General features: G+C 38.9%; 5 protein-coding genes and 1 long non-coding RNA gene across 8 annotated transcripts; 5 read left to right on the top strand and 1 right to left on the bottom strand.

Annotated features, from left to right (window-relative positions):
* Positions 1 to 14055: 14055 nt before the first annotated feature.
* Positions 14056 to 24080, top strand: LOC110795175 (uncharacterized). Of its 2 annotated transcripts, XR_002535209.2 has the most exons (6): positions 14056 to 14901; positions 20150 to 20241; positions 20995 to 21352; positions 21474 to 21606; positions 22485 to 22555; positions 23477 to 24080. It is a non-coding gene; the product is annotated as an uncharacterized lncRNA (long non-coding RNA). The 2 variants fall into 2 exon arrangements; XR_008930891.1 differs by lacking the exon at positions 22485 to 22555 and having other exon boundaries at positions 14073 to 14901; positions 21477 to 21606.
* A 4620-nt stretch (positions 24081 to 28700) lies between these two features.
* LOC130469285 (uncharacterized) lies at positions 28701 to 30112 on the bottom strand. The gene is made up of 2 exons (XM_056838364.1): positions 29640 to 30112; positions 28701 to 29456 (listed from the first exon to the last, which is right to left on the bottom strand). Exons 1-2 carry the CDS (start codon positions 29983 to 29985, stop codon positions 29413 to 29415), a joined length of 390 nt encoding a protein of 129 aa, XP_056694342.1. The 5' UTR covers positions 29986 to 30112; the 3' UTR covers positions 28701 to 29412.
* A 2652-nt stretch (positions 30113 to 32764) lies between these two features.
* LOC130469968 (uncharacterized) lies at positions 32765 to 36579 on the top strand. The gene is made up of 6 exons (XM_056839519.1): positions 32765 to 32983; positions 33985 to 34158; positions 34251 to 34334; positions 34410 to 34493; positions 34572 to 35270; positions 35351 to 36579. The coding sequence occupies exons 1-6, from the start codon at positions 32765 to 32767 to the stop codon at positions 36149 to 36151; spliced, it is 2061 nt and encodes a 686-aa protein (XP_056695497.1). The 3' UTR covers positions 36152 to 36579.
* A 7106-nt stretch (positions 36580 to 43685) lies between these two features.
* Positions 43686 to 45852, top strand: LOC130470475 (uncharacterized). 2 transcript variants are annotated; one of them, XM_056840675.1, is made up of 5 exons: positions 43686 to 43942; positions 44138 to 44308; positions 45069 to 45194; positions 45277 to 45465; positions 45558 to 45852. In XM_056840675.1, the coding sequence occupies exons 1-5, from the start codon at positions 43865 to 43867 to the stop codon at positions 45666 to 45668; spliced, it is 675 nt and encodes a 224-aa protein (XP_056696653.1). In that variant the 5' UTR covers positions 43686 to 43864; the 3' UTR covers positions 45669 to 45852. The 2 variants fall into 2 exon arrangements, with proteins under 2 accessions (XP_056696653.1, XP_056696654.1); XM_056840676.1 differs by lacking the exons at positions 43686 to 43942; positions 44138 to 44308 and adding an exon at positions 44731 to 44932.
* Positions 45853 to 49792: 3940 nt separating this feature from the next.
* LOC130469284 (uncharacterized) lies at positions 49793 to 55429 on the top strand. Its single transcript, XM_056838363.1, has 10 exons — positions 49793 to 49862; positions 49984 to 50580; positions 50657 to 51463; positions 51688 to 51765; positions 51867 to 51917; positions 52048 to 52125; positions 52198 to 52245; positions 54886 to 54963; positions 55065 to 55115; positions 55247 to 55429. The coding sequence occupies exons 3-10, from the start codon at positions 50882 to 50884 to the stop codon at positions 55370 to 55372; spliced, it is 1092 nt and encodes a 363-aa protein (XP_056694341.1). The 5' UTR covers positions 49793 to 49862; positions 49984 to 50580; positions 50657 to 50881; the 3' UTR covers positions 55373 to 55429.
* Positions 55292 to 58014, top strand: LOC130469967 (uncharacterized). The gene is made up of 10 exons (XM_056839518.1): positions 55292 to 55444; positions 55573 to 55659; positions 55769 to 55819; positions 56071 to 56148; positions 56247 to 56300; positions 56910 to 57065; positions 57142 to 57270; positions 57355 to 57419; positions 57540 to 57639; positions 57898 to 58014. The coding sequence occupies exons 1-10, from the start codon at positions 55379 to 55381 to the stop codon at positions 58012 to 58014; spliced, it is 903 nt and encodes a 300-aa protein (XP_056695496.1). The 5' UTR covers positions 55292 to 55378.
* The last annotated feature ends 12948 nt before the right edge of the window (positions 58015 to 70962 follow it).

Genomic DNA, 70962 nt, shown 5'->3' with positions numbered 1-70962 from the left:
TGCGCGCGAGGCTGCGCGCTCTTGTGCGAGGCAGCGCGCGTTGTGGCGCAGCTCGCTTGCTGCCCACACGCGACTGCCTTGGCTCGCCCTACGCCCATGCCCATTCGTCCATTGGTCGTGGCACACGACACAAGGCAGGGCTGCTGCCTTGTGCTCGTGCACTACGCCCTTGCTCATTGCATTCGTGCCGCATGGGCGACGAGCTCCCTTGCTCGTCGTCGCATGCCCGCATTATGCAACACCTCTTTAGGGTAACACGAAGCGTCCATTGCTTTGTGCGTGCAAGTTATATGAACGAATCGCATAAAAATTTAAAATTTATATTTAAAATTAATGACAAATTAATAAATAATATTAATTTCATAATTTTAGGGCGAAAAAATCGAAAATTTATTATCCAATTGATTTCCGATTGTTATGGATTCAAGTCTAGGTCATAAAAATTTAAAATTTATCGTAAATTTACAATTTTTATGGTGGTTTTTAATCATAGGTTTCTAATTAAATTACAATTAATTATGAAAATCAAATTAATTCTAAATTATTCTAATTTTCAACAAATTAATCATAATTACAAATTAGATTGCATAATTAACAAGACTAGGCATTCAAACTTGTTAAACATATGCAGTAGGTCAATCAAAAATTCAAGATTTATCAACAAGAATCGCAAATATTTAATTTAACATCTTAAATTTACGAAATTTTGCATTCGAAAAACTAAAACCTTCGAAAAGTCATAGTTAGGCTTCGAATTTGAGAATTCTGGGTTCGGCATGAGAATTTGAGAATTTTACATGCGCAATTTGCAATTAATTAACAATTACGAAAATTAATCACCCCTTTTAATTCTTGCAAATTTTTAATATTTAACCATGTTCATGCAATTTAGATTATGAAAATAATAAGGGGCTCGTGATACCACTGTTAGGTTATGATACATATGACAATTCATAAATCATGTGGAAAAACCATAAACCCAGGAAAACATATTATTTACACATAATCATTTAGCATAGATTAGATGCATACTCTTTGTTGCGTGCCTTCCCTAGCTGCGCCCGAACCGAACAAGAACAAGTCTTTAGGACTCCAAGTGTCGTCCCTCCGTAGATAGTCCACAGCACGTCCGGATCCGCCTTAAGATTGACCAACTAGAATCGCCCTTAAGGTACTATTATTTTCGGCACTTTATAGGCAAATGTGTGACTGAATTTTTCTCTCAAAAACTCACTTTGAATACTTCGAAACTTGTTATAAATTGTGAACCCAGGCCACATATTTATAGGGTTATGGAAAGGGAATTGGAATCCTATTCAGATACAAATTAATTAAACCTAGAATCCTACAAGAACTCTAATTTAATTAATTTATCAAATAGAATTAGGAATTTAATCATTAACCGAACTCTGCACGTTTTAGGAAACGTGCACGAACACAAACACTTACGCACACACACACGGCAGCCACGATGGGCCGCCCATGCGTGCGCGCGAGCAGCAGCCCACTCAGCGCCCGCGCGCGCTGCGCGCTGCGCGTGCTGTGCGCGCTGTGCGCGCTGCGCGCTGCGCGCAGCCTGCTGGGCCTGGCCTTGCGCTGGGCCTGGCGTGGCTGTTTGTGCGGCGCGCTTGGCTTGCTGGGCGATGGCCTGGCTTCGTGCTGGGCCTCGTCCGGCAGGCCTCGTCCGATGCTTATTCGTACGATGCGCTTCCGATTAAATTTTCCGATTCCGGAATTTATTTCCGATACGAACAATATTTAATATTTCCGATTCCGGAATTAATTTCCGTTTCGAACAAATATTTAATATTTCCGTTTCCGGAATTATTTTCCGATTCCGGTAATATTTCCGATTCTGACAATATTTCCGTTTCCGGCAATATTTCCGATTCTGGTAATATTTCCATTTCCGATAATATTTCCCGATACGTACCATGTTTCCGTTTCCGGCAACATCTACGACTTGGATAATATTTATATTTCCGATACGATCCATATTTCCGTTTCCGGTAATATCATCGTTTCCGGAGTATTCATTTCTTGCCTGTGACGATCTCAGCTCCCACTGAAACCAAGATCCGTCGATTCCGAATATCCATAGATAGAGTATTTAATGCCATTAAATACTTGATCCGTTTACGTACTATTTGTGTGACCCTACGGGTTCAGTCAAGAGTAAGCTGTGGATTAATATCATTAATTCCACTTGAACTGAAGCGGCCTCTAGCTAGGCATTCAGCTCACTTGATCTCACTGAATTATTAACTTGTTAATTAATACTGAACCGCATTTATTAGACTTAACATAGAATGCATACTTGGACCAAGGGCATTATTTCCTTCATTATGTGCCAATGTCCTGCCTCCGATGTGGTTTCCGCATATCCCGAGGTGGATTTCTCTTAGGATGTAGTCAGCGTCTGTTGGACCCACACATTTTAGCAGCGGAGCAGAGAATGATTTCCTCATGAGCTCTCCTTCGGCGCTGATGATGAACCACTTGTTGAATCTTTTCAGTTTTCTCGCCTGCAGCTTATCTTCGGGAAGTTCTCCCCTTTCTTTGTATGCAACTATTGCGTCCATCCAGCTGGGTTCGGTACGTAAACTGCATACTGTGGTGGGTAGCAAGTCAATGCTTCTCTCTTGGTGAACTTCCACGTGGACCGACCTGTTTAGGTCGATGAGTGTTGAGCTTGCGAGTTTTGACAGTGCGTCTGCTTGCGTGTTTTGTCCTCGGGGGATGAGAATGACTTCAAAGGATCTTAACTTTGACGTTAAGGATTTAATTTTTGCTAAGTAAGCCGTCATGCTGGGCCATTTGGCCTCATACTCCCCTCGGATCTGGTTGGCTACAAGCTGGGAATCAGTTTTGAGGCAAACATGCTCGGCCTCCAGGGATAAGCAAAGCTCTATCCCTGCGATTGCGGCCTCATATTCGGCCTCGTTGTTAGTTGCTTTGAAGCCGAACTTCAATGCATACTCTATGCTTTTCCCCGTCGGGGGGATTAGTACAACTCCTGCTCCTGAGCCGTTTATTGTGGAAGATCCGTCAGTGAAGACCTCCCAAGTGCTTTTCGTATCATCCAGCATTTCCTGGTATGAGCACTCGGCCAAGAAGTCTGCCAACGCTTGTGCTTTGATTGCTGTCCTCGGCTGATATTTGATGTCGAACTCTGATAGTTCGAAGGCCCAGGCAGCCAATCTTCCTGACCTCTCTATTTTGTCGAGTACTTTCTCGAGCGGTTGGTCAGTTAGTACTGTGATCTGGTGGGAGTCGAAGTATGGCCTCAGTTTTCGTGCAGCTACCACTACTGCATATGCGACTTTCTCGATGAGCGGGTACCGAGTTTCGGCCCCTGTGAGTGTTCGGCTGGTGAAGTAGATTGGCTGTTGCTTCTTCTCTTCTTCCCGAAGAAGCACTGCGCTGACGGTTCCAGGGCTGACTGCGACATATAGGTACAGGGTTTCCCCCTCCTTTGGTCTGGCCAGTGTCGGCAGTTGAGCTAGGTGGGCTCTGAGTTGCTGAAAAGCTTCTTTTTGCTCCTGTTCCCATATCAGTTCGGGATCCACCTTCCTCGGGACCCCCTTTTTCTTGACTGGTTCTGCTTCTCCCCCGGGGAGGTTCTTTGGTTTCAATGCTTTGAAGAAGGGGGCTCCCTTGTCCGAGGCTTTTGATATGAACCTTGTTAGTGCGGCTAACCTGCCGGTTAGCCTCTGCACATCTCTTTTGGTCTTCGGCTCGGGTAAATTCAATGCCGCTTGGACTTTTTCTGGGTTCGCGTCAATTCCTCTTTCGCTCACCATGAATCCAAGGAACTTCCCTGACTTCACCCCGAAGACGCATTTTTTTGGGTTCAGCTTCATGCTGTATTTCCTCAGATTTCCGAAGGTCTCTGCCAAGTCTTTGACATGGTCTTCCTCCTTGATGCTTTTTACGATGGAGTCATCCACATAGACCTCCACATTCCTCCCTTTCTGGTCGGCGAAGACGTGATCAACTAGCCTCTGGTAGGTGGCTCCGGCATTTTTCAAGCCGAAAGGCATCATTTTGTAGTTGAACACTCCTGCGCTTGTGATGAATGCTGTCTTTGCCCTGTCGTCGGGTGCATGAACACTTGGTGGTAGCCTGAAAAGGCATCCATGAAGCTGAGCAATGCATGGCCGCTGGTGGAGTCAACCAATTGATCTATCCTTGGCAGGGGATAGAAGTCTTTGGGGCAGGCTCGGTTCAGATCTGTGAAATCCACGCACATTCGCCAGGAGCCGTTCGCTTTTTTGACCATCACCACGTTGGCCAGCCATTTCGGATACATGCATGGTTTGATGAATCCGGCCTCTTGCAACTTTTTCACCTCCTCGGCGATGGCTTTGTTTTTCTCCGAGGAGTAGTTCCTCTTTTTTTGCTTGACTGGCCGAGCTTCAGCGTTGACGTCCAGCTTGTGACAAATCAGCTTCGGATTTATCCCTGGCATATCTGCTGCTGACCATGCAAAGATGTCTTTGTGATCCCCGAGTAGTCGGATCAAATCGATTCGGAGCCCCGAGCTTAGGCCCTTGCCTATTCGGACGCTCCTGTCTGAATTATCTTCGAGGAAGATATCCTCCATTTCTTGATCTGGTTCAGGAGATAGGGTTTCGGGGCGGGCATCAACTTCTGCGGGAGATAGGCTGCTCGTGCTTGCTCTTCTCCTTTTTGCCTCGCTTTCCTCTCCTGTAGCTCCTTTTTCTTCCTCGGGGTCGTCCCCTAGTTTGGTCTTTCGGACAGCAGTGTGGCAGGTTCTTCTTGCGACCTCTTGATCGCCTCTAATTCGCTCGGCGAACCCTGCGCCCGAGACGTATATCATCAGCTGATGGTGTGTGGAGGGGACTGCTTGCATCTTGTGGATCATGGTTCTTCCCATGATTACGTTGTATACGGAATCGCAATCCATCACCAAAAATTCGTCCCGAAGGGTTTTTGCTGCTTGGCCTTCTCCCACCGTGACTGGCAGGGTGATCTTTCCTCGAGGGATAGCTGCGGATCCGTTGAATCCGATCAGAGGATAACTGACTTTCGTCAGTGCTTCCTCTGATTCTTCGAGGATCAGCTGCTCGAAGCAGTTTCTGAAGATGATATTGACGGCACTTCCTTGAGTTTGGGAGGGCATTGTTCACTCATATGTTGGGAGGAGAGCGAACGGGTACATCTTTTATCCGCCACATAAATGAGTGACGAGTATGTGAGCACTAGTCTTGAATTCCAATGTGCATTTTTGGTTCGCTTTGCGTGACGATTGTTAAGGCGGATTAGCGGTTGGATGGATTTGATTGGTTGACATTGATGCATGCTTGTTGGATTTTGCCTTGAATCGTATCCATTGTTTTAAGATGTGTTTGGGGTGAAGTTGATTTATGTATTCATCGATGATTTCTTTGCTTAGGGGCAAGCAAAGATCTAGCTTGGGGGAGTTTGATATATGCGTTTTATATAGAATTTTTACCCCCGTCCCTTAGTACTTTTATGTATCAAACGTGCTCTTAGGAGCCGTTTCTAGTACTAATGTGTGTTATTGAGTGTGCCTTGAGTTTCAGGTTTGATTATGAGAAATTGGTCGTTTTAGACCCGTTTCATTTTGATCAAGGCCACTATATGAGTCCGAGAAGTTCGGGACCTCCATCGTCGACTTTCGGGAGCCTGAGATGCTTATGGTTGAGCCCCGGGAGTTAGACTTGGTGATACGGGCGAGATACATTGAAGATTGCAAATCGCCCTGGAAGCTGAGGGCGAAATGCAACCATCGGGCGGAAGTATAAGCAAGCCAAGTTCATCAACGCGCGCCCGATCGGGCGCAGCTCGCCCGATCCGGATCGGGCGGTCAATCTGGAGGCTTTGTGGAGATTTCGCAACCCGCCCGATCGGGCGGATTTTGGCCCGATCGGGCCGACTATCGAGTGATTCGCCCGATCGGGCGAAGCGTCGCCCGATCGGGCGACGCCAACCTCCAGCAGTTTTTCGCGTTTTTAATTCCGTTTTTAGGCCTTATTTTGGCAAAACTATATAAGCAAACTTGTTTTATTTTTTAGGGACATGTTATTTTCCAGCACAAAACCCTTAGTTTATTTCTTTAAGTTTTATTTTCTCTCTACATCAATTCAAACACTTAGTTCGATTTATATAAAAACGCAAGCTTTCAATTTCCATTGTTCTTCAAGTCGGTATTGTTTCTTACTTTAATTTATTCTATTGCTTTGATCATGTTTTCCATTATGTTAATCGCTTTGTTATTAGTTATCATGAGTGAGTAGTTTAATTTCTAGGGTTTAGGGGATCCATGAATGCATGATTGGGATTATATATGGACTTGATTATTTGATTGATTAATTATAATTTCTATAGCTTATTATTATTGCTCGTCAATTCTGTTCGGCCGGACTATTTTGATTTGAGTTTGATTAACCTTAGATTATGCGCCGAGAGGTATAAATCTGATGTTTTTGGTCTGTGGCTATTGGATAGGAATTATTTCTAGTACGTAGCGAGAGCCCGCTAGTTGTTCTATCCTAAGGAATTCATAAGATTCGAGAGATGCATGTTTTCCTAGTTATGATTGTTAATTGATTGTTATTGTCCGTTGTCCAATCCCGGTCTGCATTTATGGTGAACCGCTGCCCTAGATTCCCTTAATATTGTTATATTCCAGTTTGATTATTTGCCTTAGCTTAATATACAAACCATTCCAATTCTTTGTTACCAGTAGTCTAGATTAGTTAATTAATAGTGGAAAGAACATTGTTTCCCTGTGGATACGATCCCTGCTTCCCTTGCTATATTTTTAGTTGGTGAACGTTAGGTTTATCTTTGATAGGAGTGCGATTTAGCCTGTCAAATTTCCCCGGCAACGGCGCCAAAATTTGACAGGCTAAATCGCACTCCTATCAAAGATAAACCTAACGTTCACCAACTAAAAATATAGCAAGGGAAGCAGGGATCGTATCCACAGGGAAACAATGTTCTTTCCACTATTAATTAACTAATCTAGACTACTGGTAACAAAGAATTGGAATGGTTTGTATATTAAGCTAAGGCAAATAATCAAACTGGAATATAACAATATTAAGGGAATCTAGGACAGCGGTTCACCATAAATGCAGACCGGGATTGGACAACGGACAATAACAATCAATTAACAATCATAACTAGGAAAACATGCATCTCTCGAATCTTATGAATTCCTTAGGATAGAACAACTAGCGGGCTCTCGCTACGTACTAGAAATAATTCCTATCTAATAGCCACAGACCAAAAACATCAGATTTATACCTCTCGGCACATAATCTAAGGTTAATCAAACTCAAATCAAAATAGTCCGGCCGAACAGAATTGACGAGCAATAATAATAAGCTATAGAAATTATAATTAATCAATCAAATAATCAAGTCCATATATAATCCCAATCATGCATTCATGGATCCCCTAAACCCTAGAAATTAAACTACTCACTCATGATAACTAATAACAAAGCGATTAACATAATGGAAAACATGATCAAAGCAATAGAATAAATTAAAGTAAGAAACAATACCGACTTGAAGAACAATGGAAATTGAAAGCTTGCGTTTTTATATAAATCGAACTAAGTGTTTGAATTGATGTAGAGAGAAAATAAAACTTAAAGAAATAAACTAAGGGTTTTGTGCTGGAAAATAACATGTCCCTAAAAAATAAAACAAGTTTGCTTATATAGTTTTGCCAAAATAAGGCCTAAAAATGGAATTAAAAACGCGAAAAACTGCTGGAGGTTGGCGTCGCCCGATCGGGCGACGCTTCGCCCGATCGGGCGAATCACTCGATAGTCGGCCCGATCGGGCCAAAATCCGCCCGATCGGGCGGGTTGCGAAATCTCCACAAAGCCTCCAGATTGACCGCCCGATCCGGATCGGGCGAGCTGCGCCCGATCGGGCGCGCGTTGATGAACTTGGCTTGCTTATACTTCCGCCCGATGGTTGCATTTCGCCCTCAGCTTCCAGGGCGATTTGCAATCTTCAATGTATCTCGCCCGTATCACCAAGTCTAACTCCCGGGGCTCAACCATAAGCATCTCAGGCTCCCGAAAGTCGACGATGGAGGTCCCGAACTTCTCAGACTCATATAGTGGCCTTGATCAACAATGAAACGGGTCTAAAACGACCAATTTCTTATAATCAAACCTGAAACTCAAGGCACACTCAATAACACACATTAGTACTAGAAACGGCTCCTAAGAGCACGTTTGATACATAAAAGTACTAAGGGACGGGGGTAAAAATTCTATATAAAACGCATATATCATTCCTCCGTCGATTAACACTCGATGTACGTTGTGGTTATTGAGGTCCATGGAAATGACTAGAGGATCGTCATGTTTGTATTGGACTCCGAAGCAATCATCAGCAGTGAAGGTCATGTTCGGGGGGTGTGGCTGGTTGTCTCCCACCGCGCTGAAGTTGACCCGATGGGAGAGGGATCTTAGGTGTTTCTTGCTGGCCTGGCCAGACTTCTGCCCTCCGAACACCACTAGGATGTCGTTTTTCTTGTGTCCTGTTGCTTCGTAGACCCTCTTCTGGGGTTGCTCATGTTGTTTGCCATTGGCGGCCTTTTCTTTTTCCTCTCTTCGGTCTAACAAGTACTGTTTCAGGTAGCCTCGGCGAACGAGGTCCTCAATGTTGTCTTTCAGCGAGTTGCATTCTTCGGTGTGGTGACCGAAGTCATCTTGAAACTCGCACCATTTGTTCTTGTTTCTCCGAGCTGGGTTGGACTTGAGCTTCCCAGGTAGTTTCCACTTTTCATCATTTCTGTTGAGGCTAAAGATTTCTTTTCGGGGCAGAGTCAGTGGAGTGTAGTTAGTGTATCTGGGTTGAAGTTCACCCCTTCTCCCGTCTTTCTTCGGGCTCATCTCTCTAGCTCCTACTTTCTCCTTCCCTTTCCTTGAGCCGCCCTCGGGCTTGCTCTGGGTATTCTTTGTTTCTCTCGGATCCGACGATCCTTTCAATCTTGCAGCGGCTTTGTTGAACTCTTCGGTTCTGATGAACGCATCAGCCATTTGGAGCACGTCGGCTATTTTGGAGGGGTTTTTCATCGAGAGCTTATCACGGAATTTCCCTTCCTGGAGCGCGTGTTTCAAGGCGAAGATGGCCACATCCGGTTGTAAGTTTGGTATGTTTGTTGATTCCTTCATGAATCTGGCCATGAACTCTCTTAGACTTTCGTCTTTTTCTTGTTGGATCGAGGTCAGTTCTGCCGTGGTTCGCTCGGGGCGATTGTTGCTCACGAACTGTGTGCAGAATCTCTTTTTCAGCTTCTTCCAGCTTTTGATCGATCCCTTCGGCAGCGATCTAAACCATTCTCCCGCCACTCCGGTTAGCGTGGTTGGGAAATATTTACACCAACATGCTTCGGAGTAGGGACTCAAGAACATTTGCTGCTCGTAGGAGATGACATGATCCCTTGGATCCGTGATTCCGCTATACGTCAGGTGTGCTGGCAGTCTCACCTTTGGTATCTCTTCCCTGATCAGCTCGTCCGAGAAAGGGGATGACGTGGGAGTCATGATTCTTTTCCCGAGTCTAGCCCTGATGCCCTCGTTCGCCGAGGTTCTGTGGTTAGAACGTTCGGGCGTACGATGGGGGCTAGGGGTTCGATCATGCCTCCTGTCTCTTCTTCTTTCTCGGCTACTGACCTCGGGTCGTTCGCCAGATCTGCTTGATTCGCCTACCCCGAGTCTCGTATGGATCGAGGGTCTTAACCTTGAGTGGACCGAAGGCCTCAACCTGCTGAGCACCAAGCTTCGGATCCGGGTGTTACGAGTAGTCGATTCGCTTTGGAGAGTTGTTGGAGTAGGTGATGGTTTTGCAAACCAATCTGGTTGTTGTTGTGCCCTTTTTTGGGTGTCCCACGTGCTTTCCATCCATCTCGACGTCAGGTGTGTTCCTGTCAAGGGGAGGAGCTCTCTTTCGGGTCTGGACACTTCTACACTGGGCTGCTCGTTCAGCCTTCGCCTGGTCCTCCTCTCCTCTCTGCGGTCTTTTGCCAATCCTTGCTGCTTCTCATTGAAGAGGAAGTTTTGCATGATGGTCATGGCCGCAGTGAGCTCTTCCCTAGTTGGAATCGGAGGTCCTGCGTTTGTGGCGGTCGTAGCTCTGCTTGGCTGTGACCTCGCCATCGATTGAGGGTGCTCCTCTTCGTCAGATTCCGAATCTGACCGCACTATCATATCGTCATCATCGTTGTTGACAACATCATTAACCATTTTGCAGAAAGAGGTGGTTAATGTCTTTCAAAAGGCTTTGAAGTGTTCTTCCCCACAGACGGCGCCAAATTGTTCCGGTGTTGTAAAGATGGAAACAATGGGCTTCGAATGAAGGCCCTTTCGTATGTGTTGAAGATCTTGCTTGTTTGAATGAGTAGAGTCCGAATTCACCTGCACAAGAGCAAAGTCACTAGCCTCGGGGGTGTTTCCGAGGAAAGCCCCTCCGATGCCTAAGTAAGAACGATGCTCGGATTCTAGAGAGAAGTTCTCTAGAAGAGTAGTCTTAAGGCGATAAATTGGACGTACCTTGAGGTGTGAGCCTTGGCGGCCTATTTATAGTGTTTGCATAATAAATGCCCATAGGTCATTTATTGCTATTGGGCCTTGGGCCTTGATGGATGGCTGACTAGCCATTGGTAGGTTTTGATGCTGTTTGTTTAGAGCCATTGGGCTTTGGACTTAGTGGCCCAATTGAGAATCAATTGGGAGCCCAAACAAATACCATTTTACGCAACAACTAACAAGAATTATGCCTAAATTGTGTTTTTTAAAAAAGTTATTTTTAAAACCATAAACCCTAACTCAACCCTTCAATGGTGACATTCAAACAACAAACAACTCAATAATTATGAGAAATAAACAAAAGAATTGAAGAACAAAATACATATCATATGAAGAGAGATCGACTCACTGAGAATTTCAAATTTGGTTTGAATCCAAGCCTAAAGGAAGAAGAAAAGGCTGGAAAATTACGAAAGGAAGAGAATTTTGACTTTCTATTGCAATTTCTTACTTGTTGTATTGCAGTCAATATATCTAGATACGGTGTCGTATTGCGGGCAATTGATTCCTTGGTAACGTGTAAAGAATTAATGTATAAGACATTTACTTTCTATTAACCCAAGGGACTAACATATTAACCCAATGGACTAACATATTAACCCAAGGAACTAATTAACTTTTTTTAATAACTTTTTATTTTTTTGGCCGGAATTGTGTTGAAGGTCCTCAACGGTGAAAAAAAATAAGTGAGTCCCCAAAAGGTGAAAAAAAGCAAATGTTAGTCCCCATATGTTACCTTAACTCGGGGAAATCTAATCAAAGTGTAATTCTATCCTTTTATAGTTTCCACGGAAAAAAGATAATCATATATTTTTATATAGTTTTAGATATCTTTTACTGATTTACATAGATTCAAATCTTCTATCTATCTCTATACTAAAACAGAAGTTCCTCTCTCCTCTCTGTCCACGTGTCACTACCGGAATTAATGTACCCTTTTATTTAAATTTAATTATAAAAAAAATACACGTATATGTCTGGATTCTCAATTGACGATACACACATATTTAAGAATTGCCTTTTTTACCCCTCCTTAATTTCGTGAACTTATTAAAAGAGGACATGACTAATTGTATAATTGTAAAGTTGATTCAAACTTTACATTAATTGTATACGGTGGACATGATATTATATACAAAATCTTTTGGCTATACACACCTAGTCACCTACCATATCTACCATATTTAAACAAATAAGGAATCTTCTATCTATATCTATATATTATACTAAAAGAGAGGAAATCAATGTGGTGATGACAAATGTCACTCATTGATTCGCCTTTCTTTTAATATAAATAAATAAATCAATAAATAATTTTTTGTCATATTTAATTTACTGTATTTATGGTAACAATAATGAATAACTTATAAATATATATGATTATACGCTAAAGGGTTTTTCTTAACATATATGATTCGTTATACGAAGTATATAAATTTTGTTCTCTATATTCGTTATTGTCTCATTTACTACTTTGATTCGTTATTTGATTAGGCCATTTTCTTGGATACATTTTGATGTAATACAAAAGTGTTTGTAACATTTCTTATCATAAGAAAATTTTATTACATGGGTATATAATTCATAATACAGTAATGTTAGTATACAGATCAAAATGGCTAAGTCCAGATCATGTATTCTATAAATTATTCCTTTAAATATCCGTAACTTGATGATGAAAGTTAAGAAAAAATTATAGCCAATACATAAAGTTTTAGGCCAAATGTATAATCATATATACTATAATCATGTAAAATTTTAGCATGAATTTAATTACTTGGGGATGCATGACTATTACTGTCTAATACGAGCTCGAATCGAGTGGAGTAAGGTGATGGTTGAAGATTTTCTTTTACAGTAAGGGGACGGATGGTGATAGTCCTGATGGATGGGTTTAGGTATAAAACATTATATTGGCTATGGTAAAGTGGATGGTACAACATTTAATGGGGTAAGAATAAGTACTCTCTAACTAAAAGTTGATACCGCTGATATAAAAATTAGGTTCCAATCAAAATAATCAATGACATTCTACAAAAACATTATCAAGATGCTATATTATGATTTTCATTTAGCATACAAAACCATAGTTGACCAAAAAAGTGGGTCGTGAAGCGGAGATAAATTTGAACTTTATACTCGCGCACAATGATGGATGGGGATAACGTTGTACATGCTTACATTTACTAACACAATTTATTCATTTTTAAAATTTATTTTAAAAAATCAAGTGTTGATTTAGAAGACATTACATGGTATAATACTTATTCTTTGGAAAGTTGATTTTGTGATAATCGATATTTTCTTATATTAACTAAGTTTTCATGAGTTCTACTCATTTAGTGTAGCAAAAGAAACCAAAAAAACTCAAAATTGACGCCGTCAAGTGGGTGCTTTTACACGTAGTAGGAGAAAGATCGAGAGTAAGATCATATAATTGTGTCTTATAAAGTAGGGTGAGAGACGATAACATATAAATAAAAGGTTGACATAAAGAAATAAAGTAAAGTTGGTGAAACTGAGATAAATTTGGGGTTCATACTCGCGCACGACGATGGGTGGGGATAACATCATACATGCTTACATTACTCACACAATTTATTCATTTTTTAAATTTTACGTAAAAAAAAAAAAAATCAAATTTTGATTTATAAGGCACTACATGGTATACTACTTATTCTTTGGAGAGTTTGTGTTTTGATAATCGATATTTTCTTATATTAGTTTAGTTTTCCTGAGTTCTACTCATGGGTGTAGCAAAAGAAACAAAGAAAAACTCAAAATTGATGCCTTCAAGTGGGTACTTTTACATGTAGTATGAGAAAGGTAGAGAGTAAGAGAATATAATTGGGCCGTACTTCCTATGTTTTTTCATGTCAACCAAACATTACCTGAGACTTTGTGAGGGGTGGGTATCATTCCTATCGTAGATGGAGGGGATGTAGATGAGAATTGTAGGCGAGTACGGGTGTGCAGGTCCCACCCCACATCAAAAGTCATCTCTAACTTAATAAAGTAAATAGTGTAGATAGATGTTAAGTGGTCGGGTAATGAGGTTGATGGGGCTACTATGCGAGTATTGAGTGAGTATTACTATCGAAGTGAAGGGTAGATGGGAATTTTACACGTGACACAAGTGGTGAATGTGAATGTAAATAATTTTATATATTTCGTATGTACTTTATTTGTTTTAATTGTTTTAATAAACAAGACACCGAATGACAATAACAAACTTATCCATCATTGATTTTAATCTGGAGATATCTATATTTTGATAATAGTCTACCATATTTCACATATTTATATTTAGATTATAAACCGTGCATCGCACGGTAATATACTAGTAACTATACTAAAATAGAAGCCCCTAAAAGCAAACCTGACACTTGTCGCGCTCACGTTAAAAAATTTCCCGCTCTTTTTCCTTCCCCTAAATAAATTAACTTAACTATGTAATTATTAATATTAAAATCTCTTAATCAGATTTGATTGATTAATTATATACGCTGGTAAATCTATAACCCTTATAAAAGCAACAACATCAAGTTTGGAACAGTAAATTAACGTGGAATACCCGTTTTACCCTTACTCCTTTGCCACGTTTGTCCTCCTTTCTTTGCCATCTGCTATCTTTCTCCTCTCCCTTGGTGATGGCGCCCGCTTTCTCCTCTTCCTCAACAATGGCGTCCGAAAAAACTCACCAGCCCTGAAAAACTCACCATTCGCCTGTCTTCTTTCCTTCTCATCCTCTCACTAACCAGCCATGGGATTCGAATTCAAAGCAAGAAAAAACGAAAATAACATTTTGATGGCGGGGGTAGGCGATCTTTTAATGGCGGGGGTAGGCGATCTTTTGATGGCGGGGGTGGATCTTTCTTTTTCTTTTGAATTGCCATAAACGAGGCAGAGGATAGGTGCAATTGTAGGCGAGACGGGTTTGTGTCGACCTCTCCCTCATTTTTTGCAGTTCAGAAGAAAAGGTCCCTACGAAATCCCACCGTTTGAAGCAGGATGGTGGATTATTTGTCCTGTTATGTTGGTACTTTGATTTGTCAACCAAATTTTTGGGGTTTCGATTTTAGGGTTTTAGTTTGGTTCGGTTGAGATCTTCTGCTTCGTCAAGCTTAGGGTTGAGGAGAAGTAGTAATGGCGGTAGTCCTGGGTCACAGCTCGGTGGGAGTAGCCCTAAGACTAAGCTTTTGACTGTTGGTGAGATTATGAGAGTTCAGATGAGAGTCTATGAGATTGTTGATTCTAGAATTCGACGAGCTTTTCTAAGGATCGCTGCTTCTCAGGTGAGATTTCGTCGTTCTTTGGCCTTAATTGGTTGAATTGTTTGTTAATTTTGAGTTTTCGGACTTTGTTGATCATGATGTAGATGCTTTATGCTTCAATTTAGTTAATTTCTCCATAGTTGGGAAATTCAAGCTCAATTTGTCAAATTGTTGTACTGTAGTATTGCGATTGAAATTGCAAAGTTTTGATCTTTTATAATATGCAAATCTTTTGTTTTAGGTTATTGAATTTGATAGAGAGTTAGTTAATATTTAATTGATTGATGAACCAATGTATTGGGTCAGCTTAGGATGATGAGATTAAATTCAAATTGAGCTTTTGTTAAGTATGTTTGTCGGTGGATTCTATCTTACTTCACTCGAAAACTATAAAAGAGGTGATACAATCAGTCCATCACGATAAATTTAAGGAAAAATTGACAAGGGCGGTCCTAACTATGAACGTTCGTCTTTAAAAGGAACCAACTATGGATTATTACTGGCAAGTCCCAACTTTGAGGGGTGCTTTACAAAAACGGTCCTAGCAAGTCACCTAACCTGCTACAACAGGTAAACTTCTAAACCCACCACCCTTGCCACCCTCTCCTTGCACTGCCACCCCCCTCCCCTGCACTGCCACCCTCTCCCAGCCCCGGAAACCTCATCCCCTCCCCACCCCTGAAACCACCACCCTTGCCACCCTCTCCCCTGCAATGTCACCCCTCGGTTCCCAGCCCTATAAACCTCATCCCCTGACCCACCACCCACTCCCCCACCCTCGACACCTCCTCTCGCTCCCCTCCATCCCCTCCCCGCCCCTGAAACCCCCACCCCTGCCGCCGGCACGCCAGAACCCGACCTCCGTCCTACGTGCCTCCTCCCTCTCTCGTGTCCCCCATTTCCCCTCTTCCCACGCAACACTCTCTCTTCCCCTCCCCTTAGTTCGCTGCTGCACCACCACCACTACTGCCACGCCACACCATCAAAAAACCGCTCCACCACCCCCATCCCCAGCCTAGGAAAAACCGAGCGATTAAGTTAGGCGGGGGTTCAGGTGTTTTTCGGCTGCGGCCAGGCAACGAGGGGAGCAATTGACCGACGGGGGGGGTGAATTCTGCCGGCATCGTTGGGGTTAGCTTGGCGGCTAGGGGTTAGGGTTTGCGGCTAGGTTGGGGTCGACGGCTAGGGTTGGGGTTGTCAGTTAGGGTGAAGGTTGTTGTTGGTGGTGTTGCTGAGGGAGGGAGGAGGTAAATAAAAAAATTCAATTATTATTTATTTTAAAATCAAACATCCAATGATGTTGTGCCATGTGGCAAGGAAAAAAATTAAAAATAAACTTGTTTGGCAGGTTATGGGTCAAAAAGTCCGTTTAAAGTGAACACCCCTCAAAGTTTGGACCTGCCAGTAATAATTCATAGTTGGACCCTTTTAAAGACAAACACTCATAGTTTGGACTGCCTATATCAAATTTTCCTAAATTTAATTGAGAATATAGTTCTTATTTTTGTTAGAGTCGGAGAATTTGTACTCTTTCTTTGCTATCCTTAGTTTCTCATGTTCATGTATTCAAAAAAGTTTGGTATTATAAAAGAGCCCTACCCTTGATGTGTTCCATTGTTTCTCTATGCTTCTAGAAGCTGAACCAGTTACTATTTTCATACCCTTGTCACATCTTGGAAAACTTATTGATAACTTGGTTCTGCCACTAAAGTTGTTACAACAGTGAATTCATCAGACTTTACCGATCAACAAGAATACGATGCATGGCAAAAACGAAATTTGAGGGTTCTTGAAGCTGGTCTTATTTTACATCCTTACCACCCACCCAATTGGGAAAGCTAACACTGCTTCCCAACTATTGTAAAAAGTTATCCGGGGAGCTCTGGAGAGGCCTATAGAGAATGGAAAAAATAATGAATAAATGCAAGTTCTTCACAGTGCTGCAGTGGCTTTGGCCTTTAGTGCAGCTGATGGATTGGATTATTCTTGTCACTGTTGACAGCTACGTGTAACCGGTGTCATTTTTTATATTTTTTAAACCTTCTAAAAGCACATTTTTACGTATTTACTAATTAAAAACACATTTTTTCAAACAATAACACACAATCTGTTTTAAAAGCATATTGTTACGTACTCCCTCCGATTTTAGGTTTATGGTCATTTAGATGTTTATAGTCATTTTCATTTATGTTCCTGATTTTAGGTTTATGGTCATTTAGGTTTAATAGCGAGTTCATTCTGCTATTTCTAATCCAGTAGTTTTAGGTTTATGGTCATTTAGATGTTTGGTTTCAATTTCAAGTGGCCGTCATCTAAATGCTCGATTTCAGTCTTTGTGGCATCTAAATGCTCGGTTTCAGTTTTTGTGAAGCCTATTATGTTAAGTCAAACTTGATTTGTCATTTAAATGCTCGGTTACAGTTTAAAATGAACGTCTCCCTTTACATGGTTGATTCAAACTGAAATGCTCGGTGTCATCTAAATGCTCTGCTATTCCTGATTTTGTTAGATTTTTATGGTCATTTATGTTTAATACCGAGTTCATTTTGCTATTTATATGCTCGTAGTTTTAGGCTTATGGTCATTTAGATATTTGGTTTCGGTTTCAGATGGTCGTCATCTAAATGCTCGGTTTCAGTTTTTGTGGCATCTAAATGCTCGGTTTTAGTTTTTAGATGACCTCGAGCATTTAGGTGGCGTCTAAAACTGAAATGCTCGGTGTCATCTAGATGCTTGGTTTTAGTTATTCCCCTGTTTTTGTGTAGCCTATGCTTTTAAGTCAAACTGATTGGTCATTTTTTAAAATGAATGTCGCCCTTTACATGGTTGGTTCAAACTGAAATGCTCGGTGTCATCTAAATGCTCTGCTATTCCTGATTTTGTTATATTTACATTTATGTTCCCGATTTTAGGTTTATGGTTATCTATGTTTATACCGAGTTCATTCTGCTTTTTCTATGCTCGTGGTTTTAGGTTTATGGTCAATCAGATGTTTGGTCTCGATTTCAGATGGTCGTCATCTAAATGCTCGGTTTCAGTTTTTGTGGCATCTAAATGCTCAGTTACAGGTTTTTTACTGTTTTAGTGGAGCCTATTCTTTTAAGTCAAACTGATTGGTCATTTAAATGCTCGGTTACAGTAAAATGAATGTTAATTCAACCTAATTAGTTCGTTTCCTTTGGTTTTGTTCTTGATTTTGCTGTTTAGGCCAATTTTTAGCGTTTGATTGTTAGTTGATTTGTGGTATTTGGTTGCTTTGTTGTCAATTCGACTTTTTTCAATTAATGGTTAGTATTGACGAGTGGAATCAAGCAAACACGAGTCTTTCATTTTGGTTCTTCGTATTTAATTTTTTGGGGATTTCTTGTGAATTTTGTTGAGGCTAGGGCTTTCCATTTTGACCCCACTTGATGATTTTGCTGAATTATGTTGCCCATTTATTGATTTTGGATGAATAATTTGGGTTTTTATTTTTATTCGAGTTTGTAGAATTATGCTCTTTTGTTGAACTTTTTGATTCGCCTTTCTTCTCCTGGAATCTGATAGAATTTGGAACTAGGGTTTGTTACTGTGTTTTAATTATTCCTGATTTTTCCAATAACTTTTTTCAGTATGCAATATTCCTACTTTAAATGTCAGTCTTCATGATGATTTGATTCTATTGAACTTCATTGAATATAGGAAGCATGATAAAGTGATGATGTTCTTTGATTAGTGGAGTAGTTCATCCTTACAAGTGAATTTCTGGTTCCTTATTTAACTTGTTGTCGCCTCCCATTCGATTTTGAAGTTATAATACATTACACTATCTCTGAATTTAATATAGTACTAAACGGTTTAGTATGGAGTAGATCATGGTTGAGATGTTGGGTGCAGAATTATGGCGTCTAAATTGTCCCTGTATGTTGCTTTTGTTTGATGTGTGTTCTTATTGGATTATTTGAAGATGCTGAGAGCAAACCTCAACTCAGTATAGTAGTTTGAGTTTTATATACAATAAACTAATATTTATGCTATTACGCTGAAATCTGTGTATTATTTTTGTAAGGGGTTCTAATCTGGAGAGTATGTAGTATTAGAAGGTCATCTTTAGTTCAATATATAAATGCCACCATAGTATGCACTTCTGTTTAAGATTTTAAATCAGTTAGAAGTTGGGAAATACCTTTGTCACTCTACTGCTATGGAGTACTTTTTATTCCATCCTCGTTATAAATTTGATTTAGATTATGGAGTAATGATGCCGGATTCCATTGTACACCCTTAATTTAAGGTGAAAATGATCGATTTGGGACAAGTTGTCCTTCGGTATTGGGATGAATTTTCACCTTATTTTATTTAGAAGGTTGAGTTCAAGTGTAATAAGAACATTGTGGTGGTCTATGCAAACATGACATAATTGATATTCGTTACTGCACAACTTTTCAAAAATTTTATGAAACATTCTTGTGATTTTTCTCTGTAATATATTGTTGTCTTCTGATTAATAGTTCCTATGCTTGTTTACCTTGTCTTCTGATTAATAGTTCTTATGCTTGTTTACCTTGTTTAAATTGATCTCCTTGGTGGGTAATAAATATGCATTTTTCTTGGATGCCCAGTAGCTGTAAATATGCTCTGTGTGCCAAGGACAGGTTTGGATATATTTTACTTGCTCTAACTGGACAAGGGATGGACTAATTTACTAAGTGATGTTTCTGAATGTTTTGCAAAAGAGTAAAAGGTAACATGAAGGTCTTAAATCTAACAGATTCCCTCCTTTTCACGAAGGTCAGTCTTGTACATTTGCCTTAAAACTGCCAGATTTCCAGCTATCTGTTTCTTAGTCCTTGAAGTTGTAATTGACTAATGTGTTGGATTGAAAGTCTTGTAAATTTTAGAAGACGACGGTTGTTTTAGGGAACTTTTTCCTAGGGAATATGCCCTTTACCAATTCTTCTGTTTAAACTTCATATGTAGCAGACATATTTTCACCGTGTCAATTTGGTTAAATGAGTGAGAATATCAATGTATATGTCTGGGAAATTAGAAGGGTCTCTCTTTTCCTCTTTCTCTCCCAACATCTTGCGTGTTTTTGGTTTGGGTGGGCGGGGGTGCTTTTACAGGATTAGTTGAGAGAGGGCCCGAGGAAAGTACAAATCATACTCTGTATGATTATTTAGCCGAGGTTATGATTTGTGTTCGGGAAGATTTTCTGTAGTTGTTAATTTGTTACATGCAGCTGATCTCATTAAACTTCTAATTGTGGTTAAATATTTGGTTTTTACAGGGCATGGGTGATATGAAAGCAATATCAAGCTTGGATTTGGAAGGAGTGGCTGTGTAGTTGTCCAGGGGTTTTAAGAATGGATCAGGATCCAGGTTCCTTTCTTTCTTCATATGCTCTGCCTTGTGCTGATTAGATGATTAATAAAACTAAAATCCGAACTCTAATTTGGTATAACCTTGGCGTATTTGGTTTTTTTTTCCCCTATGAATACGTCCTTTTTGTCGTCCTCATGCTGAAAATCTACCAAATGTTCTGACACCTATCCATCTATTTATCTTTACCAGTTTGCTTGGGTCTTGTCAAATTTGCATACCAAGTAGTTGGAGATGATTTAATGCAAACACACAATAAGAACACTTAAAGATCATGTTGGCATGGATTTTCGAAATCATATCCTGTGCACACTGCATCCATCTTCTTTGGAGTGAGGGACCCAAATATTCTAACTCAAGACTTTGTGAAACGGTCTTCTGTTAGTCGTCACTAAGCATTCTTAACTTCTGGGTTTTGACAGTAGCAATTCTCAGGTTTTTGTCAGAATCTCTTTTTCCTGATGATGATTTCGGTTTTTTTTTGTCTTAAAGATACACATACAAGTATTGTGGAGTCGTTTGTTGTTATGAATCATATAACTGGGTTGAACTTACTCCCTTGTAGCCTTGTAGGCATTTCGATATGCAAAACGGGGACGAAAGATTCCCATTTTCATGCTAATGCTAAGTTTAGTATTGCAGCAGGTTCAAACCATCTAAAACTCGGTTAAAAGTGGAAATTTCTGATTATGAAACAAACATAAATTTTTTATGAATTGAATCAACACTTATATTAGATCATTTGTTATGCAGAAACTTAACAATCATCAACGGCTACAAAACAATGCAATCATGAATCAGATTCTTGGGTTGAAAAATCTTCAACTTACTGGAGGAGATAATCAGAAAAATCATTGCATCATAATGGAGAATATGTTACACCCTTCTCCATCCACATCACTTCAGGAGTATTAGTCAATGACAGACTCGAGCAGCAATGCAAGGAACTCAATTGTCTCACTAATGAGCTTCAGAGCTTAGACAACTCAAGTCAAGTGTTAATGAGGGAAGATTAATTTGTGTTGCAGAGATGATTGTTGCCGCTTACTTTTTGGATGCTTTAAGCGGTAAAGCTTGCCCTACTGCCGATGATGTCAAGAAAAATCTTGGGGTACTTCTCTCTTCCTTTTTTCATACTCGTAGCTTGATTGATGAAGATAATATATAAAATATTTGTCTTGTTACTGCTCTCCTTCCGGATCCTCACCGGTCATCTACTTCCCTTTCCACAGCAGATCGGCAGAGTTGGAGCAGCAACAAATCACGATGAAGAAATCACTAAACAAAAATGAAACGTCTCCATGGATCCATTATGTCTAGGTTTTAGGGTTCCCAATTCATTGTCGTCCCCGCAACAAAAAATGGGTAAGGCGCCATATTTTTTTCTCTAATTATTATCGTTTTAGCACATAACAGATTAGTTATCATACATTGTCTTTAATTTTAATGGTTTTTGTTTGTCGTTTTGAGTAAATTAATGGTTTAAATTTTTGCATTTGTTGACCCTTAAAACTTGGATTGATTATCTCATTTTAATTGATCTTTGAATACAGGGTTTCTTGTTTTTTTTACGATTCTATTGCGATTGTTTCTTTCTTATAGTTAATTGATTTGGTTGGTTTCAAATGAATTTTTAAATATTGGCAAATCGTATTATCCTTTTCTATATGGTTCTAATAAGATTGATTAGGGTTATCATTAGAGTTGCTGGCTCAGGGACGGGCCTCATAGCTGGATGGAGTTTTTTGAAATGAATGTTCTGTCAAGACGGGGTTGTTTGAAATGAATGTTCTTCTCTTGTGGTGTGGAGGTGTTTGGCGTAGGCAACGGTTCAATATTCGAATAATCTGTTGCATTCTAGGTAGTATTCAAGGATGATGTTCGGTTTATCTTAAGAGGTAGTGTAATGAGTTTTGACTCTAAATAAAGTGCATATTGAGTTTTAACTCTATGGGGGTTAGGTAGTTGGTTAATTTCAAGTGTATCAAGTTTCGACTTGATGGGTACTATTAACTTTGTGTTCATACTAGGTGCAGCAGGTGTTCTCTCTTTTGGTATTATGCGTTTTAGATTTCCCATTTCATGGTGCAATGAGCTTTAGCTCCGTTGATCACAATGGAATTCGTGTTACTAATCATAATAATGGGTGTTGGATTTCCTGTTCATGATGTAATCAGATTTGCACATTTCCTTTGGTCACACATTTTGTATTAACTGCCGCCTTCTTTTCTCTACCGACCTAGATGTATGGATGTCATTCATTTCCCTGAGAGAGCAGGAGGTCTCTTTCTAATTCAGGCATTCAGTTAGTGAGGTTTGTGTTCTCCTTATGAAGTTGGAATCAACTCCCTCAATTTTATTTTTATTTTGGATTTTTTAGCCTTTTGAACAAGGATTAAGGATGAATGTCTGAAGTGTGTATCTCTTTGTTATGACACACCCGACTACCCGAGATTATAATTTACACGCTTATCTATTCGATGTTTTTGCTGCATGCTGTGCTTTTTTCCCCTTGTAAAACAGTTCGCGTTACTTTGCCTAACTACACCGATGTTATGCGCTTTACCTGATAAAGACAAATTTTAGTACTGGATTAACATAAGAGTACGGGTGTCTTAAGGAAGTATAGTTCTTTTTTATATAATTGATAGGTTGTTCAGTACGATGAAACCTTCTGGATCATGTTCGTCTTTCTCAATTTCTATTTCTTGATTTATGTCATGCGTAATCTGACACCTTAAGTTGAATTACTTTTTTAGGTTTGTTTTAATAAGGGCTGCCAATCATTTTTTTTAAAGGAACTTGTTTTTATATTATAATATTTATTTTTCGCTTTTCTCTGATATTTTCCTAACCATGGTTTGGTTTTCTTTTTTAAAAGAAAATTTATATGTGATGAAAAATGGAGGAGAATTGAGGCGGTGGGAGCGCTATGGACTAGGCTCACACCACACAAACACTATCAATGGTCTTGGGATATTTGTTAACCCACCCTTTTTGACTGCTCTGCCTGTGTTGGTAGTTTATGATCTAGATTCTTCAAACGGAAGAAAACAATTCAGTTTTATGACCCTGAATCCGTAGAACAGCAAAGAGCATCATGTTCTTCTATTATTTCAATAAGCATCTACATGTGCATACTAAAACCTTGGAGGACTAAATACCTATTTTGATTACTAGCCAATGAGTTGTGATATACAAACCATGAACCTCACATAACATGTTTATATTTCAGGCTGATAAAGAGGCAACACATAGTCGACCAGCAACAACTCTCTCCGTGATTAATGCCCTACAGTGGTGCCTAAGCAAGTGGAGTTGGATTAGGCGGCGGTAGAGGACAACACCGAGGAGGCTTTGGAGGTTACATTTGAGGAGTGATCTCTTTCACAGACGTCTTCCTTTTGCCGAGAATGCTCATCCACGCTACAAATGCGTGAAAGTTACTAAGTGACGAAGTTATGTATCATGGCAATATGCATCTACACTTTTGGAAGAAGTCCTTATTATGTAACACTGTTTTAGAACTTAAACTACCCATTACTCCTTTTGGGTCATTTGTACTTTAGAAAACTCGATGGATGTCTCCGATTATTTTCATTCCATAATTAGGCTCCTGATTTGCATAATATCTTGGAAGATAGATATATATAACTTGGGGGACCACTGTGTTATCCTTCAGAAAGGTGGCTTTTGCTACCACTTCTGTATTACTGCTTCTTCTGTCTTACCGATTCTTGAGCATTCAACTTATTGACAACTTGAAGGACATGTGTTTTGCTTCAGTGTTGTATTCAATTACTCTGCATTTACATTATCATGGACTGCTTTGTATTCAACTTTGCCTTTGTAGGTAGTATTCATTAGTTCAAGTATTATTCAAATTTAGTTTCCAATCAAACATTTTTCTAAACTTTTTCCATTTACTAATTAGGGTCGGGGTTTGATTTGTGTTTCCGTATTTATTTTTCGATAACTTGGGGGACCGTGCGCGCTAGCGCACGGGCCAACAACTAGTTAAAAGAAATAAGAATTGTCATTATTTGGGAAACTACAATTGACACATGCGACAGAGAAACCAAAGGAAAAAGATCGAGTAATTATAAATTATAAAAACCACATCCAAATAGTCCCACGAAAATGTATATTTAATTTCATCATATTGTATTTTATTGAATAGTATTTTGATATTCTATCTTAACTTTTCGTTTTCTTCAATAAATTACAGGTCTGAAGTAAATACTACATACTTAATATATTAAGCATCAAAGATATTGACCGGGCACGGGCGAACGTTTTCTTCAATCAACTAAACTTTTACATATAACGGGACAACTTTTAAGTATTTTGATCAGTAATTTTAAACCCGGCATTTACACTGCCTTAATTAAGATTTTTTGTAAATACAGTGAATTAATATTATTACCTTCCTAGAAGGTTTGCTTTTTCTTTTACGTTGCAATTAAATATAAATTGATGTTCTATTGTGGCGCATTTGTGATAATGAATTCCTAATCATCTATTAAATCCAAAGTGTTGTAGGAAGCAAACTTTAAAATTGTATACCCCTTAGGAACAAAGCTCAGATACAAAAACAAACCGATCATAATCTTTAAAAACGGAATTATATCCAAAAACATGTATTAAATGTCTTATCAAAGTAATGATATAACCAAAACAAGTAACCGACATGCATTTGTTTTCATAAGGGCAGCAGATTATTACGGAGTAACATCATAATCATCCTCCTTCTTTCGATCACGATCCCATCCCATCATTAATTTCGAATGCAGAGAAGAGTAATTTCCATAATTTGTGAAAAGGTTTACAAAACATGTAATTCTATCCCTCCGTATATCTTCAATCTACACATACAGTGGCGTACCAAAACCAGGAATGAGCATCAAAGTTGTACCAAGTGATCGAATCAGATAAAGTCAAAACAAAATTACTTTATTTGAAAATTACCGTGTAATCAATGTAACTCCAATCTTGGGGTACTTCTAGTGCCTCAACGTATTTCAGCATATACACCCACAATCAACAACATTTGTTTGTGCAGGAACCTGTACATGCTGGTATGGAAATCTTTTAGCCTCTTCAACAAAATGTTTGACTGCTGATTTAATTTTGAAAAACCGATGAGCACTCTCAATCTGGTAAAAAAAAAGCCCACGTAAATGAAATTATAAATTTAAAGCAGATTCACAACAACGATGGTGCAACAGTGTATCATGAAATTATCTTATTCTATTATTTTATTTTATTTGAACTATTATTTTCAAACTTCAAGATTAATTATAACAGGTCAAAATAAAAATAGAGCTATTGATTCTCATTATGCAAGTAGATGTGTAGCATAAATTAGATTAATACCATTGTGAGCGTCATAAACTAAAAGTCTAAATATAAGGACGATTGAAAGCTTACCACTAGTTGGGCTCTAGACATACGATCATCACGGTTGAAAGAACCAATTGAATCAACAACATAGTTCACTTTCCTTTTTATATCAATAACTACAAGGTACCAAACATCGTCTTCCTTGAGAGGGATTTAAACCTGATAACAAACTTTGCATATGAGGGAAATGGAATTGGATGGAGAAAAAGAAATAACAAAATACTGGCCACGTATGCAAATATCCACCTAATTAAACAGATACACGCAATTTACATTTATAGCCCAAAATTTCCGGACTTATATGAGAAGCTAGTCATGATTCTAGGGTTATATAGGATAATTTCTACATAAGTGAATAAATGAGGAAAATTCACCTCCTGAGGCTTTTTAGCTTTAGATTGAATGTAGGGGGAAATTCTATCTTTAAAATCCTGTAAATAGCATGGATTTGGCGGATTTCCTCCTGCCAAAATCAGCATATATACTTTGGTAACCGTGTTCTTTTGGGATTCACTCCAACTGATCGTATATAAACAAGCATTAATGAGCTGATGCAAAACAAAACAAAACAAAATGTTAGAAATAACTAAGAATATTAACTATTCATGAAATTCCAAATTCCAAATTCAACGACAATGATATATAATTACCGGAGCTTTCAAATTTTTATCTGGGAGCATACTCATTGCATTATCAAGAGTACATACCAATCTATTATCGGAAGAGAGATAAAAATCGTTATCCTCATCCGACAAAAGTAACTCAATGAACAATTTTTGTGCTATAGGATCCAAGTGCTTTGTATAATCTTTGTATTTCGCAGGCATCTTACTCAGGTCTAACGATTAACGATTTGTTTATCAAGTCGTCATTCAGAACCATTAACTAGCACCAATGGTAATGGAGAAACAATTAGTATCCATTCAGTAGATTAACCCGAGAAAATGTAAAAGAATAAAGAAGATGTACGTTTACCTCATTCTGTGGTGAAAACGTTTTAGAAAAAACAATTGACAAATTATTCACCTAATTAAATTATAAAAACATATTAGCTAATATACAAACATGTTAAAATTTAAATAAATAAGTTGAATCAGACTTACTGAATTGTTCTTTGTTTTTTTGGTACCATGAACATAGTTTGACACTATGGTGGATGAAGGACATTGATTGTCTGTGTCAACTGTCTTTCGTTTGACAAGAGATTTCAAATTCATGTGCCCTTGATTCTGGACGATATGACGCAATATCAGTATTATTGTTGGAGTAAGTTATTCCAAAAGCTTTTCCCAGACCCTCCACTTTTATATGCACAGCTTTGGCGATGTTAAAAGTTAATTCCAAGAGAGATCTCATATCAACATCAACGTTAATCTACAAAATATAAAACAAACCATTGCTAAAACACATAAACAATCTTATATGTATTCACAAGATGTTCCAAATAAAAAATATTATTCACAAAATGATTGTTCCAAACAAAAAATATTTAACACAAGTAATTAAACTGCACGATGCTTTAGTTAAGGAAAAAAAATACAACTTACTTTATTATATTGGATATCCTCATCTCGGTTCTGTTCAAGAGCCATTGTTTCCGTCACAGCTGTCTCCGAATGAATTCGAAAAAGTGAAGTGATTAGGTTTTAGGAACCTACGTGAAATCTAACTTAGTATTTAAGGCATCTTTTGGGTGTTTAAAATAAAAGATATATATTGAATAAATATTAAAATGCGGAGTATATTCTAATTTTGATTTTTTTTTTATCAATTTATGAAGATTTCTTAACTTAAATTAAGGTCCCGTTAATTTATATAAGATATTAGCAACTTAACTACTCATCCGAATTAAATATGTAATTATCACCACATTAATTTCCATTATTTTATTGTAGTTTGTTTTTTTTTTGATAAACAAATTAATTCACAAAATTTAAATCTAACAAATACATAACAATAGAATCAAATAATAATTTTCTTTCACCATAGTTACGATCGTAGAGTATATCAAACATTATGTATAGGGGTGCAAATGAGCTAGGACGTTCGCGAACAACTCGCGAACAAGCTCGGTCAAAGCTTGGTCAAAGCTCGTTCATTAAGCAATTGAACGAGCTCGAGCAAATATTTAAGGCTCGTTTGTTAAACGAGCTTTACTCGAACAACATCCCGTTCGGCTCGTTATTGTTCACGAACAGCCCGTTTATATCTCTTTTGTAACTCGTTAGTAGCCCGTTTATAACTCCGTTATAGCTTGTAAAATATTTTAATAGAATAATACAAATTTAAATATAGAATATGTATTATTTGTATATATTATTTAGTCTAAATTTAATATGGTAAAAAGTAAACAAATTTTAGGAATTATATATCTAGAAACTCAATAGTCAATGCATATTTGCTTGAATTTTGTCAATTATACATTCATATTTCCTGCTTCCTCTTTTAATCTTCTCAATCACGACAATCAACAAGAATTTTGCTTGACTTCCAAATTAGCTACTTCTTCATATTTCGTCAATCTTTATGGCCACTATAACTCTATAAGTACCCTTGAATTGAATAGGTTTCGATCATTTACTAAAACCCGTTTAGAGCTCGTTCAGATTTGAGCTCGAGCTCGAAATACAAACGAGCAAGCTCAAGCCGAGCCCGAGAAAGTATTTTATTAAACGAGCATGGCTCGAACAAAAAAAAATAAAAGCTCGTTCAAGCTCGAGCCTGCTCGAATACCAATGTTCCTTAACAAGCTTAGCTCGATAAGGTTATTACTCGGCTCGGCTTATTTGTAACCCTAATTATGTATACCCTCTTCTATAATAGGTTATATAAGTTAAATATTTTAGTTTCCAATTTAAATCACGACACATAAGCGTGCCATGTCATCATTGTGACACGGCTTAAAGGTCGCATGTTGCGACCTTGATCATTTTCGTAACTTCTGAGCAAGAGTCTTGGAATTCCAAGACTCTACTTAAGAGGTTTAAATTGTAAATTTAATCTCAATTATTTTTATTTTTATTTTTATTTTTTATTTTTATATTTTCATAAATTTTAGGAGTCTTGAATGAGTACGAGGGGTAAAGTGAAAAAATTAAGTAAATCTGAAAGGGTCTCGACAAGAATCTGATTAATAAAAAGATGATGTTGAAGTCTTAGCTTTGCTGACAAAAAATATCTAATGTAGTTGATGAACAATTATTTTACCAAATTTTAAACTACTATATAAGATGTATGCAAGTTGTATACATATAATTGAAATCGATACTCTTATAGAATTCGGCTGCTGCTCCCTCTATCCAATGATGTGTGAACTTTAAGCATATAAAGTTGTTCTTCGTCTTTTCTTGATGAAATAGTTGTCAACCTCCCTATTCTATGCAGTTGATATCCAACCGGGCAGGTACGGTAGAAGTCACTGGCACAAGCTATCCAACCATATATCCCTGTCTTTCTTTTTCCTTCTCCCAACCAATGTTCCTTTCCTCGTTGACATGCTGTTAAAGTTTCCTCAAACTTGTTTGCATTGTCTAACCCCTCCCAGTCACTCCCAAACTCCACATATGCAACTCCCGTGAAACCAATAATGTCCCCTGCCCATATCATCTTCGCATTCTTATGCTTTAGGCAATAAGTTTCCAGAAATTGAATATGAGCATTTTCATTTTGTTCAGCTTGAAGGTTAACAAGCAATCCAATCCAGGGCCATACCAACTCTTTGCTTGTATCACAAGCAAGTGGAAGTATGCAATTTGTGCTACTTGTTTCCTAAGTGTTTGCTTTCCTCCTCTTTGAACTTGAAGCTTCAACACCTGTGTATTTGAAATGAATACAAATTAACTAGACCCATTGTAATATTTGAATAAGAACTCAAATAAATTATATATACATTATAAATAGTGATCTAACGTAACTCAATAAAATTTGGCTGTCAAAAAATAAAATCAATAAAATTTGCCTGTCAAAAAAAACAACTCAATAAAATAAAAAATTACCGGCACCGCTCTTATAACTAGTCAATCTTGATTTTGGTTCCTGGACAGGTTTCGACGGCTTATCCGTCAAGTACATCGCCAACCCTAAATGCTTAGCCTTGTAATCTATATCTGAAATCTCAGAACATGCAATGGCTTCCGCATGATGCAATAACTCATTAATCGTTTTATATTCGTTCTCCATTGAACACAATGGGCATTGGTGTCTGTCTCCGATCTTCACCAAATTGAGCTCGCCGGTCCTATATTTGAAACAAAAATAACTTGCATAATCTTGTAAATCTTTTAATGCAAAAGCACTCATATGTGAATCGGTAGATTGCTCATTAGTTTTTTCCCCCGACATGGCACTTAAAGCAAAGCTTTTAGTTTTTTGGGAATATCGATGTATATGAGATATTATATGTTGAGCCTTGTTCTCAAATTCAATTTCTTGACTAACATATTTATATTAAATTTTAGAGGCGTATGTTATCTAGGGTTTTTTTCGCCAAGATATCTGTTGATTTTTGTAAATATCTATTGGTTTATCTTTTTAATAATCAACATATATACTTCGTATATTATAAGAGTCCTTAAGAATATGTAACTACACGTCTACGCACCATCCGTAATGACGTATTGTGGAGTGTGGACTTGTGGTTAGGGATAGCCAACATGCATTCAGTGTTTTTATTATTTTTTATAGATATCCAGGGTCGTTAATTTAGATGACTTTGAACAAAAAAAAATTAACTCCAGACTATTATTAATATTTACGGCTAAGATTTATTTTCCTATTTTCATAATAAAAAAAAAAAAAATATTACGAAGTGTATTTTAGTTGGTTACCAAAAAAAAAATCTGGTTGTTAATATCTTTTACCAAAACTCGTTGATTTTAGACTGAAAATTCGGAAACAATTTATGGAAAAAATCTGTTTGTTTTTTACGAGATTTCTAGGAAAATTCACTTGGGTCTTTCTTCTCGGTATATTCAATTTCTTGGCTAACATATTTATGTTAAAATCTTAGCGGAGTATATTTAGTTAGGTTTTTCGTCCCTCTTTTGGTTTTTAAGGTAATCGAATATTTATTAGAGGATAATATACATCTTTCCAAAAAAAAAAAAAAAAACGCACGTCTCTTCTTTCTTATCTTTTTTAATGTTCCTATACTAACTCTTGAACTATATACAATATGAACGCGAACAACGGTTCTTCCATGTATTAAGAAACTAAGAATTCAATCTCTACATTAGAACGACAAACAACAAATCTGAAGATGATGGATGAGAAGGTACGCATTAAATTTCTTTTGCATATTAATTTGTGTTATTATATTTCGGAAAGACTTTTGAATGACTACAATAAAATGGTAGCCACTATAAGACCCTAAATCTTAACCCGTAATTGTTGTTGATTGATCTGGACCATTGATTTTAAATTAAACTTTTTTTTAAAAAAAGTAATTAAAACTCCTATCTTCGTGCTTTCTTCCTCGATTCATGGTACCTCCATTGTTGATTTGTTGTCAATGAAAAAGAGAAGTCCTGGAAGTTTAATGAAGAACATGATTCTATATATCTTCTCCTATTTGTTGTCGATTTCCTCTTTCTTTATATCTTCTCCTATATTAAAACCGTTGCACCGATCAACAATTGAAATTTAACTGGAAAACATGCATTAATGAAGAACATGATTCTATTTCCACGATATTCTTTACCGAGTAATTAGATTGAAATTTGAACAAATTTTCTTTTTCCTTGAAAAATAGAAAAAAAATCAAGATTGATACTGTTTGCTTTTTTGATTTATGGATCGGAGTATTTCGGTTAATAGTCCATTTATTTCCCATTATTCGGAGAGGTTTGCAAATCATAAGCGTAAATTTGACACCTGCGAATTAAAACTTACGTAGTACATGAACAAATCTACAGAAAAAGAAGGGAAACGAGAAGGTCTTATTGATTTTTTTTTTTTTTGTTTTTGTTCTTTGAGAGAGATACCAAATTACAGGTTCTTGGAAGAATGGGTATTCTTAATTCATTTTTTTATTTCTTATTAAACCGTTTATAATTACAAAATTGTTTATGATAAATTCCACTAAAAAAATAGTTTATGATAAATTAAAAGTCAATAAAATCAATGGACAAGATTAGTCCACTTTTATTTAAGGGCTAAGATTAAATAAATTATGGTGGCTACCATTTTATTGTGGCTATTGTAAAATTATCCTATATTTCGTTGTTTACTACAATTATATATCCATGTTACATGGTGTTCCGGTGTTGTAAAGATGGAAACAATGGGCTTCGAATGAAGGCCCTTTTGTATGTGTTGAAGATCTTGCTTGTTTGAATGAGTGGAGTCCGAATTCACCTGCACAAGAGCAAAGTCACTAGCCTCGGGGGTGTTTCCGAGGAAAGCCCCTCCGATGCCTAAGTAAGAATGATGCTCGGATTCTAGAGAGAAGTTCTCTAGAAGAGTAGTCTTAAGGCGATAAATTGGACGTACCTTGAGGTGTGAACCTTGGCGGCCTATTTATAGTGTTTGCACAATAAATGCCCATAGGTCATTTATTGCTATTGGGCCTTGGGCCTTGATGGATGGCTGACTAGCCATTGGTGGGTTTGATGCTGTTTGTTTAGAGCCATTGGGCTTTGGACTTAGTGGCCCAATAGAGAATCAATTGGGAGCCCAAACAACATGCCCCCCAGACCCGGTCCATTTAGAATTAAATGGGTGGGTTTCCAGCTGTCAGAAGTCCGAAAGTTCCCTCTCTTTTTTGAAAAGGGATGATTTGCATTGATGACAAGTGTTGGGAATTGTACTGTGTCATGGAGATCGTGGGTTTGAGGAAGTTGATGCGCCCTTTCTCTTTTCTATAAATACTGGGTGCCTTGCTCCTTTTAAACTTTTTACTCCTTATTTCAAACCCATTCTCTCTCTAAATTCCGGCGATCGCAGTGCAATTTGCTTCTTCAGATCTACGAAATTCGGCCAACTTTAGACTTCGGGAACTTGTGTTGTTCGCTTTATCGGCGAATTCCGCTTCGGAAAAAGGTAATTTGTTTCTGAGTTCTCCTTTTTTCTTCGTTCTTCCTTCTACCCCTCAATCTAAACCCTAGATCGAGATTTCGCGACCATGGCAAAGAATAGGGGCAAAAACAAGTTCGTTGTTGGCTCCTCTAGTGAGAGAGAGAACGTGCCTTCGGGGAGGTTACCGAAATCTTCGAGGGGTCGACCTTCGGAGAGGCCGTTGGAGAAGAGTTCGATTGGTTGGGATGCTTCCGAAGATGAACGTGCAACCTCTGGTGAGAGAGCTGGCTTTTCGGGTGTTCGTCGTCGTTACTCCGAGTTTCCAGTTCATTGGTCGGAAGCTGATCCGAAGGGCAAGTATGCCTCAATTTTGCATGAGACCACGCAGATCGACGGTCCGTTGGAGAAATCGGTCAGCGGTGACTGGTTGGTGGAAGCGAAGTTAGGGAATTATCATCGGAAGGCCGAGGAGCTATACGGAATTCAGCATGCCTTGGGGTACTGGTGCGAGCTTCCTGAACAAGAGCGTCCTCGGGTGACTCATCCACCGAGGGGGTTCATTTCCGTGTATACTCACCATTTGGAGAATGGTCTCCGCTTTCCTTTGGATCCGTTCGTATCCGAGGTTTTGGTGTCGTACAACATTAGTTTGGCCCAGCTCACACCCAAATCTATGAGGCACATAATCGGATTTAGATGGGTGTGTGACTTCGTCAATTTCCCTTGCTCTGTCGCTATTTTTCGGGATCTTCACGATCTGGTTCTCAACCATGCTTCCAAGGGTGATGGGTATGGTTGGTGGACCATTGTCAACAAGAAGTCCCGAAAGAGGGGGGATCCGAACTACATCACGGCGTACCCCTACCTTAGCTCTGACCACAATTGGAAGACGGAGTGGTTGCTCGTCCGTGTGCCGACGGATCCGAAGCATCCCAACTTTTATCGTCCTCCGAAGTGGTTCGTGGCTCCTGATCCTGATATGAGGGGTGTGGCGGCTCCAGATCGGAACCATCGCCACTATGTGGACCTCCTCCAGTGGTTCTTGGCTCAAGAGGATAACCACCGACTGCCGTCTAGCTGGCTCCCGAATCTCAATTACATTCTGAGGGAGGACATTCTTGCTGTTGCCGGTCTCAGCAGGATTTTTGACAGGGGTAGGTGTCTTTCGGCTGAGACCGTTTTTTCAGTGAGTTTGTCCTCTTTCCTGTTTCGTTTTGCTGACATGTTTTGTGCTTTGTTTTTGCAGAGTACGGCTTTAGCTGCATTGATCCTAAGAAGTTGGGCATTTCTTTGGATTTGAAGACTATTCACGACCCGGATCCCGAGTACAAGTTCGGAAAAGATAACCCTCGTAATCCTCGTCTGAAGGATTACGTGTTGTCTCCTTTGGGGGTTGCTCGGATATCCGAAGTTCGAGCTGATCCGTGGGATTCCGCCTCTTCTGTTGAAGCTGTTCCTGTGAAGGTTGTGCTTCCTGAGTTGAAGACGACTTCGGATCCGGTGAGTGTTCATTTATAGGCTCGATTTTCTGTTTATCTTTTTCTTTTCGGTTGGCCGTCGGCTAACGTCTTGGTCCTGGACCATCTTTTTAGGGTCCTGGGACTGACGCTGTGCCGCGTGCCGTTCCTTCGGTTTCATCTCCGGCTCGGATAGATATCTCTTTATCTAGGAACCGGGTATTTCCCGCTTTTTTCTCTATTTCTTCCTTTTTCTTCTTTTACATTCGTTGACCCTTGGTCTCCCCTTTTTAGGATCAACGCAAAAGGAAGGGTAGCACTCTTTTGAGGCCTTCCACGCATCCGAAGAAAGCGAAGGCTTCTCAGCCCTCGGAGAAGGTATTTGTTCTGACTTGGAGTTTTTGTAGTTCGTTTCTCCCCTTTTCGGAAACTAATCTTTGAATGCTTGCTATGCAGGAAGCAGTTTCGGAAGTCATGCCTCCTCCTAAGAATCTTCTTCACTTCATGCCCTTGCCAGGGCAGAAGTTAAAGAGTGTGGTGGTTGCTGAACCGCCGGCCGTGGATCAGCCGCTGATCGAGGAAGATATCATCCCTTCTCCCCTTAAACCATCTGCTGCTTTGGGGATCGAAATCCAGGATATCACCGAGGTGATGGAGGCGATTGAAGCCGATTTTGTTCCTGGTTCGGATGTCCCTGAGGTAGCTGGGGAGAAGAAGGAGTCTGCTGATCTTCCCTTCGAGAGGGAGAAGAGTCCAGACAAGGAGATGATAGATCTCTCGGGCCCCGAAGCTGCGGTCCCCGAGGTTCAGAAGGAGGTTCCCTCTGCTGGAGAGGAGGAGCAGCCCGAGCAAGGTTTGACGAGGAAGAGGCGCCACTCAACTTTGGGTTCTACTTCTACCTCGGCCCTGGATAGGCTGATCCATGCTGATCCCTGTTCGGATGTTCCGCTAAAACGGATCCCCGAAGAAGTAAGGGAGGCGATGGCTCGATATGCCAGGGCTCCGATTTTGGGAGAGGACCCTTTGGCTCACGTGGGATCCTTGGTGGGCCCCGAGGCTGCTCGGGAGAATCTGCTTCGTGCTAACCCGCAGTGGAGGGTTCCTGGGGCCGAAGAGAGGAATCCGGCAATGATGGCCCAGTACTATCTGAACGAGGTAATTTGCTAGATTTTTCTCTTTGAGTTGTGTTTTGTTTTATGTTTTTCCTATTTTGCTCATCTTTCTCTCGTTCCCAGGCTGTTTTCTGGTCTTCGTTCGCTTCCGAGTGTAGCTCGGTTGAGGAGAAACAACTGAGGAAATATCGTGAGGCTTATGCTCGTGATATTCCCATTTTGGACCAGAAGGCTGGGCAACTCCTCTCCGAGCTTACGGAACTCAAGCAGCTGTACCTTCACTATAGTCGCGAGGCTAGAGAGTCTGCTGAGAAGATCGGGACCGAGGTTGGCCAGCTCATCTTCCGAGTTGAAGAGGATGCTGAGAAGATCGCTTCCTTTGCTGAGGAGAAGAAGGATATGGCCGCTAAGTTCGCTAGCGAACTTGAGGAAAAAGATAGACTCTTCCAGGAGATGAAGTCTAAATTTGAAGCGGCCGACAAGGAGCGTAAAGAGGCGGAGTTAAGGCTCCACCATTTTGTCCAGCATCGGGAGCTGATCCAGCAGCAAGCTGATAAGGTGCCTGTCCTTCGGCTGAAGCTTCGGGAAAAAGATGACTATATTCGGAAGCTGGAGCAGGAGCGAGTCAACCTCTACACTGCTGATCAGTGTAGAGAGCAGTACTGGAACGGCATCCTGGGTGCTCGGCGCATGTTTGCGAAGCACATGCCTCACTTCCCTTGGAACGAGAAAGTTCCTCTATGGATGCAGGCCGAGGACCACTTGGTGGAATGCCAAGCTGATCGAGATGAAGCTGAAGCTGAACGCCAAGCTGCTCTTGCAGAGGCTCGGGCCCAGAAGGCAACTTCCGAAGGTGATACCACTGCTGGGGGTTCTTCGAAGGATGCTCCCCTAGGGGCCGCTTCTGAGACTCCCAAGAGTTAGGGATTCGGGCAGTCGTCTTCTTCAGAGTCGGTCGGTTCCAGTTGAGGACTTCCGAATATGTGCTTGCTTTTCCCCCTTTTGCCTCGGCGCTGCGTTGTACTCATTTCTTTTTGCTTTCTTTAGTACTTCGGTAGGCCGGTATTGTCTGTTGATGGCTGCCGATTTTAACTTGTTTCATTTTGTTTTCAATTTTTGAGGTTTTCGATGTGTTTGTACTTCCCCCAAATATTGAATAAAAAATGAATGTTTGTTACTTGGCTGCTTCTTTTCAACTTGTTCTTTCGCAATTTTTAGGTCTTTAAATCCGTAGATTTCTCGAGCTCCTCTTTCTGTAGACTTGCTAAAAACCTTTTGATCTTGCGAGCTCTTTAAATCCGTAGATCTGCTAAGAGACTCTTTAGTTTTGCGAGTTCTTCAAATCCGTAGATCTGCTAAGACTCTTTGACTTTGTGAGTTCTTCAAATCCGTAGATCTGCTAAGAGACTCTTTAGTTTTGCGAGTTCTTCAAATCCGTAGATCTGCTAAGAGACTCTTTGACTTTGTGAGTTCTTCAAATCCGTAGATCTGCTAAGAGACTCTTTAGTTTTGCGAGTTCTTCAAATCCGTAGATCTGCTAAGAGACTCTTTAGTTTTGCGAGTTCTTCAAATCCGTAGATCTGCTAAGAGACTCTTTAGTTTCCAGACTCTTCAAATCCGTCGATCTGCTCAGAGGTTTGGATTGTTCTTCCGATCTCTTGTGGTTCGGAAACCTGGGCAAGAGATCGCTAGTCTGCCTCTTTAGTTATGCCTTCGGCGATCCGTGGATCTGAGCCGGAGTTTTATAACTTGATTCGAGCGACTGTTTGTTGCGAACAAATTTTATTAGGGTACCGCGAATCCGAGGATTCTGGACGGTTCCCTGAAGTGTATGATTTGGTCATTTCTTGCATTTTATCAAGGAATGGGCAAAGTCAACCTGCTTTTGGTCTCGGATTGATCAGATCCGAGGCTGCATATATATATAAAGGGACAATAAATGTAGAGATAAGTTTAATGAAACACATGGTGCCAATGGCTTTCCTCTTCTCATTAAACAACTTACTTGGTTTACAGACAGAGATCATACAAAATATTTCTTGAGAACATCGGTATTCCAATGGTTCTTCAGAATTGTTCCATCTAACTGTTTCAGCATATACGTGCCTGGCCTTTTTTCGGAATGGATGATGTATGGTCCTTCCCAAGTGGCTGAGAGTTTGCCATGGATCCGTCCTTTCTGAACCGAGGCGGCGTTTCTGAGTACTAGATCACCGACTTTTAGGGGTCTGGCGTTGACTCTTCGGTTGTAATGCTTGTTGACCCTCTGCAAATAGGCTGCGTTGAGTGTCCTTGCATCGTTCCGAGCTTCATCCAGTAGATCGAGAGCTTCGGATAGAAGCTGGTTGTTGCTTTCTCCTTGGAGCCCATCATACCTGTTGTATGCCTGGATCCTCAGGCTTTCTGTTCCGATTTCCACAGGAATTACAGCTTCGGATCCGTATACAAGGTGGAACGGTGTTTGTCCGGTAGCTTCTTTTTCAGTGGTCCGAAGGGACCATAGCGTTCCGGGTAGCTCTTCTAACCATTTGTTTTTGTCATCCTCGACTCTTTTCTTGAGTGCGTTGAGGATGAGTTTGTTAGCAGCTTCGGCTTGCCCGTTGCTTTGTGGGTGACAGACTGCCGAGTATGCTAGGTGTATGCCGAACTGTTTGCACCACTTTTGCAACGGGGTGTTGTCGAACTGTTTCCCGTGGTCGAAGACCATCAGTCTTGGTATGCCGAACCTTGTGATGATGTTCTGCCATATGAACTTGCGGACCTGAGGTTCGGTGATGGAGGAGACAGCTTCGGCTTCGATCCATTTGCTAAAATAGTCGACTCCTACAATCAACCACTTCTTCTGGTTCGTCGCTGAGGGGAAGGGACCAATGATGTCTAACCCCCACTGTGCGAATGGTAAGGGATACAGTGTTGATTGTAGGGCTTGAGCTGGTTGATGGATGGCTGGTGCGAACTTTTGGCATTTCTCGCATTTCCTTGCCATCTGCTTTGCCTCGGAAACCATAGTGGGCCACCAGTACCCAGCCCGAAGGGCTTTATGTGCTAATGTCCTACCTCCAATGTGGTTTCCGCATATCCCGAGGTGGATTTCCCTTAGGATGTAGTCAGCGTCTGTTGGACCCACACATTTTAGCAGCGGAGCAGAGAATGATTTCCTCATGAGCTCTCCTTCGGCGCTGATGATGAACCATCTGTTGAATCTTTTCAGTTTTCTCGCTTGCAGCTTATCTTCAGGAAGTTCTCCCCTTTCTTTGTATGCAACTACTGCGTCCATCCAGCTCGGTTCGGTACGTAAGCTGCATACTGTGGTGGGTAGCAAGTCGATGCTTCTCTCCTGGTGAACTTCCACGTGGACCGACCTGTTTAGGTCGATGAGTGTCGAGCTTGCGAGTTTTGACAGTGCGTCTGCTTGCGCGTTCTGTCCTCGGGGAATGAGGATGACTTCAAAGGATCTTAACTTTGACGTTAAGGATTTAATCTTTGCTAAATAGGCTGTCATGCTGGGCCATTTGGCCTCATACTCCCCTCGGATCTGGTTGGCTACAAGCTGGGAATCAGTTTTGAGGCGAACATGTTCGGCCTCCAGGGATAAACAAAGCTCTATCCCTGCGATTGCGGCCTCGTATTCGGCCTCGTTGTTGGTTGCTTTGAAGCCGAACTTCAATGCATACTCTATGCTTTTCCCCGTCGGGGGGATTAGTACAACTCCTGCCCCTGAGCCGTTTACTGTGGAAGATCCGTCAGTGAAGACCTCCCAAGTGCTTTTCGTATCATCCAGCATTTCCTGGTATGAGCACTCGGCCAAGAAGTCTGCCAATGCTTGTGCTTTGATTGCTGTCCTCGGCTGATATTTGATGCCGAACTCTGATAGTTCGAAGGCCCAGGCAGCCAATCTTCCTGACCTCTCTATTTTGTCGAGTACTTTTTCGAGCGGTTGGTCAGTTAGCACTGTGATCTGGTGGGAGTCGAAGTATGGCCTCAGTTTTCGTGCAGCTACCACTACTGCATATGCGACTTTCTCGATGAGTGGGTACCGGGTTTCGGCTCCTGTAAGTGTTCGGCTGGTGAAGTAGATTGGCTGTTGCTTCTTTTCTTCTTCCCGAAGAAGCACTGCGCTGACGGTTCCAGGGCTAACTGCGACATATAGGTACAGGGTTTCCCCCTCCTTTGGTCTGGCCAGTGTCGGCAGTTGAGCTAGGTGGGCTCTGAGTTGCTGAAAAGCTTCTTTTTGCTCCTGTTCCCATATCAGTTCGGGATCCACTTTCCTCGGGACCCCCTTTTTCTTGACTGGTTCTGCTTCTCCTCCGGGGAGGTTCTTTGGTTTCAGTGCCTTGAAGAAGGGGGCTCCCTTGTCCGAGGCTTTTGATATGAACCTTGTTAGTGCGGCTAACCTGCCGGTTAGCCTCTGCACATCTCTCTTGGTCTTCGGCTCGGGTAAATCCAATGCCGCTTGGACTTTGTCTGGGTTCGCATCAATTCCTCTTTCGCTCACCATGAATCCGAGGAATTTCCCTGCCTTCACCCCGAAGACGCATTTTTTTGGGTTCAGCTTCATGCTGTATTTCCTCAGATTTCCGAAGGTCTCTGCCAAGTCTTTGACATGGTCTTCCTCCTTGATGCTTTTTACGATGGAGTCATCCACGTAGACCTCCACATTCCTCCCTTTCTGGTCGGCGAAGACGTGGTCAACTAACCTCTGGTAGGTGGCTCCGGCATTTTTCAAGCCGAAAGGCATCATTTTGTAGTTGAACACTCCTGCGCTTGTGATGAACGCTGTCTTTGCCCTGTCATCGGGGTGCATGAATACTTGGTGGTAGCCTGAAAAGGCATCCATGAAGCTGAGCAGTGCATGGCCGCTGGTGGAGTCAACCAGTTGATCTATCCTTGGCAGGGGATAGCAGTCTTTGGGGCAGGCTCGGTTCAGATCTGTGAAATCTACGCACATTCGCCATGAGCCGTTCGCTTTCTTGACCATCACCACGTTGGCCAGCCACTTCGGATACATGCATGGTTCGATGAATCCGGCCTCTTGCAACTTTTTAACCTCCTCGGCGATGGCTTTGTTTTTCTCCGAGGAGTAATTTCTCTTTTTTTGCTTGATTGGCCGAGCTTCAGCGTTGACATCCAGCTTGTGACAAATCAGCTTCGGATTTATCCCTGGCATATCTGCTGCTGACCATGCGAAGATGTCTTTGTGATCCCTGAGTAGTCGGATCAAATCGATTCGGAGCCCCGAGCTTAGGCCCTTGCCTATTCGGACGCTCCTGTCTGAATTATCTTCGAGGAAGATATCCTCCATTTCTTGATCTGGTTCGGGAGATAGGGTTTCGGGGCGAGCATCAACTTCTGCGGGAGACAAGCTGCTCGTGCTTGCTCTTCTTCTTTTTGCCTCGCTTTCCTCTCCCTTAGCTCCTTTTTCTTCCTCGGGGCCGTCCTCTAGTTTGGGCTTTCGGACAGCAGTGTGGCAGGTTCTTCTCGCCACTTCTTGATCACCCCTGATTCGTTCGGCGAATCCTGCATCCGAGACGTATATCATCAGCTGGTGGTATGTGGAGGGGACTGCTTGCATCTTGTGAATCATGGTTCTCCCCATGATTACGTTGTATACGGAGTCGCAGTCCATCACCAAAAATTCGTCCCGAAGGGTTTTTGCTGCCTGGCCTTCGCCCACTGTGACTGGCAGGGTGATCTTTCCTCGAGGGATAGCTGCGGATCCGTTGAATCCGATCAGAGGATAACTGACTTTCGTCAGTGCTTCCTCTGGCTCTTCGAGGATCAGCTGCTCGAAGCAGTTTCTGAAGATGATATTGACGGCACTTCCTCCGTCGACTAATACTCGATGTACGTTGTGGTTATTGAGGTCCATGGAGATGACCAGAGGATCATCATGTTTGTACTGGACTCCGAAGCAATCATCAGCAGTGAAGGTCATGTTCGGGGGGTGTGGCTGGTTGTCTCCCACCGCGCTGAAGTTGACCCGATGGGAGAGGGCTCTTAGGTGTTTTTTGCTGGCCTGGCCAGACTTCTGTCCCCCGAACACCACTAGGATGTCATTTTTCTTGTGCCCTGTTGCTTCGTAGACCCTTTTCTGGGGTTGCTCGTGTTGTTTGCCGCTTGCGGCCTTTTCTTTTTCCTCCCTTCGGTCTAACAAGTACTGTTTCAGGTAGCCTCGGCGAACGAGGTCCTCAATGTTGTCTTTCAGCGAGTTGCATTCTTCGGTATGGTGACCGAAGTCATCATGGAACTCGCACCATTTGTTCTTGTTTCTCCGAGCTGGGTTGGACTTGAGCTTCCCAGGTAGTTTCCACTTTTCGTCATTTCTGTTGAGGCTGAATATCTCCTTTCGGGGCAGAGCTAGTGGAGTGTAGTTGGTGTACTTGGGTTGAAGTTCACCCCTTCTCCCGTCTTTCTTCGGGCTCATCTCTCTAGCTCCTACTTTCTCTTTCCCCTTCCTTGAGCTACCCTCGGGCTTGCTCTGGGTATTCTTTGTGTCTCTCGGATCCGACGATCCTTTCAGTCTTGCAGCGGCCTTGTTGAACTCCTCGGTTCTGATGAACGCGTCAGCCATTTGGAGCACGTCAGCTATTCTGGAGGGGTTCTTCATTGAGAGTTCGTCACGGAACTTCCCTTCCTGGAGCGCGTGCTTCAAGGCGAAGATGGCCACGTCTGGCTGCAAGTTTGGTATGTTTGTTGATTCCTTCATGAATCTGGCCATGAATTCTCTCAGACTTTCGTCTCTTTCTTGTTGGATTGAGGTCAGTTCTGCTGTGGTTCGCTCGGGGCGATTGTTGCTCACGAACTGTGTGCAGAATCTCTTTTTCAGCTTTTTCCAGCTCTTGATCGATCCCTTCGGCAGCGATCTAAACCACTCTCCCGCCACTCCGGTTAGCGTGGTTGGGAAGTATTTACACCAGCATGCTTCGGAGTAGGGACTCAAGAACATTTGCTGCTCGTAGGAGATGACATGATCCCTCGGATCTGTGATTCCGCTGTAGGTTAGGTGAGCTGGCAGTCTTACCTTCGGTATTTCTTCCATAATCAGCTCGTCCGAGAAAGGGGATGACGTAGGAGTCATGATTCTTTTCCCGAGTCTAGCCCTGATGCCTTCGTTTGCCGAGGTTCTATGATTAGAACGTTCGGGCGTACGATGGGGGCTAGGGGTTCGATCATGCCTCCTGTCTCTTCTTCTTTCTCGGCTACTGACCTCGGGTCGTTCGCCAGATCTGCTCGACTCACCTACCCCGAGTCTCGTGTGGATCGAAGGTCTTAACCTTGAGTGGACCGAGGGCCTCAACCTGCTGAGCACCGAGCTTCGGATCCGAGTGTTACGAGTAGTTGATTCGCTTTGGAGAGCTGTTGGAGTAGGCGATGGTCTCGCAAACCAATCTGGTTGCTGTTGTGCCCTTTTTTGGGTGTCCCACGTGCTTTCCGTCCACCTCGACGTCAAGTGTGTCCCTGTCAAGGGAAGGAGTTCTCGTTCGGGTCTGGACACTTCCGCACTGGGTGGCTCGTTCAGCCTTCGCCTGGTCCTCCTCTCTTCTCTGCGGTCGTTTGCCAGTCCTTGCTGCTTCTCATTGAAGAGGAAGTTTTGCATGATGGTCATGGCCGCAGTGAGCTCTTCCCTAGTTGGAATCGGAGGTCCTGCATTTGTGGCGGTCGTAGCTCTGCTTGGCTGTGACCTCGCCATCGATTGAGGGTGCCCCTCTTGGTCAGATTCTGAATCTGACCGCACCATCATATCGTCGTCATTGTTAACAACATCATTCACCATTTTCGCGGAAAGAGGTGGTTGATGTCTTTCAAAGGCTTTGAAGTGTTCTTCCCCACAGACGGCGCCAAATTGTTCCGGTGTTGTAAAGATGGAAACAATGGGCTTCGAATGAAGGCCCTTTTGTATGTGTTGAAGATCTTGCTTGTTTGAATGAGTGGAGTCCGAATTCACCTGCACAAGAGCAAAGTTACTAGCCTCGGGGGTGTTTCCGAGGAAAGCCCCTCCGATGCCTAAGTAAGAATGATGCTCGGATTCTAGAGAGAAGTTCTCTAGAAGAGTAGTCTTAAGGCGATAAATTGGACGTACCTTGAGGTGTGAACCTTGGCGGCCTATTTATAGTGTTTGCACAATAAATGCCCATAGGTCATTTATTGCTATTGGGCCTTGGGCCTTGATGGATGGCTGACTAGCCATTGGTGGGTTTGATGCTGTTTGTTTAGAGCCATTGGGCTTTGGACTTAGTGGCCCAATAGAGAATCAATTGGGAGCCCAAACACATGGTAACCCGATTGTTGAATTTTTTTGCTTTGTAGACGGGATACAATGTATCCTATGAGGCGATACTGGGAAATATATGGGTTATGGCCAACAAAACAAAAAAAATATTGGATGACCTAGAGAGTATGATCCAATATAAATCAAAAAACAACATGGGCAATGTGAACGACGTAAGTTTTTTGTACGAAGTATTTACTTTTATAAATAAAATTTCCCTTTGTTTTAATTTGTGTTATTGTGTTTTTTTCCTTGTACAATTATTCATGTTTCATGGTAATCTCATTATTTGAATTTGAATTTATTTGCTTTAAGTGTAGATTGGAAGAAATGTCTCGTGTGAGGAGATACTGAGAAATATATGGATTATGGTTAATGACACACAAAAAATATTGGATGATCTGGAGGGTATGATCCAATCTAAATCAGAAAAGAACATGGACAATGTAAGTTTTTTGTATTTACTACGGAATATTACACAACTTTAAAACTTTTGGATGTCTACTGTTTCTTTTGTTGTGGGTTACTTGTTATGATAGATTGCTAAAATTCCTAAACAACTTAATTTATCCGATATAACCTTCAAACTTTACTATATACGTAGTACAAAGTATATTTCTAATAATTTGTGAAATTTTCAGTTTGTTGATGACAAAATGGTTTTACACCCAAGTGTACGTGAACCAATGTTATACTTACTTGATTTGAGTACGGACAAGGACAAGTATTTTTACTATCGAGATGTAGAATGTGTCAATTGTACTGCAAAACATGCAAGTTCTGTCCTTAAAGGTGGAGAGATGGACCCCGAGGTAATTATCAATGCGAATCTTGTGTTTCATGATTAATTTAAGGGTGATGATAAATGTCGTAAATAGTTGTCAGGTAGGCTATGTAAAATAAGGTAGTCGATATAAAGAAGAAACAAATTAGAATTTTGAGATTTTTCTATCCTTTTTGAAACATGTATAATAGTTTATATAAGTTAAATATTTTAGTTTCCAATTCAAATCATTACACATAAGTATGTAATGTCATCATTGTGACACAACTTAGAATTGTAGATAGACCCCAAAAGGTGAAAAAAATAAACTTAGACCCCAAAAGGTGAAAATTTTGATAACTTAGACCCTTATTATTTCCTTATCTCACTTAAAGGTCGCATGTTGCAACCTTCATCATATTCGTTAATTTAATGTGTACTGAATTTACTATGTTTTAACTAACGGTTCATCGATGCTTATATGTTGGACATGTTCGAAAGAGAATGGTCTCATCGTGTTTCTACTCGGAATAGATTGTATTTACCCACCTATTTCCATAACCTTATTTCAATTAGTGTGGGTGATGATATATCAAGTCCCTCTAGACGTATAAAATGTTCGGATTCACTCATCTGGTACAGTCATGGAAATAAGTTGGATGAGATTAACCAGGTAGTGAAATTAAAATATCTTTTTTTTCATGAAAATTAATGTACCATAATGTGTAGGATTATGGTTTTACAATGTCTTTAGAAAAAGTGTGGATATTGACCTCTCTAAATCAAGTCTTATACTATTTCGTTCTCAGGTGTATATCCCCTTATTTGAACAAGACCATTGGTTTCTTGTTGTAATTGATTTGGCTGCTCAAGTAAAATATATTGTTGGATCTGTCGCAGTGAACGCTCAATGTGAGAAAAGGGTACTTAAATTGGTAAGTTTGTACATTGCATTGCCTTAATAATGAATTATTACATCTAAAGTTAGATGACAAGTATTGTGGGGTTTGTCAATAGCTTAACAGATGCTCGAAAAAATACATGAATGACAAAGACAAGCAGATGCTTCGGTTGTTTGGCGACACAACTACTTACACCCTACATATTATAAATGTTTCTCCAAAATTAAGAGTTGATTTCGGAGTGTACCTTCTAAGATACTTAGACGCTGAAGACATTAAAGATTGTGCTCACATAACTTTGACGGTAATATTGTCAATTCCTTCAATAATATTTGTACAAAAGATTGTGCTCTCTTGATACATTCTCACTGACAACAACTATTTTAATATCTTCAGCCCAACGAAATTCAAAATCATAGGCTCAACTTTTGTGAGACGCTTTTTCTGAGCTCGTTGAATGAGTCAAAAATGAAAACAAGTTATTCGGAGAAGGACGAGGAACAATGAGTTGGTATGGATTTTGTAAACCTTTTCATAAGCCTTGGCCATTACTACTCTGCAAGCCAAACTGTTGGATGGCTGTTATGATTATTTTTTGTGGTGATTGAAAGGAGGGGTATGGGTTTGATCTAATTTCAATCATTTGCTTTGGTTATTTACTTTGATAAGACAATTAATTTATGTTTTTGGATATTATTTTATTCGTAAATGATAAAGTTCGTAACATGCGACCTTTAAGCCGTGTCACATGCAACCATCGTCAATCTCGATCACAATGAACGTAATTGGAAAATAAAATATTTAACTTATATAACCTATTATACATGGGCGAATGTGACAAAAAAGGTAGGAAAATCTTAATATTTTAATTTATTATAAATATAATAAATATGTGTTTCCTTCTTTAATTTATATCCACTACCTTATTTACATATTCATATTAAAAATATTGCATTGATAGTAAAAAATATTTTTATGACGCATTAGCCTACAAAAAATGCGAATAATAATTGTACGCGAAAATAAAATCAATAAACTATGCGATTGGCTCAGTGGTTGTTTAGGTTTTGTTAAAGCTGCAGCCGAGTTCGGTTTCGATCCTTCCTGCTGACTTCCGCTTTTTATGCCTCCTCTTTCCTTTTTTGTCTTTTATACTTCGTATCCATACTACCCCGTATATGTCTATCTTTGGTAGTTTGGATTATTATTTTTGTGTATCGTTATTTGACGCCCGTGCTTTTAAAAACGCCCGTATTTAGAGGTGGAAAATACGATTTTGCCCTTTTATTATTCATCCCCTTTAACATAATGATAATAATAATACAATACTACTAATAATAACAATAATAATAATAAATAATAAAAGGAAATTAATTTAAAAGATAATTACTAACATTTTTCTTTTGAGGCCTGATAATTACTAACCTCATCAAATATTAAAACTAAGAAAACATCAATAAAAGGAAAAACCACCAAAACTGACCAATTAATCGCTCCTAAAACCAACGCGGATATTGATTATTTAGGAGTCTAGATTGCTACGGAGTAGCTATTAGTCCTCTAATACGATTATATATCCTAGATTTGTTTGAATTAGGACTTCGTATATTATAAGGATAGTAGTAGATGGAATAATTTGAGAACATTAATAGAGAAATACAATTTGACAGCTTCAAATTTTGTTTTGATGGCGTCTAACTGTCTAAGTTGGAAATATTTCGGAATTCGAGTCTTACATGGCGTCTAATAGAGTGTGACAGAGGAAGAGGATAAAAGTTCCTAATTTCTGCTTTATAAACACACGTGAAGTGGATAAAAGAAAAAAGAAAAAAAAAACAGTCAAGATTAAAGTTCTAGATTTTTCAGCCTTTTTATTTTTATTAATTTGTTCCCTAATATACTACTCCCTCCGTCCTTTGATACTCGCACTGGTTTGACCGGTGCGGAGTTTAACACATTTGAATTGACTTATTAATTTAATGGGTGTTTGTTGATATTGTGGTATTTTTTTTAATAAGGGGTGGTGAGTGGTGAGTGAGGGGTGTTGATTTTTAAATGATTTTCTGTAGGGAATAGGGGGGTAGGTGGGGTAGTAGGTAAGTGTGAGAAATAATATAATATAGGTAAAGATTTCCATTTATAGAAGCGGTGCAAGTATTAAGGGACGACCCGAAAAGGAAAGCGGTGCAAATATTAAGGGAAGGAGAGAGTACTTCTTTATTTACTTCCTATTTTTTTTTATATTATACGAAGTATGTTGTTATGAATATGATCGGTTATAAAAAATTCCCTAGAAACCTAAATGTGATACCTAATTTTTTAGGGATTAATTGGTTGAAAGCAGAGTATTACATTTCCTATTAATAGAAGTGTCAGGTAATTGCTTTCTTCTAACAATAATTTTGTTGTTTTCTTTTACTCTACCGTCAAATTATATGATCAATGCATAACAATACAACAAGATTCTAAATAAAACAATGCTACGTAATATTTAATGTCATGCATTAATCTAGAGTGTACTCCGTATTATTTAATTTTTTCCATTGATGTACATAGCAGCGTAGGTGGGCTAAATTTTAGAAAAACATCTGGTCATAATCGACGTCTATGTACAAGAGCAGCATATAGTATAAAAGAAATAAATTAATAAAAATAAAAATTTGAAAATCTAACCTTAATTAGCTATGAATAATATATTTAATTGATTAATATAATCATATAATGATTACTTAATTAATCTATGCACAAGTTTATTCGATACCAAAGAAAACCGTTATACATAATTCCCATTATCTAATTTTTATAAGTTAGTAAATGTTCTTTTATTTTAATAAAATACTAATTAAAGTTCTAGATATTTGTCAATCCATTTATGAAAAAATATTATGCATCTCAAATAAAAATAATAATGACATGGAAGTTTAAAGCGAATAAAACACTTAAAGGATAAACACAACCTTTTAAGGAAAAAAAAGATAAATGCGCACAAAAAAAAATTGTTACTCCACTTTAAAGTTTAAACCATATTTTAAAATCATGGCAAATTAAATATATCCCCATATATTATACTCTGGCAAGTTTTCTTGTCTATGCCGATGTTTACGGCTTTACGCTCCTCATTTGAAATTTGGATCCCAAATAAATGAAATAACCCTAACTTTTTCTCTTCTGTTACCAGATCGTAGTATCTTTTTGTTTTTTGTTTTTTTCGCTTTCACCGCAGGAAGACGACGACGACCCAACTGCATCTTATTCGTAACTCGTAAGTGCTATTTTCTTGTAATTCGTTGTCGTTTTCACAATGTAATTCCTACTTCACTGTTATTCTTTGCGGTTCGTAATTGTAATTAGTGAGTATGTATTTAATGATTATTGTGTGCTCTGACTTAAATAATTTCGATGGTAATTTATAATTCATACACAGAGTCAGTGACGGATCCATAAACTAAAAAATGGGGTCCAAAATAAATAACATAAATTGCACGGTCGGTGATTATTAAGATGGCGATAAAAACATGAGGACTTGCGTATATGATAGGTCATAAGTTCGAATTTCTTTTTGAATATTTTTCATTTATAATGCCTTTGTGGTTGACCAGTAGGGGAAAAAAATTCAAATGCATATTCTAGTTCAAAATTAACAACTACTTTGGCCACTCACTAGGAAAAAGGATGATTATGAGTTGGCATTCTAGGTTGTGGGATTGTATAGATATCAAATCTAGGTATTGTATAGCTTAATAAGATCTCTATTGTATTAGGGGTTTTACAACGTGGGTTTGGGTAATGGGCATTACCGTTTTTGTCAAATTTTTGGGAACGAAGAGGGACAAAAGGAGGGATTAGGTCTAGTTTACCGATATTGCTTTGGGGTTTCAACCTCATGTTTTTCGGGTCTTAGTTGGTACCTTTTCCCTAATTAAATATTATAAATATCTGAAGATTTGTGTAAAAAAGAAAAATTATGTTAATTAAAACGTTGAATAAGGTATAGAAACTAAAAACCTCCATATCACTATTTTATTCCCGTAAAAATACGTAGTGTGCTCAAGACAAAAAATTGACTTAAACATTAAACTTTTAAATTAAATGAAGAGAGAGTGATAATCAATCAATTATTAGGTATGTTGTTTTTACTGTCAACATCTAATGAAATTAAGATAAAAACAAAAGAAAATGAAAAAGAAAAAAGAATTACTATTACTCCACTTTCTATCTTGGGTTTACGTGGCTTGAAGGTTGATTTCTTTCAATAGGGCCGAATAACTCAAAAATGGGGGGCCAAAATATGGGCTAGTTTTCATTTTCCTTTAAGTGGGCTAAGAAATTTGGTTTCATTTTTTAGGAATGGGAGTCCCTTTGGACGCTTATGTAGACAGCTGGGTCCGCCCCTGCACAGTGTATCATACAAATCCTTATAACTGATTTTATATCACAATACAAACACATAGCCAACAATATATGACATGTGCAAAGAGGACATATATTAGGAGGTTGGTTTTTTAATTTAAATCGAAACCATAAATTGGTTGAATTTTACTTTTTATTTTTTTTTATGTTTGTGATTTTGCCTCAATTATACAAAATACAAATTATATGATATGCCCCTGTTTGGAATTTTGTGGTTATAGTGAACCGAACATGAATACTCCAAAGAAGCGTAACAGTGGAACAGAAGTACCGTCGTCTCTGTTGTCGGGGGTAAATGTCTTTACGTCTCATTATTGATTAGTTTATTGTCCTACTCTTTTTAAATCCTCTTTGTATATTTTTCAAAACTTCCATATTTAAGAACTGAGTTGTATCTTGTGGTTGGTTTTAGGATGGTTTTTCTGCGTATTGTGACATTGAAGGTATTTTGACATTGGTGCGAAGTTTTTCACAAGAAAAAAAAAATGTCCTTCAGTCAATTGGATTCGGATGTTTACTGAGATACAACTGCCTTACTCTTAGAAGTAGTATGTGTATTTGGATGTTGGAAGCATTTGACCTGTATAATTTGACTTTCAACATTAACGGCGAGGTGAAAACCTTTACACCATTACATGTACAATACATATTAGGTTTTAATGATGAGGGTGACACTATTTGTGAAGATGAATGGAAAGACATAACTCTTGAAGATTTGACTTTGAATTTTGAGAAATTGGACATCAAGACTATGTCTTCAATAGCTCAGAAACTTGAAGCCCACGATGATAATTTTAAGAGGGCATTTGTTTTACTACTTATGACTTCCTTTTTTGCCCCAACAACGACAAAGAAGCCAAAAAGGTGGTGGGTTCATCTTGTCAAGAATGTCGACCTCATTCCTCTGCTAAATTGGGGGAAATTTATTTTTGACAACTTAGTTGATGCAGCTAAGGCATACAAAGAAAACAAAATCGGTCCATTTGGTGGATGTATATTGTTCTTCATGGTACGTTTCCTTATTGATTGACATTGTTTTCCCACCCATCATCATATTGTGCTAATGTCACCTACTTTGATTGAAGATTATGTTCTGTAATTACTCAATTCAAAGAGATTTGGATGACCTTTGGAAGTACAACCTTCCAAGAATTGTCTTATGGGATGACAACAAAACAAGAACACTGCACAAGTACATTGTCTACAAGATAGGTGGATATCGCTGTGGAAAGGTAAATCCATACTTATATTACTTGCATTATTTCACTAAACTCCTAACTTTCATGGTTTTTTGTGGAATTATATAGTTGATGGTTAAATTAGAAGCACAAAAGCAATTAGTGAAAGGTGACGAGAAACAAGTGGATAGAGAAAACCTGGATCATTTTGCAAATGTTGAGATCATGATTGGCTCACTTAAGAAGGACTTGGGTGATGTTAAAACACAAATTGTCTCTTTGACTGCGCTGTATAGGAATGTTGACGCTAATTTTAGCAAGATCCTCAAATCAGTTACTACAATAGCAAATCTTGTCAAGGAGGTCAAAAATGAGTTGGTTGAAGGCTCTTCTAAAAGTGAATCTGAATCAGTTGAAGAAGTTAATAGTATGAAAATGGATGTGGATGTGGATGAAGATGAGAGAGAAATGAGGGAGAAAATTGTGCTAGACACCACTGAAATTGATTTTGAACACAAAATAGTTCAAGAAAAGTTAGACAATGATGGAGGGGAAGGACAAAATACAGAATTGAAAAATAATTTTAAACAACCACATGATGAGGATGTTAACAACGCATCAATAGAGGATGGTACTGATAAAGCGTCCACAAAGGATGGTACTCATGATTTTCTGGTGTTTGAGGATCATAATTATGGGAATGATGAACTTCAGGTAAGAAGTACTCTATAACTTTTATTATTTTTCTCATCCACATACAAGGTCACCTGTTCGATATTATTTTGTTGATACAAGGTCACCTGTTCGATATTATTTTGTTGTGTGCATTATGACAAAAAAGATGCTATATTGAAATGTGCTTTAATTTTTGTTAATGAATTGAATTCCAAATTAGTTATTTCATTTAAAATGATTTGAAAGATTTCCCCATTTAATAGGTTGACGCTGAAATCGAGAACAATCAAGAATTGGCTTTTAACAACGGAGTACATGTTAATAAACCCTCGGAAACCATGGTACATTTGCTCCATTTTTCCAACACATTTCAAAAATTTGGGAATTAACTAACAAGCTAGTCTACGTAATGTATTGAAATAAAATGCTTTATTGTATTCAGGATCTTCAATCTAAGTCATTGATAGCAGATGTTGGATCAAGCCGAATAGAGGTAAAATAGGCATTATACCATTTACCTAAGTGTTTGGGCTACATTGAGATTTTTTTTAAATTTTTTGTTAAAGAATTTCCAAATTAGTTGTTTAATTTAAAATGATTTGAAAGACATTCCCCTGTACTAGGTTGACGCTGAATTTGGAGACAATCAAGAACGAGCGGTTAACAACAAAGAACAAGCTAATAAACCCTCAGCCGCAATGGTACATTTAATCTACTTTCCCAACATTTTTCAGACTAACATATGTTGAAACAAAATGCTTTCTTCTATTCAGGATCTTCAACAGTCTTCGGTGGCAGATTTTGGATCGAATGCAATAGAGGTAAAATGGGCATCATTTCATCTATCTAAGTCTTTTGGCTAAGTTAAAATGCGTTCTAATTTCTATTAGTGAATTTCTAAATTTGTTATTTCATTTAAAAACATTTGAAAGAATTCCCTCCTAACTAGGTTGACGTTGATGTTGGAGACAAGCCAGACAACCAAGAAACGGCAGTTAACAACAGAAAACATGCTAATAAACCCTCAGAAATCATGGTACATTTAATCTACTTTCCCAACAAATAACGAGTTATATAAAATATTTAGGAGGTCCTAACATAAATAGATATATTTATTAATAGATTAAGGGTCGCATTAGATAAGGAAATGCTTAAAATAATAAATAAACCGTGTCGTGACGAACTTGCCGGTATTTGATTCGTTCGATACATTAAATCCTGTTAATTTATCTAACACAACCCAAGGGGGTTTGTTTTCTTATATAATTTCATGTGAACGGTAACGCAAATAAGTAAATAGAGTGTCCGAAATTACCGATATTTGGAAACACTCGCTCTCTTGATTCTCTTATTTCCAAAGTTAATTAAGTCTTTATGATTCCCAATTCAGTAACTCCTAATTAATAAACTGGAATTCCAAAAGTATTTGGTAACTCCAAAAAATATTTAGGAGGTCCTAACATAAATAGATATATTTATTAATAGATTAAGGGTCGCATTAGATAAGGAAATGCTTAAAATAATAAATAAACAATGTCGTGACGAACTTGCCGGTATTTGATTCGTTTGATACATTAAATCCTATTAATTTATCTAACACGACCCAAAGTTAATTAGGTCTTTACTATTCCCTAATCAGTAACTCCTAATTAATAAAGTGGAATTCCAAAAGTATTTGGTAACTCCAAAAAATAATTAGGAGGTCTTAACATAAATAGATATATTTATTAATAGATTAAGGGTCGCATTAGATAAGGAAATGCTTAAAATAATAAATAAACCATGTCGTGACGAACTTGCCGGTATTTGATTCATTCGATACATTCAATCCTGTTAGTTTATCTAACACGACCCAAAGTTAATTAGGTCTTTACTATTCCCTAATCAGTAACTCCTAATTAATAAAGTGGAATTCCAAAAGTATTTGGTAACTCCAAAAAATATTTAGGAGGTCCTAACATAAATATATTTATTAATAGATTAAGGGTCGCATTAGATAAGGAAATGCTTAAAATAATAAATAAACCATGTCGTGACGAACTTGCCGGTATTTGATTCGTTCGATACATTAAATCCTGTTAATTTATCTAACACGACCCAAGGGGGTTTGTTTTCTTATATAATTTCATGTGAACGGGAACGCAAATAAGTAAATAGAGTGTCCGAAATTACCGATATTTGGCAACACTCGCTCTCTTGATTCTCTTATTTCCAAAGTTAATTAAGTCTTTATGATTCCCAATTCAGTAACTCCTAATTAATAAACTGGAATTCCAAAAGTATTTGGTAACTCCAAAAAATATTTAGGAGGTCCTAACATAAATAGATATATTTATTAATAGATTAAGGGTCGAATTAGATAAGGAAATGCTTAAAATAATAAATAAACAATGTCGTGACGAACTTGCCGGTATTTGATTCGTTCGATACATTAAATCCTGTTAATTTATCTAACACGACCCAAAGTTAATTAGGTCTTTACTATTCCCTAATCAGTAACTCCTAATTAATAAAGTGGAATTCCAAAAGTATTTGGTAACTCCAAAAAATAATTAGGAGGTCTTAACATAAATAGATATATTTATTAATAGATTAAGGGTCGCATTAGATAAGGAAATGCTTAAAATAATAAATAAACCATGTCGTGACGAACTTGCCGGTATTTGATTCGTTCGATACATTCAATCCTGTTAACTTATCTAACACGACCCAAAGTTAATTAGGTCTTTACTATTCCCTAATCAGTAACTCCTAATTAATAAAGTGGAATTCCAAAAGTATTTGGTAACTCCAAAAAATATTTAGGAGGTCCTAACATAAATAGATATATTTATTAATAGATTAAGGGTCGCATTAGATAAGGAAATGCTTAAAATAATAAATAAACCATGTCGTGACGAACTTGCTGGTATTTGATTCGTTCGATACATTAAATCCTGTTAATTTATCTAACACGACCCAAGGGGGTTTGTTTTCTTATATAATTTCATGTGAACGGTAACGCAAATAAGTAAATAGAGTGTCCGAAATTACCGATATTTGGCAACACTCTCTCTCTTGATTATCTTATTTCCAAAGATATTTAAGTCTTTATGATTCCCAATTCAGTAACTCCTAATTAATAAACTGGAATTCCAAAAGTATTTGGTAACTCCAAAAAATAATTAGGAGGTCCTAACACAAATACATATAGATTTATTTATTATTAAATAAGATAGTCCATGTTCAAACCCCGGTTAGTTTTGGTAATGCCCAAAACACATTACAGTATTTTGTTGATACAAGGTCACCTGTTCGATATTATTTTGTTGATACAAGGTCACCTATTCGATATTATTTTGTTGTGTGCATTGTGACAAAAAAGATGCTATATTGAAATGTGCTTTAATTTTTGTTAATGAATTGAATTCCAAATTAGTTATTTCATTTAAAATGATTTGAAAGATTTCCCCATTTAATAGGTTGACGCTGAAATCGGGAACAATCAAGAATTGGCTTTTAACAACGGAGTACATGTTAATAAATCCTCGGAAACCATGGTACATTTGCTCCATTTTTCCAACACATTTCAAAAATTTGGGAATTAACTAACAAGCTAGTCTACGTAATGTATTGAAATAAAATGCTTTATTGTATTCAGGATCTTCAATCCAAGTCATTGATAGCAGATGTTGGATCAAGCCGAATAGAGGTAAAATAGGCATTATACCATTTACCTAAGTGTTTGGGCTACATTGAGATTTTTTTTTAAATTTTTTGTTAAAGAATTTCCAAATTAGTTGTTTAATTTAAAATGATTTGAAAGATATTCCCCTGTACTAGGTTGACGCTGAATTTGGAGACAATCAAGAACGAGCGGTTAACAACAAAGAACAAGCTAATAAACCCTCAGCCACAATGGTACATTTAATCTACTTTCCCAACATTTTTCAGACTAACATATGTTGAAACAAAATGCTTTATTCTATTCAGGATCTTCAACAGTCTTTGGTGGCAGATTTTGGATCGAATGCAATAGAGGTAAAATGGGCATCATTTCATCTATCTATGTCTTTTGGCTAAGTTGAAATGCGTTCTAATTTCTATTAGTGAATTTCTAAATTTGTTATTTCATTTAAAAACATTTGAAAGAATTCCCTCCTAACTAGGTTGACGTTGATGTTGGAGACAAGCCAGACAACCAAGAAACGGCAGTTAACAACAGAGAACATGCTAATAAACCCTCAGAAATCATGGTACATTTAATCTACTTTCCCAGCATTTTTCAGAATTTTGGGAATTGGCTAACAAACCAATCTATTGCATCATTGCATGTATTGAAACAAAATGCATTTTTCTAATCAGGATCATCAACTTAAGTCTTTGGTGGCAGATGTTGGATCGAGCCCAATAGAGGTAAATTGGGCATCATATCTTCAACCTAAATCTTTATGATATATTGAAATTTATTTTAGTTTCTTTTAATGAATTTCCAAATTAGTTACTTCATATTTCATTTGAAAAGATTTGGAAGTCTTTGGTAAATTGGGAATCATATCATTATCCTATGTCTTTGGGCTACATTGAAATGTGTTTTAATTTTTGTTAACGAATTTCCAAATTAGGTGTTTCATTTATAATGTGTTGAAAGATATTCCCTATACTAGGTTGGTGCTCAAATCGGAGACAATCGAGAATTGGCTTTTAACAACGGAGTACATGTTAATAAACCCCCGGAAACCATGGTACAATTATTCCATTTTCCCAACACATTTCAAAAATTTGGGAATTGACTAACAAGCTTCATGTGTTGACACAAATTGTTTTCTTCAATTCTGTTCAGGATCATCAACCTGTGTCTTCTTTGGTGGCAGATGTTGGATCGAATGCAATAGAGGTAAATTGGCCATCATATCGTTTAAATTTAATTGTGATGTCACAGAGTGGTTATCCTTATAAACGTTATCCAAAAGAGGGCATGTATGGTCGAGGTTGTTTAAAATGATCCGAATGTTTTACTTACTGATAATAATTGTGATAAAAGTTTTGCTTACATTTTATTGGTTGTATTTCGGACTAATTCTGAAGGAGGTGAGGAGGTTCACAACCTCGACACTCACAAAACTCCAGTGGTTTTGGTGAAAGAATTTCTTGCTGCAATGAGTGATGAAGATCGTGCCATTTGTGAATATGTATTTGACAAAATTAAGGTTCCCGAGTGAGTACTTCATCAAAATGTGTTGCACTCCCTAATCTTTTCTTGTTATTAAACCAAGTGTTTAGGTCTAACTTCATTGTTTGGGGATATAGAGAGGTGTTATTCAGCTTAGATGGATTTCTACACATTCAGAGGGTTTAGATGTGTAGCCTGTATCCCAAAATAACGATTAGTAGTGATGTAAGTTTATACGAAGACAATTACGTTTTGGATTACTTGAATTTAGATGTTTTTAGGGACATGATTTTACTGCATAACCTTTATTTTGTTTCCCTTCGGAGTGGATAGGTCATTGATTTTGTTTGCAAGGAGCTAAATATTGCATACCCTAAACATGTGTGTATACGCTGTACACTACACAACGATCCAAAAAGTACAGATCATGGGAAGATGCACGAATTTCTGCCTACTTTAATTCCAAAATCAGTGTCAACCTGTAGCAAGGTATAACTATACCAAAAGTGATGCCTCTTGATAGCAGTTGCAGTTCCTTGAAATACTTTGCTTTGTTTCTTCGCAGATTTTGGTACCGGTTCAAGATGAGCGTAATTGGTTCCTGCTGGTAGTTGACATGATAGAGAAGAAAACATATATGATCGACCCTCTCAGTAGAGTACGGAACATACATCATGACGCTCTGAAAAGAATGGTAAGGAAATAAAACATCGATTTCACACAGGTTGCAAATTTAACTCCCTTGCAACATGATTACATAATTCCCCTGATGTGCCAGATGCAAGAAGTTAGAAAGTGTCTTTCCTCAAATAGGCAGAATGGGCCTTTCAGTACAATAGACAAGTACATGCTGATAAAGCGCAGGATTACAACAGATCTATACTCGTTCGTACCTATCTTGTTGTAAATCATATGTTACTATATGAAGTTTACAATTTTGTAACATATTTTGCATATATGCAGATGCGACAGTGGTGTATTTGTGATTCGAATGATGGACATTATTAATCTTACACTCAGGGGAGAAACTTTCAGCAAACATAAATTCTCGCCTCTTGATATGGTTAGTCATCATACTTTCGTTATGAATTCTTTTTCGATTTCTAGTAAGGAACGAAGTCCAACAAAAAAAAGGAAAAGTACAGAAATTAAAGTACGAATAAACAAAAACACGTAACTGGTAAACTAAAGTCTAGCCTACTTATGGGGTTTGATCCGTATGAATCGTGGGAAAGCTACACCCATGCATCCTCCTCTAAGATCCTTGCTAGTTTTAATGGAATGTCACATGCATGTAACATTTTCTTTAACTTTTATTCAGGATGTAGAAGACTGGCGTTTGAAGATGGTGGTGCGCCTCATTCGCAGTAAGAATAATTCAATTAAGGACAAGGTCATCCAAAATGCAATTAGGGGGTCCTATCATGTGCAGTTGTAATGTTCTTATTGTCAAATACAAAGGATTGTCAATTTTGGAAATGTTTGAAGTGTAGTCTGAGGTAAATGTTTATAGGCATGTGCCTCTTATCCTTCACTACTTTACATGTTGAAGGGCAATTTACATCAGATAGCTAGTTAGCTTCCGTGCAACGCACGATTTTGTTAATTGTTTGTTGAACACTTCGTTTATTTCAATTTCAATGTGAGCATTAATTAAAATTTATTAATTAAGAAATTTGATTTACATTGCAAACAATACAAAAAAACACGGTCACCACGAAATTTACTCCACAATGCATGAGTAATATAGAGAACTCTTCTTTACCGAGCGTTTCTAGTATAACCTTTGAGGCTGTTAGTAAAGATTCACAATCCTTGGTAAACTTCAGACACATGTCCGTCAATGACTGTTTTTGGGTTTTAATCGCACAAATGTCAGTCATCATACTTGACACGTTATTTTCTATTCGTTGTAACCGGCTCTCATGTTCTTTCACCATCTTCTCCCCTTTCAACAATTGTTTATATGCTTCCACATTCACCATTAACTGTAAGATTCCAATGAAATTTCATAAAATAGTAAGACATGTATGAATGATTCTAGCACCCACATATTTAGGAAGTAAAAAGTAGTAGTAGGTTTTAATAACTTGATTAGCTAGAAAACCTTTTTGCAGCCGTATCCTTCAAACTTGTAAGTAACTAGTTGTTGGCATTTCCTTCAATCTGAAAATCCCCAACCCTTCTACTCCATAGACTTTGTGTAGATTTAATTGTTAGTTTAAATTGATCAGATTCAACATATCTTGTAAACTAAAAACGATAATACTCATTTCGTTGATTAGGAATCCAAAGTATGTAATAGTATATTCTACATGAACTTCTAATTAAGTTCAAATGAACAAATCAAGTTCTTGTAAACTGATGGCCATCCACCGCCCAAGTATACCAATACACCCTAACCTCAAATCTGTTGGGTTCGGTTTGTTCCCTCATGAAGACCTCCATCTTCCATAAGCGAAGCACTTACAAATACAGTTACACAGCTAACTCCATTGCGCCTTCCTCCCAAGTTATGTGAATTTGCATGCATATATCATACATAATGAAGCAGCATATAGAAGTAGAATATAATCACATTTAAACAAGGAGATAGTTAAAAGACAAGCCGTATAACAGAACATAGTTTAAACACAAAAGTACAAACCTAGAAAAAATAAGTCTAACAGGTTGTAAAACACCACATAGTTTAAAAGACAATGATGTGCATTCTGCAACATTGTAGTTGCAACTTATATTACACAAAAAAGGAGATAGTTTAAACACATATTAGTTTAAACACATATTAACGCTTCTTCAACTTGACCACATATGTAAGCTTCTTCAATGGATTTGATCATCATCTGCATTCCTATGAGTAGCTTTTAGGTTGGATGGACGTATCATTCAAAAAGATAATAACAATATTAATGAAAAAACAAAGTTTATCTGCATTCTTATTGTCACTACAATATCCCTTCACCTTCGGCTGTTGAATAAGATGGCCGGGGCATTTTTTCTTCCTCGTCTTCATTGGGATCTTCAAACATCAAATTCATTTCACCATCCACTTGGTCGTTCAACAATTGCATTTCACTCGTGCTAAAGTTATCCGGAAACATATCCTTCAACATGTTTTTCACCAACAAGCACGACCTTAATGTCTTTTTAAGTGTCTCGGGAGGGGGGAAATAATTATTTTTCAGATGTCTACGCCTTTTACCATTAGAACCGTCATCATCAGATGAGGTACCCATTTGATCCTCCCCCAAGTGTGAATTACCATCACCATCAGGCTTTACCCATTCACCTCCCTCCAATTTACATCGCATGTTAGCGGTGAGAGTCATTATGTTGAAGAGATACTTTGGTTTCAACTTTCCTCCCTTCATCGTTTCAGTACAAGTTTCCCCACTTAGATCAACCAAATTTTTTTCAAATACGTGGGTGAGCCACATTCCATAAGGCAAGCAAAGTTTCTGTTGTCCGGCAGCAAGAGACATATAATGAAGTATAAACTTAGGCAAGTTCATTTTCTTTTTGCTTAGAATACAGTACATAGAAAACATGTCAAGATAGGTAAATGAAGCCTTGTTTCCCAAACGAGGAATGATTGTTTTTGCCACAATCAGATGAAGCAACCTAACATCAGCTTCAAACTCTTTCGTTTCTGGCTTCTTTCGGCGACCAATAACAGTTTTATCATCCAACAACAATTGCATGCATTTTCCAAGATCAAAATCTTTATGAGTGCTGTACTTGTGTGACGTGAAATCAAACATCCCCCCAGAAGGTATTTGAAAAACCTCAGACAGATACTGCTCATTAAGAACAATGTCTTTACCCCTAACCCAACTAGTTACCACCCCTTTTGATTTCAAATCACTAAAGTTTGCGTGGGCGTAAAATTCTCTTACTAAGTTAGTGTATACTTTAGCACCGGTGGATAATAACCACACCCAATCTTGAGTGTTGAACCAATTAAATACAAAAGGGGCTTCACCATCCGTGAATGAATCAAAATCAATAGATTGGCCACAACAAACTTCTCTATCTGCATATTTCGACTTAAAAATCTCTTCAAAGGGAGGGTACTTGAATCGATTAGAAACTTCTCTATTGACTATAACATGTTCACTTTCTGAATTTTTTTCTTTGGTCGATGGACGGTAGTTTTTATTAGCTCTTGTTTTCTTACGACCCATTTCCTTTGAAAAACTACAACAAATATCAAAAAACTAAATAAGATAAAGGCAACCCCGATATAATAATGATAAGAGTGCACATACGGAGTAATAGTTAATTGTATTTCACAAATCTGCAGTGATAATAAACGGGTCCTTGCTACTGATTGCCCGTATAAACACTTGCACACACGAACACAATAACAACCGCACAACCCCAACCCCAATTCCTTACGATTGGAAATAATTTGCCCTTAATAGCTGATTCAACCCACAATTTGAAGGAAATAATGCCCTTGGTCCAAGTATGCATTCTATGTTAAGTCTAATAAATGCGGTTCAGTATTAATTAACAAGTTAATAATTCAGTGAGATCAAGTGAGCTGAATGCCTAGCTAGAGGCCGCTTCAGTTCAAGTGGAATTAATGATATTAATCCACAGCTTACTCTTGACTGAACCCGTAGGGTCACACAAATAGTACGTAAACGGATCAAGTATTTAATGGCATTAAATACTCCATCTATGAATATTCGGAACCGACGGATCTTGGTTTCAGTGGGAGCTAAGATCGTCACAGGCAAGAAATGAATACTCCGGAAACGATGATATTGCCGGAAACGGAAATATGGATCGTATCGGAAATATGAATATTATCCAAGTCGTAGATGTTGCCGGAAACGGAAACATGGTACGTATCGGAAAATATTATTGGAAATGGAAATATTACCAGAATCGGAAATATTACCGGAAACGGAAATATTGTCAGAATCGGAAATATTGCCGGAATCGGAAAATAATTCCGGAAACGGAAATATTAAATATTTGTTCGAAACGGAAATTAATTCCGGAATCGGAAATATTAAATATTGTTCGTATCGGAAATAGATTCCGGAAATGGAAATTTAATCGGAAGCGTATCGTACGAATTAGCATCGGACGAGGCTTGCCGGACGAAGGCCCAGCACGAAGCCGGGGCCATCGCCCAGCAAGCATGCGCGCCACAAAGCCCAGCCAAGGCAGCGGCCAGGCCTACCGCAAGGCAGGCCCAGCGCGCGCCAAGGGCCACGGCTGCGTGGGCCGTGCCGCGCGGGCTGCTGCTCGCACGCGCATGGGCAGCCCTTGTGGCTGCCGTGTGTGTGTGAGTTTGTGCTCATGCGTGATTCCTGAATCTACAAGAGTCAGTGTATGATTAAGTTTCTATTCCTAATTGGATAAATTAATTAAATAGAATTCATGTAGGATTCTAATTCCAATTAATTCGCATCCTACTAGGATTACGATTCCTTTTCCATAACTCTATAAATAAAGGCCTAGGGGTCATAATTTATACACAAGTTTCAAAGTATTCAAAAGTGAGTTTTTTGAGAGAAAAATTAAAACACACATCTTGCTCAAAAGTGCCGAAATTTTCTAGTACCTTAAGGGCGATTCTAGTTGGTCAATCTTAAGGCGGATCCGGACGTGCTGTGGACTATCTACGGAGGGACGACACTTGGAGTCCTAAAAGACTTGTTCTTGTTCGGTTCGGGCGCAGCTAGGGAGGGCACGCAACAAAGAGTATGCATCTAAATTATGCTATATGATTATGTGTAAATAATATGTTGTCCTGGGTTAATGGTTGTTTCCGCATGATCTATGTAGTGTCATATGTATCATAACCTAACAGTGGTATCACGAGCCTCTTATTATTTTCATAATCTAAATTGCATGAACATGGTTAAATATTACAAATTTGCAAGAATTAAAAGGGGTGATTAATTTTCGTAATTGTTAATTAATTGCAAATTGCGTTTATTTAATTATACGTACGCAGTTTTTCGGCAGTTTCTTCGTTACTCATCCAAATCGAGTGATTTTTGTGTCAATTCCGCATGTAAAAGGCATTCTAAAATTTTGACAAAAATAGTAATTTTCTGCCGAACCCAGAATTCTCAAATTCGAAGCCTAACTATGACTTTTCGAAGGTTTTAGTTTTTCGAATGCAAAATTTCGTAAATTTAAGATGTTAAATTAAATATTTGCGATTCCTGTTGATAAATCTTGAATTTTTGATTGACCTACTGCATATGTTTAACAAGTTTGAATGCCTAGTCTTGTTAATTATGCAATCTAATTTGTAATTATGATTAATTTGTTGAAAATTAGAATAATTTAGAATTAATTTGATTTTCATAATTAATTGTAATTTAATTAGAAACCTATGATTAAAAACCACCATAAAAATTGTAAATTTACGATAAATTTTAAATTTTTATGACCTAGACTTGAATCCATATCAATCGGAAATCAATTGGATAATAAAATTTTCGATTTTTTCGCCCTAAAATTATGAAATTAATAATATTTATTAATTTGTCATTAATTTTAAATATAAATTTTAAAATTTTATGCGATTCGTTCAAATAACTTGCACGCACGAAGCAATGGACGCTTCGTGTTACCCTTAAGGGGTGTTGTATAATGCGGGCATGCGACGACGAGCAAGGGAGCTCGTCGCCCGTGCGGCACGAATGCAATGAGCAAGGGCGTAGTGCACGAGCACAAGGCAGCAGCCCTGCCTTGTGTCGTGTGCCACGAGCAATGAACGAATGGGCATGGGCGAAGGGCGAGCCAAGGCAGTCGCGTGTGGGCAGCAAGCGAGCTGCGCCACAACGCGCGCTGCCTCGCACAAGTGCGCGCAGCCTCGCGCGCAGCGAGCGCAAGCTCGCGTGCCACGAGCGCTGCGCCCAGCACTGCTCGCGCGCGCAGCGCGCGATGTCGCTCGCCCAGCGAGCGATGTCGCGCACCAGCGAGCGATGGCTCGCACCAGCGAGCGATGGCTCGCGCGCGCAGCGCGCGATGTCGCTCGCCCAGCGAGCGATGTCGCGCCCCAGCGAGCGATGGCTCGCGCGCACAGCGAGCGAGCCAGCGCGCCCAGCGAGCGATCTCGCGCGCGCACTGCGAGCGATAGCTCGCGTGCGATGGGGCGCTGTGCGGAGGCTTGCGATAGGACAACAGCAGCTATGCGACGAGCGCATGGGCTGCGCGCACATGGCCAGCAATGGCTGTGTGCGTACGGCCCATGGGCGTGCAACGCGTAGGGTGTTTGCGTTACGATTAGATCGTTTTGAATGTTTAATTTGAAAATTTCAGTTCACGTAATTTTAATTAATTTTAAAATTAATAATTTGAATTAATTTCTTGGATTTTAATTTTGAATATTATAATTATAATAAATGGAATTTATTCTAATTATTTTACTAAAATTAAAATCATGAATTAATTTTAAATGCGACTGAAATTAAATTAAATTTTTGGATTCAATTATAAATTTATATGAGCTTTAAATTTTAATTAAATTTGCATGTTTCCGGTTAGACTAGAAATACAATTTTATGTTTAAAATTAGTAAAGCATATGAATTTATTGGTTTGAGTGGGAGCGCTTTTTAGTCATAAACTCTTGATTAGGTCTACAAATCCTTAAGGTTAAAACAACTCGATTAGAATTAATAAGGACTGAATAATTGGTAGATTATTGGTGCCCTTGATTAATTGCTGCAAATGTTTACGTGATGCATAATGTGTTTTACTAACCAGCTATGTGGGCCATTCATGATAATGAATGGGTGAATGGTATATATTGTATATGTACTGTTTTGCAGGTTATGAAGTGACTAGTATGGCCCAAATAGGATAGAAAATATGGTCTGCGTACCATTAATTTGAATGTAATTGGTCTAAAGCACCAAAAGTTATTTTTCAATTCAAAATGGTCTGCGTACCATCAAATAGTTGTAATTAGTTATAGCTTATCCTATTTGAAGAAAATGGTGCCTCCCACGGAGATTTTCAAGACGGACTTTGAAGTCAAAGCTTCAAGATGAAGTCGGGCCATACTAGATCACAAATATCTTATGCATGTTTTAAGTTATTTATTGCTTTAAATATGTCTTAAAATGCATGAGATCATAAGCTTGATTATGTTGCATGATTAAGGATTTTAGTTCACTTAAAATCTAACCAACATAGTAAGAGCCTTAAGTTCCAAACTTAAAAATTGAGTTAAAAGGTGCCATGCCAAAATATACACTTGCTTGGATATCCTTTACATCAATCTAGTAATAGTTTTCGCTCAGCGAGGTGTTACTTATTGGTCCTAAAGGGGCAAGGTACACAAATAATTGTGAGTACATGTTAGTTTTGGTGAAACTCAACGATATAAGTAAGGAGTCCTTTTATGTCGTGGCAAATTCGATAGGTTTACCTAATAAGTTCTTAGACGTACCTATCAACCAAGAATAGTTTCTAGACTATTAGCAAAAGGCTTTTGCTTACCTAAGATGTTCTAGGATTAAGTCGACAAACTGTGCTTAGTTCTTCAATGATTTTAGGATCTTGGAATCATTTTATTCACACCTGCCGGAACACATAACTTGAATAAAATGCTTAATAAACATTGAATTATGCATGTATGCTAGAATTTAAGTTTATTAAGAGAAACTGTGAATGGTTATTTATTTGTTTATTCTTTTCAATTGTAGTTTTAATATGGCAAACAACAATCAAAACATCATCATGGGTTCTGAGCTTATGGTCAAGCTGAACCTGACAAATTTTCTTGAATGGGAAGCTAAGCTAGTTGAAATAGTCAAACTCAATGGACTTGAGTATGTACTATCACATCCCATGCCAAGCTACTATGCCAGAGACATGACCCCTGAGAGATTTTACGCCTGGGATGCGGATCTCAAAAAGGTTATGAGTCTCATGCTGAACAATATCCCTGATGATTGGGCTAGAAGGTTTGTAGCCTATGAACCTTTTACGCTCATCAAGAATCTGAGGGATATCTGTCGTGGAAGTACGGAGGACAGGGACCTGAACGTCCATGAGTTGATTGAATCAATGTCTGGGCTAAAGGTTAGTTCTCCCAACAGGTGTTATAGGATGGAGGTCCAAGAAACACATGTTCAGCTCCTTCGCACTAAACAGAGGGTAGGCGTCCCACTGAGGTTCCATGTGGATCTTATGTGTTCATATTTTGATCGCCTAAGTCTACTAGGAACACCAATAAGCGAAAGGATGGCAATCTCTGTCTTGCTCAATTCACTACACAGTGGGTTTGGTCGCTTCAAGCAACAATACCTAAGTGAACCAAGAGAAGAAACAGTTGCAGAATTTATTCACCTTGTCAGAAAGGCTGAAATAGTACTGGACTGTGAAGCCAAAGATTTACTCAAGGCTAGAAAGAGACCATTCAAGAAAGGTGGAAAGTCCAAGGGCAATGCTAAATCAAAGCAGGACAAGTCCACATCAAGCTGTCTTTATTGTGATGGAATAGGCCATTACAAAAGAGAATGTCCAAAGCTAAAGGAAGATCAGAAGAACGGAACAGTCGTTCCATCTTCAGGTATTTTCGTTATAGACTGTATACTTGCTAATTCAACTTCTTGGGTATTAGATACAGGTTGTGGCTCACACTTATGTTCCAATCCACAGGGACTAAGAAGAAGTAGAAAGTTAAGCAAGGGTGAAGTCGACCTACGAGTGGGAAATGGAGCACGGATTGCTGCATTAGCCGTAGGAACTTACTATTTGTCGTTGCCCTCCGGGCTAGTTTTGGAACTGGAAGAATGTTTCCATGTTCCAAGTCTTACTAAAAACATCATTTCAGTTTCTTGCTTAGATGCTAAGGGATTTTCCTTTATAATAAAAGACAATAGTTGTTCGTTTTATTTTAAAGAGATGTTTTATGGATCTGCTAGATTAGTCAATGGACTTTATTTATTAGATCACGACAAACAAGTATATAACATAAATACCAAAAAGGCCAAAAAGGATGATTCAGATCTCACCTATCTGTGGCATTGTCGATTAGGCCATATAAACTTGAAACGCTTAGAAAGACTTCAAAGGGAAGGAATTCTAGAACCATTTGACTTAGAGGATTATGGTAAATGCGAATCATGTTTACTTGGCAAAATGACAAAGCAACCTTTCTCTAAAGTTGGAGAAAGAGCAAATGAACTATTGGGTTTAATCCATACAGATGTATGTGGACCAATGAGTACAAATGCTAGAGGTGGTTTCAGCTACTTTATCACTTTCACTGATGACTTCAGTAGGTATGGTTATGTCTACCTAATGAAGCATAAGTCTGAATCCTTTGACAAATTCAAGGAATTTCAGAGTGAAGTAGAGAATCAATTAGGCAAGAAGATTAAGGCACTGCGGTCTGATAGAGGCGGTGAATATCTGAGCTATGAATTTGATGACCATCTGAAAGAATGTGGAATTCTATCAGAATTGACTCCTCCTGGAACACCACAATGGAACGGTGTGTCAGAACGGAGGAACAGAACCTTGCTAGACATGGTCAGGTCAATGATGGGTCAGGCCGAACTTCCATTAGAATTTTGGGGACATGCACTAAATACAGCTGCACTCACTATAAATAGAGCTCCGTCTAAAGCTGTCGAAAAGACTCCATACGAATTATGGTTTGGAAAGCCTCCAAATGTGTCTTTTCTTAAGATTTGGGGATGTGAAGTATACGTCAAACGATTAATTTCAGACAAACTTCATCCAAAATCTGACAAATGTATCCTTGTGGGCTATCCAAAGGAAACAAAGGGGTATTACTTCTACAATACATCTGAGAACAAAGTGTTTGTTGCTCGAGATGGTGTCTTTTTGGAGAAGGATCACATTTCCAAAATGACAAGTGGGAGAAAAGTAGACCTCGAAGAAATTCGAGTCGAACAACAAACTCTAGAGAATGCTCAAGATGACATTCAGGATGAAACTCAGAGATCTTTAGAAGAATCTGGTGAGAATCATGGTCAATCTAGAAATGTTACCCCGCGTAGATCGCAAAGATATAGATCTCAACCGGAGAGGTACTTAGGTATTTTGACGAACGAGAGCTATGACGTTCTATTACTTGAAAGTGATGAACCTGCGACTTACAAGCAAGCTATGACGAGCCCTAGCTCCAAGCAATGGCAAGAAGCCATGCAATCTGAATTAGACTCCATGTCTGAAAACCAAGTATGGGATTTGGTCGATTTGCCAGATGGCTACCAAGCCATTGGAAGCAAATGGGTTTTCAAACTGAAAAAGGACAAGGATGGGAAACTTGAAGTTTTCAAAGCTAGATTGGTTGCAAAAGGTTACAGGCAAGTCCACGGTGTGGATTACGATGAAACCTTTTCACCAGTTGCAATAGTCTATTCGAATAATGTTAGCAATCGCTGCATATTACGATTACGAAATATGGCAGATGGATGTCAAAACTGCTTTCTTAAACGGCGTTTTAACAGAAACTGTGTTTATGACACAGCCTGAAGGTTTTGAGGATCCAAAGAATGCTAAAAAGGTATGCAAGCTAAAGAAATCAATCTACGGATTGAAGCAGGCATCCAGGAGCTGGAATATACGTTTTGATGAAGCAGTCAGTGACTTTGGTTTCATCAAGAACGCGGACGAATCTTGTGTATACAAGAAGGTCAGTGGGAGCAAAATTGCTTTCCTAGTATTATATGTCGACGACATATTGCTTATCGGAAATGACATTCCTATGTTGAACTCTGTCAAAAATTTGGCTTGGGAAATGTTTTTCGATGAAGGATCTAGGAGAAGCACAGTACATATTGGGCATCAAGATTTACAGAGATAGATCTAAAAAGATGATTGGACTTAGTCAAAGCACTTATATCAATAAGGTGCTTGATAGGTTCAAGATGGCGGACTCCAAGCGAGGCTACCTACCCATGTCTCATGGAATGACTCTAAGCAAGACTCAGTGCCCAAAAACACTTGATGAGCGTAGACGAATGAATGGGATTCCATATGCATCATTGATTGGTTCAATAATGTATGCTATGATATGTACACGCCCGGATGTTGCGTACGCACTCAGTGCTACGAGCAGATACCAGTCAGACCCAGGAGAGGCGCATTGGACTGCTGCCAAGAACATTCTGAAGTACCTGAAAAGGCACAAAGATGACTTCCTGGTCTATGGTGGAGATGATGAATTAATTGTTAAAGGCTATACGGACGCAAGTTTCCAAACCGACAAAGATGATTTCAGATCACAGTCTGGGTTTGTCTTCTGCCTCAACGGAGGAGCAGTAAGCTGGAAAAGTGCTAAGCAAAGCACCATTGCGGATTCTACAACTGAAGCGGAGTACATTGCTGCACATGAAGCAGCAAAGGAAGCTATATGGCTAAGGAAGTTCATAGGAGAACTTGGTGTAGTCCCCTCCATTAAAGGACCAATAGCCCTGTATTGTGATAATAACGGAGCTATTGCACAGGCAAAAGAGCCTAGACACCACCAGAGAGTCAAGCATGTACTTCGTAGATTTCACCTTCTACGAGAGTTCGTTGAAAGAAAAGAAGTCGAGATAAGCAAAATTGGAACTGATGACAACATATCAGATCCATTAACTAAACCTCTGCCGCAAGCGAAGCACAACTCGCACACTGCAGCTATGGGAATCAAGCATATTGGAGAATGGCTTTGATGTCTCTGTTTAATGTTTTAAAGTTTTAGAGTTTAAATCTTTGTAAAACATTATTGGTTAATCATTCACAATAAATGAAAGAAATTCATTTTTCCATTTAATTTGTGGTTTATTAAATGATGAGTCCCTTCAATTTGACGATATATTCAAGATAGACTGTCAGGACCAGTCCTGTGACTAAGAAATGTCTATCAAGTGAACTTGAATGTCAAAGGTTGAAAATGGTCCCTAATCGGAGTTTTCTATAAAATTGGACGCATAGAAAACGTTAGACGATTAGAATGCAAGATGACTAGTAGTTCTGTTTCTTGAACTATGTGGACATGGCAATGTCATAATCATTTGCATAGATACTTACTTTGGGAAGACTAGTATCGGACAAGACCTATGAAACTTTACTGTAAGAGATGAAAGTCTGTCATAAGTAAATTTCATTAAATTATTAGACACTAAATCCTCAATACCTGAGTGATTTGAGATTACTTGTTTGAGAACTGGTTGCTTTGACGTTGACCAACCGTCGCACCGTAAAAGGAGGCTATAAAGGCAACGCTCAGGTAATCACCTATCAAACGAAGTCTAATCTCAAGATCGCAAGATTGGGATTGTCCTCCCATAAATCGGGATGAGATGCTTAAAAGTTGTACAAGGCCACTCGGAGAGCTAGAAACTGTGAAATGCATGGCCGTGCTCGGATGAATCATAGGCTATGATTATCTGTTTATTTGATCAGTTGAACTCTGAAACCGAGGAACACCTCTGGACATAATAAGGATGACAACTCTTACCTTATGTTCAAGAGCAAGCATCGAGCGACAAAGGAATTAGGAAATGCACACTTGTCCCTAAGGACAAGTGGGAGACTGAAGGAAATAATGCCCTTGGTCCAAGTATGCATTCTATGTTAAGTCTAATAAATGCGGTTCAGTATTAATTAACAAGTTAATAATTCAGTGAGATCAAGTGAGCTGAATGCCTAGCTAGAGGCCGCTTCAGTTCAAGTGGAATTAATGATATTAATCCACAGCTTACTCTTGACTGAACCCGTAGGGTCACACAAATAGTACGTAAACGGATCAAGTATTTAATGGCATTAAATACTCCATCTATGAATATTCGGAACCGACGGATCTTGGTTTCAGTGGGAGCTAAGATCGTCACAGGCAAGAAATGAATACTCCGGAAACGATGATATTGCCGGAAACGGAAATATGGATCGTATCGGAAATATGAATATTATCCAAGTCGTAGATGTTGCCGGAAACGGAAACATGGTACGTATCGGAAAATATTATTGGAAATGGAAATATTACCAGAATCGGAAATATTACCGGAAACGGAAATATTGTCAGAATCGGAAATATTGCCGGAATCGGAAAATAATTCCGGAAACGGAAATATTAAATATTTGTTCGAAACGGAAATTAATTCCGGAATCGGAAATATTAAATATTGTTCGTATCGGAAATAGATTCCGGAAATGGAAATTTAATCGGAAGCGTATCGTACGAATTAGCATCGGACGAGGCTTGCCGGACGAAGGCCCAGCACGAAGCCGGGGCCATCGCCCAGCAAGCATGCGCGCCACAAAGCCCAGCCAAGGCAGCGGCCAGGCCTACCGCAAGGCAGGCCCAGCGCGCGCCAAGGGCCACGGCTGCGTGGGCCGTGCCGCGCGGGCTGCTGCTCGCACGCGCATGGGCAGCCCTTGTG

Source organism: Spinacia oleracea, chromosome 3 (assembly GCF_020520425.1).
Source record: "Spinacia oleracea cultivar Varoflay chromosome 3, BTI_SOV_V1, whole genome shotgun sequence".
In the NCBI taxonomy this organism is placed as follows: domain Eukaryota; kingdom Viridiplantae; phylum Streptophyta; class Magnoliopsida; order Caryophyllales; family Amaranthaceae; genus Spinacia; species Spinacia oleracea.
The sequence above is the reverse complement of the archived record's forward strand: the minus strand, read 5'-3'. Positions and strand labels throughout refer to the sequence as shown.

Bases quoted from the DNA above. Each gene is read 5' to 3' on its own strand.
- LOC130469285 (XM_056838364.1), bottom strand. From the start codon at position 29,985: ATGTCGGGGGAAAAAACTAATGAGCAATCTACCGATTCACATATGAGT. The intron at 29,457-29,639 runs GTAATTTTTTAT...TCAAATACACAG, and splicing joins TAGTTATAAGAGCGGTGCCG to GTGTTGAAGCTTCAAGTTCA.
- LOC130469968 (XM_056839519.1), top strand. From the start codon at position 32,765: ATGGCAAAGAATAGGGGCAAAAACAAGTTCGTTGTTGGCTCCTCTAGT. The intron at 32,984-33,984 runs GTTCATTGGTCG...CCGGATCCCGAG, and splicing joins GTCGTTACTCCGAGTTTCCA to TACAAGTTCGGAAAAGATAA. The intron at 34,494-34,571 runs GTATTTGTTCTG...CTTGCTATGCAG, and splicing joins CTTCTCAGCCCTCGGAGAAG to GAAGCAGTTTCGGAAGTCAT.
- LOC130470475 (XM_056840675.1), top strand. From the start codon at position 43,865: ATGGTTAATGACACACAAAAAATATTGGATGATCTGGAGGGTATGATC. The intron at 45,195-45,276 runs GTAAGTTTGTAC...GTTTGTCAATAG, and splicing joins AGAAAAGGGTACTTAAATTG to CTTAACAGATGCTCGAAAAA. The intron at 45,466-45,557 runs GTAATATTGTCA...TAATATCTTCAG, and splicing joins GTGCTCACATAACTTTGACG to CCCAACGAAATTCAAAATCA.
- LOC130469284 (XM_056838363.1), top strand. From the start codon at position 50,882: ATGGTTAAATTAGAAGCACAAAAGCAATTAGTGAAAGGTGACGAGAAA. The intron at 51,766-51,866 runs GTACATTTGCTC...TATTGTATTCAG, and splicing joins ATAAACCCTCGGAAACCATG to GATCTTCAATCTAAGTCATT. The intron at 55,116-55,246 runs GTAAAATAGGCA...CCCCTGTACTAG, and splicing joins TTGGATCAAGCCGAATAGAG to GTTGACGCTGAATTTGGAGA.
- LOC130469967 (XM_056839518.1), top strand. From the start codon at position 55,379: ATGCTTTATTCTATTCAGGATCTTCAACAGTCTTTGGTGGCAGATTTT. The intron at 55,660-55,768 runs GTACATTTAATC...TTTTCTAATCAG, and splicing joins ATAAACCCTCAGAAATCATG to GATCATCAACTTAAGTCTTT. The intron at 56,301-56,909 runs GTAAATTGGCCA...CGGAGTGGATAG, and splicing joins TTGGATCGAATGCAATAGAG to GTCATTGATTTTGTTTGCAA.